This window comes from Herpailurus yagouaroundi, unplaced genomic scaffold, assembly GCF_014898765.1.
Source record: "Herpailurus yagouaroundi ecotype Mexico unplaced genomic scaffold, PumYag 189, whole genome shotgun sequence".
Classification (NCBI taxonomy): Eukaryota; Metazoa; Chordata; class Mammalia; order Carnivora; family Felidae; genus Herpailurus; species Herpailurus yagouaroundi.
Window position 1 is genome coordinate 8,904,767 of NW_024412420.1, and position 72,089 is coordinate 8,976,855.

Here is a 72,089-nt window from a genome sequence, read left to right on the forward strand (position 1 = left end):
TTTAGCTCTCCTCAGTTACCACTGTTCAGGAACTACCAACAGCATTGACATTTTTCCATCTCTTCTCTACCAAATGTAGATCTGATAAAACACAGATGTCACTTTGCACTGCTCCTCCTTTCTCCTTGCCTCTTCCACCAATCCGAAATGTGGATTTGGCTTCCCCAAAGGTATTCCCCACATATGATTGTGACCACAGGCTCAGGAGTCAGATGGTCTCAACTGAATACTGGCTTCACCTGTGTCTCTTAAGCAAGTTGGCTTGCCTCTCTGCTTTATAGACATTACCTCATCCATAAAATGGGGATACTAACAGTACCTGGCTTAGTGATACAATAAGATGATGAAATAAACCAGTATACATAAAATACTTAGGGAAGTTTCTGGCACACAGCGGGCATTCACAGGCTCCTTATACCCCTGCATCATTACAAGATGCTTACTCATTTGGCCTTCCAGGATAGTTTAACTTTCAATGTTACATACGTTTTATTTGAAATCTGGAGAGGTATGAAGACACTTGACAGCCTTCTTGATTTGAGAGAAAAATCACTGTATTGCAAGGACTTTTCATAGCTTAGGGACCAAAGTCTCAGTTACTTCTTGTTGTTATCAATGATGATGTTTTATTCCCTAATATGGGTTTCAATCATTTATTTATTATAGTTTCAGGACCAGTGGAATAAATAGTTTATTTCTGTCCTTCAGGGGAATTCTGTTTTACTTTTTATTCTTATTCTAGAAATATATATGTTCCTTGTTAAAATGTTTTTACATAAATAAAAATCTATCACTACAAATGTCACCAATCAAAATTTGTACCAATTTGTACTGTTCACCAGCAATTTGGTGAACATCTTTTAAGCACTTACATGCACATGCATGTACACACACACTCACACACACACACACACACACACACACACATACTCACACACTCATGCTATTAATTTGAATACTCCCCTCCATCCTCTTTTTTCCTTTCACAATGTTATGAACTTATTTCTATGTGAAGAAACTGATAACTTTAAATGGGTGCATATCATTCCATTGGATAAAAATAACTTAATCTCTTGATAGACATTCAGTTTGCTTCCAGATTTTGTGGGACCTTTTCTTCCAATGACAAATAATGCTTTAATGAGCATACTTGTCCAGCAATATCTTTAATGCTACAATCCAAATCATAGAATGAGACAGCAGGTCTGTGCCTCGCTCAATTTAGCCTGCTCTTTGAAAGTGCATCTTTTGGCCAAGAGGCTGATAGCTCTCTCTTTTTCTCTAAGAGATAACTCATATGCTTTAAAAAAAAATGCTATATCAGCCAGCACAAAGATGGGCTGTGACTCAAGCCTAGAATGAAACGTGTTTTCTCTTTTCAGGGGAAGTCTGAAGTATTAAAAGGGTGGATGTAGGGTGCTAAAAGAACAATTACAGTCTCTGATTTTTCCCTAAACTGGCATCTCTACCCGAGGAAGCTCTAAATATGAAATCCACTTGTTCGGCTAAAGCCTTACTTTGTTCAGTAAAATCCAAGCTTGAGGGCTGTCAAGAATCGTGAGTCTCATCACTTGTCAAAAGCCCAGAGAAAAGACAGGGCTATTGAAATCAGCTGGAAAGGAGAGAAAGGAAACTCTCAGAGGTGCAGAAATCAAAACTCAAAAAAGTTTAAAAAATCTGCTCTTTCTTTTTTTTGGTATTTATATAAATTTCTATTTCTGGACATTTTGGGAAATTAATGGGCAAGCCTACAGTGTCTGTGTTAATGACTCTAGCTATCCAGCAGTGTATCATCTCATATGGTTTCTTCTATCATGGAAATTCTTCATGACACTCCTTTTACATAATGTATATTCTTTGAGAATCAAATTCTAGCAATATTTTTTATGTGGTTGCTCTTTCCTTGTATTTTTCCCATGCAGAAATATTCTGTTTCCCTGTAGATATTTATCAGGCAGATTGTGCCTATGTTGCAGAGAGAGAGTACTCTGCTACCATTGCCTGCATGGTAAATAGACAACCCTGAAAGAGTAACCGTGTGTGTAAAATGTTCCAGGAAAAGTACTAAGACAAAGATGGTAGGGTATATATCAACGAACATCACGAGTCTTCTCTGTTAATGGGCATGATTGCATCTTTGAAAAGAATTTTGGCTGATCCCAGCACTACTCTAAGATTCTTCTTTTTCAAGTCTTTGCCAAAAAAAAAAAAAAAAAAAGACAGAGAGAGAGAGAAAAGATGTTAAGTCTGCTAAATCATCCAAATAAAGTAAAAGATTTATTCAGATTCATCTTATAACCAGTTTTGCTGTAATACTTGTTGTGAAAATATAAATTTGTTCCAACGTGATTGATATATTAAGGAATAATTTAAGCATACCTCAAATGTCACATTTGCTTATTTGTGATTTTATCAGGAAGAAATTTAGCGAGTGCAGAAAACCACACTGAGTTGAACCCAGTCAAGGAGAAATACATAAAATATGGCATATCCACACACGGACAAATAGATTGCAAAGATTTGCAGCTGCTTCAGTTCATTGTTAGAAGACTCATCCATCCACATCTGGTCATACAACTTTCTCTCTGATTTCAGATAACCCTCCGTCCACCTGACAGGATTCAGTGAGGGGAATAAGCAGCATCTCTGTATTATTCCTGCCAAAGATACATGAAATGAATCTAATTTGAAACACTAAACAAACCCAAATTAAGGGTCATTCTACAAAATTGACCTGTTCTCTTCAAAAGGAGAGAGTAGCTCTTCCAGACTGGAGACTAAAGACACATGAGAACTGCATGTAATACCTTATCCTGAGTAGGATCCTTTTGACATATGAAACATTATGGCACTCGGGGTGCCTGGGTAGCTCAGTTGGTTAAGCATCCAACTCTTAATTTTAGCTCAGGTCATGATCTCATGGTTCGGTTCATGAGATCAATCCCCACATCAGGCTCTGTGCTGACAGTGCAGAGTCCGCTTGGGATTCTCTCTCTGCCCCTAGCTGAGTCAGGCACACACTCTCTCTCTCTCAAAATAAATAAACATTTGAAAAGTAAAATAAAATAAAGGCCTTATTTCTTTTCAAAAAAGATAGCTTCTTGTGATATGTCACAAGCTGCTTGAAATTTTAGATGTCAATTTGGCTAAGTCACAGTCCCTAGATATTTGACCAAATATTATCCTAGATGGTTCTGTGAAGGCATTTTGTAGATGAGATGTTTAGATGAGATTACATTTAATCAGAAGATTAAGTAAAGCAGATTACCCTCCATAATATGAAGATTACCTTCATCAGATGCCTCCAGAGGCAAGCTACAATTCTTCTCTGAGCCAAATTGTGTGAGCCAATTCCTTAAAATTAGTCTCTAGATAGATAGATAGATAGATAGATAGATAGATAGATAGACGTGGAGATACATGGATACAGGAATGTATGTATCCATCCTACTGGTCCTATTTTCTGAAGAACTTTAATACACTGCTCTTCTTTTTTTTAAATGGTCATTTATTTATTTTGAGAGAGAGCATGCAAGCAGGGTTGGAGCAGAGAGAGAGAGAGAGAGAGAGAGAGAGAGAGAATTCCAAGCAGGCTCCATGCTGGCAAAACAGAGCCCAAGATGAGGCTTTATCTCATGAACCTTGAGACCATGTCCTGAGCCAAAATCAAAAGTGGACGCTTAATGACTGAGCTACCCAGGTTTTTTCTTTTCTACACTGTTTTTCTTTTCTAAACTAGTTGTTCTTTTATAAACTAGTATTATTGGGTGAGAATTCAGGTTCCATATTGAATGAACTTCAATATTCAGGAAAGACAGAAAACTAAACCATTTAATGTGAATTACAACATTTAAAGGGGCATCTGGGTGACTCAGTTGGTTAAGCACCGGACTTTGACTCAGGTCATGATCTCACAGTCCATAAGTTTCAGCCCTGCGCGGGGCTCTGTGCTGACAGCTCAGAGCCTGGAGCCTGCTTTGGATTTTGTGTCTCCCTTTCTCTCTGCCAGTCCCCCACCCTTCTCAAAAATAAATAAGAAACATTCAAAAAATGTTTTTAAATAATGACTCAAGTTTTTGTAAAACATTGTGAGATCCAAGCCGGACATCCATGTGCCAGATCCAGCTCTAGGGACATCCGTTTGTGGTCTCTGCTCTGTGGACATGACACTGAGAGCTTTGCCAGCCTTGGGTGCTGCCATAGTGAGAGGGTTGGAGAGGAAAGATGGTGGCCAGGGCTCAGGCACTCCACAATTGCTTCAACCTGAGCAGCTCTGTCTTGGATGCTTTCCATATTAATTTTCTACATAAGTTTCCCTTGACAGAAGGGTTTCAATGCTGAATTTTTAAGAGGTTAAAAAAAAAACAAAACACTGCTCTTAAGAACCAGGATCAAATCCTTTTAAAATGGCAAAACATCACCACAGAGATGTTCTCAATCATTCTCTTGCTCAGCACCCTGCCCACAAGTACCACTTTTCATTCTGTCACCATGCAATGTGATGGTCCCACAGCAGGGTTGGCTCCTGCCACAGCTTCTTGAAAGCCTTCATAACCTCTTTATCCTGGGAAGACTGGAGTGCTTTTGTTTATATGTGTTCAGATCAAATAAAAACAAAAATCTGAATTTTGGGGGGAAACTTAAATGTATGGTGATGTCTGGAATATCTCTTCTCTGCATCTCTTTTTCTTGTGGTTCCTCTTCCACAGCTCTAATCCTATACCTCATTAGCTCCAACATGGATTCTTTCCATGTTCTCAACTTGTGTGGAGGGGCAACAAACAATACTCTAGATAATCAGGGTCCAAGAAGTCTATTCAGTTGTAAAGGAGGCTTTGGGGAGATGAAGAATTTAAAGTGAGTATGATGATATTATCATCTCCAAATCCTAAAAACAGTCAGAGCTGGAACATCACATCAAGTCAATGCTCCAAAGATCAAGGCAGCAACACAAATTTAAGAGCCAAGCACTCCTGATTCATGGATCAGAATGAATGAATGATTTTCTCATATGTGTCCATTCACCAGGAAACATGGTAAGAACATGGAATATAGAACTTAGCAGTCAGGGGGAAGTTAAGTTGGGTATTAGAATACCAACCAACTGTTTGGGATTGTATAATGGGAACCCAAGTTCTAGAATAAAAGTAGACGTCTGCTCCAGGAAAAAGGGTACTCTATGGGTGTAAAGGGATAAAGACCCAGTCTATAGGAGTGAATTGACCCAGAAGGTAGACAGTGGTACAGAATGGGAGCCATGTGTTTGTCTACCATTTATTCAATAGTTGAGTCTTGGTCAGGTTGGCAGAGGGAGACTCAGATAGAACAAGGATATGGCAAGTCATGAAGGGGCCCATAGGTCATGGCTCAGCCCTTACATCCAAGGACTGGGAAATATGACTTTACCCAAGCTTTCAACAAACAGCTAAGTCTAATGAAGCCACCAAAGTAGGGTTGATTCTACTACCGTGGCTAATTCTAATAGCGCAACAAAAGGATAGAAAATAAATCAGGATCTGAAAGTAGCCTCTGATGGCCACTCTTCCCTAGAGCACAGTTACACACTTTTCCTTAGAGTAAGTCTCATTTCCCTGGAAAAAGTAGGAAGCCCTCGAGGCAAGGACAGATCTTCTGCCTTTCTACATCACATCTGCCTGTCACTGTGGCCACTGTGCAGAGGCCTTCCACCCAATCTTGACTCCCTCCCAAGCATTGTCGTGAGCCTGTTAAGATTTTCTATTTAAAGATATGTAACGTTTCTTATCAGTGCATAAAACAATCACAACACACAAAAGCTTTATAACCTGCCTCCCATCCAACCTCCCTAACTCCCCTTTCATCCTATATGTGAGCCATGCAAACCACTCAAATTTCCCCATGTGTATCAAGCCAGAAATAAGTATTGAATTTCACTCTGAAAACTTATATGCAAGAAATATCTCATTTCTTTGTTCTCTCTGAACTGATTAGATCTAATGTTGCACCCATTTTAACCCGGTTGAAGGGAAATTCAGTCTTAGTCAATATGGTGCTGACTCCTTACCCACCCCCTCCTCTAGGGCTCTTTACAATTTTATACTTTAGGGTATAAACTGTATAGTATACTGAGCAGAGTATTCAGAGGTGCTGTCCACACTCACGGGTGACATGACTGCTGTCCAAACCCAGGAGGTCTACAGACCTCAGCTTCCCCTTCTCCCCCTCCCCCCTAAACCCCAGCTGTGCACCTCCCTTCTCACACATCCCGCTGTCCCCTCGGCATCCACTGGAAGGAGGTTGCTTCCAGATATCACCTTTAAGCCCCAAACACGGAGCTCCCCTGATTTATTTATTCATTTGTCTGTTTGGCCTTCATCTTAGAAATGAAAAGGAGTGGCACCTGGATGGCTCAGTTGGTTAAGTGTCTGACTCTTGATCTCAGCTCGGGCCATGATCTCATGGTTCATGGGTTCAAAGCCCTGCATGTCTGCCTCTCTCTCTGCTCCTCCCCAGCTCAAGCATGTGTGTGTTCATGCTCTCTCTCTAAATAAATGAATAAACATTAAAAAAAAAAAAAAAGAAGTGGAAAGGAAGTGTTGTGGGAGTGGGGAACAACAACAACAATAAACACTACAAATTAATCCGTTAATAAACTGTGCTTCTTATACTTCCAGTGTTCTCTTGTCCTAGGCAACACTCTCTCTCCTTCTGGTAATTTCTCTCCCTTCTTCCAAAAGGAGCTCGAATGTTATCTTCTCAGTGAAATCTTTCTACCTTTTTTTTTCCCTACCAGAAGTTATAGCTCCCTCTTCTGGCCTCTGGCACTTTATACCAACCTTTCTGTGGCACTTACCCAGCTGCACTGTGTTTTTATTAACCATGTCTGTCCTGCCTTACATATTATGAGTTCCTCAAGGGTAAAAAATATATATTATTTTTGTATAATGCTGGAAAATAATGAAGCCTCAATAAATGCTACATGGAATGAATGGGCTTAAAAATAAGTTTTTTCAACACTTATTTCATTGGACTACATATATGTATATATTTGTGTGTGTGTGTGTGTGTGTGTGTGTGTGTGTGTGTGTGTGTTTGGGGCAACCATACACAACATCTAAATAAATAAGCCCAACTTATTTTTCCTGCCAATCTGGGTTAGATTAGGACCCCGATCTAAGAGGCAGCCAAGGGACACTGTCAAGGACCAGTCCTGACCCAGCAGCAAGCAGCTTTCTCCAAAAGGGCAGAACTGAGTCCAGGTGGCAAATACTCTTCCTTTCCTAGGGAAAACATTTTCTAGATGCTTTCAACTAGGAGACTATTTTCAGTTGGCTTCCTCAAGCCAGACTCTGAGATGAGGATTTATGAGCAAGTGATTTTGTTATGTAAATTTGAGGAAAACCCAGTAGGAGACTGGGGAAATCCAAAAAGGTCAAGCAAGGGTACAATTTCAGGCAGGTTTCCAGAACTTACACTCGTCCTGACCACCCCTGGAAACAAGAGTGGAGAGGAGACAAACTCAGGCACTTCCCACTTTTTGTACTTTAAGCACAAGTGGCTCCAGTGGCTTAAAAGTGGCTTCCAAAGAGGAGCCACAGGCACAAGCCATTGAAGGCAGAAGCTCACAGAAGCCTAGAGAGGGGCTGGAAACAGAAGCAGAAGAGATGTGATTTGAAACATGGGGAGTGTCCTCCAGAAAGCACACCTGCCTCCCAGCAGCAGGGCTGTGCTTCCTCACAGGGGCTCTGGGAAGGGGTATGTTGAAGAAACTATTCCAAATCAGCAAACATCCTCTGCCAACAACAGGCTTGTGTCAATGTCGTCCAACCATAGTCATCAAATGCCCCAGAGTGACCACTGTCCTCAGACATCAGAATTCTGCACAAAGCCTGAATACATGGCATGTTGCTTAGAATGTGTACATTGGGATTGGAGAGATGGCAACTGAATCCAGAAAAATACCCTTCAACAGCTTAGTATATTCAGTTTCCTCAAACTTTAAATAGGAATAATAACATCCATCATATAGAACTATCATAAAGATTAAATGCAGGTAACAATAACTTATGTAAAATATTCAGTAACACATAGGTAACTCAATATATGACTTACCAATGTTGTTTTTTCTTTGTTTTTTTCATTGCTGTTCCCCAGCACCCAGAGATGAGACTGGTAGTCTGTTGTTAAACAAATGAGTGAATGAAGGAAGGAAGGAAGGAAGGAATTTACTATGTTAAAGCCACTCATTTATTCCCCAAATACTTAATTAACATAAGTCACAGTAATTTGGGGGATTCAAACTTTAATAAAATAGCCCACATCCTTGAGGAGCTTATAGTCTAATCAAGAAGATGAAATTATAATGCCTATTATATGTAGAACAACTAGGTATGTGATCAGGTAAAAAAGTGTTCAATGTCTTAAATGTTTATTTATTTTGGAGGGAGGGGGGAAGGGCAAAGAGACAGGGGACAGAAGATCCAAGCAGGTTTCACCCTGTCAGGGCAGAGCCTGATGGTGAGGCTCAATCTCATGAGCCATGAAATCATGACCTGAGCCGAAGTCAGAAGCTTAACCAACTGAGCCAGCCACATGCCCTATGTTCAATGTCCTAATAAAGGGTTATAGAAGCAGAGGAAGAGAGGAGAGAACCAAAGTTAGAGGTTAGGGATGAGAGATGGCTTAATGAAGTAAGGGGCACATTTTAACTGAGATTTGGGGGAGGGGTTGCATTGCCATCAGTTTCGACAATATTTGAATTGCTTTTCTATAGGAGCAGCGCACACATAGACACAACCCCTACTCTAGTGGAACTCACATTCCAAATACAGGGACAGTGACAAACAAGTGACAAACAAAGCAATTAATAAATGATTAGTAATTAATTAATTAATAATTAATATACAAGTGAGCAGTGATGACTGCTACGGAGAAAAATAAAACAGGGAAAGAGAAATGGAGGAGAGGGTGGTGTTTCTGACACATCAACAGGCCACAAACAGAGCAAGTCTCATTATACATACCCAGGAGAAAAGCATTTCAACTGAAGAACAATAGTGAAGACCCCGGGGCAAAAGCAAGTTGGTGGGTCTGGAGACTGACGAAGAGGCCAATGTGGCTGGGGCAAACTGTCTGGTAAGAGATAAGGTCAGAGAAGTGATGGGGAGATTATGAGCTTGAAGCAATGGAGAAAGGATATTTTAGGTCAAAAGATCACTTGGATAAAGTTCAGGGCATGACCAGCAACACTATCTAATAGCTGATACCAGCAAGGGCAACAGGCCCATTTCAGGCCATGTGAAATATCTTCCCCAAATAAAGAGTTTTGTAGGAGAGTCTGGATTCCCTTTGCTAATTGCCAGGGCCCTGACCAGCTGCTCCTTCCTAAATCTGTCAACCTGTGTCTTCAAGAAGACTAGAATCCTTGGTCTCATGAGCCAAGTAGGTGGGGCTGTTGAAGAGAGAAAAGGTCTGCTAGGGAAGTTTCATTGACTGTGTTGCCTTGGACTTCACCATCTAAATGCAGCAAAAGATCAGCATTTTCAGAGAAAGTTGGCAGAGATCATGCTGGCCCAAGTTGTGTTTGGTGATGCTGTTATTTATCATCCCTTAGCTCTTGTCTGCTGACATGTGTGACAGCTAAATGGTAGTTTTGAAGGGGTCCCTGTGATGCTGAGGAATGACTTAAAAGCAATGAGGGGACCATGAGCTTGGCTATTAGGTTAGACTTATTGTCAGCATATGGTATTCAAAGGTACCTGAGTCCCTTTATGACAGCAGGAAGAATTCTGTGGCAGGATGTACTGGACTTTATTGGCACAAATGAATGATACTAACCATGCCAGGGGTTTCTGAATTATGGAGATGAACTGGCTGGCAAACAGGAGGTCTGAAATTACATCCCACACAGCTTTATTTGGGAAAACATGTGTACTATACCCCCAGATTCAATTTCAGGGAAATATGTACTCTTGTTCATGAAAAGGAGCATCTGATAGAAGAAAAAGTGCATATAATCTACCTTCTTACACCACCTTGGCTTTCTAGATCTAATTCTGTTATCAAATAAGACAGACAGCAGCAAAATAAGGTTAAGAAAAAGTCTCTAGACACCTGGGTCCAGAAATTAGTAAAAGGAAAGTTATCTTTGCCATTGGCATGTTATTTTGGCATAGGGCTTTGCCATTTACAAAGTGTATATAAGTGTGTGTGTGTGTGTGTGTGTGTGTGTGTGTGTGTATTTAAAATTAGCTTTTATTCATCTGATTATCATAAAAATCCAGTAAGGTATGTATGCCAGATACATTACCATTCTAGATATAAACAAACAAAAAAACAAACATACAAACCAGCAAACAAAAACAAAACCTGGGATCCAATGAGGCTATGTGACTTCCCAGAAGATGAATATTGGCAAAACCAAATCCACTCATGCTTACTCTTTTGCATGCATTTACCTGATGCATTTTAATTCAATACTGAGCACAGAATATAATAAATAGATTATCTAGTATTAGCTTTCCTTACTTGTATGTACATATTGTTGAAAAAATTAAAGAAGACACAAATAAACAGAAAAGCATCCGTGTTCATGGATTAGAAGAATTAATATTGTTAAAATGTTTGCATTACCCAAAGCAATCTACAGATTCAATGCAATACCTATTAAAATTCCAATTGTATTTTCCTCAGAAATAGAAAAACAATCCTAAAGTTCATATGGAACCATAAGACCCCAAACAGCCAAAGCAATCTTAGCAAGAACAAAGCTGGAGGCATCACACTTCCTGATTTCAAAATACATTATAAATCTATAGCATTAATCAAAATAGCAAGGTACAGGCATAAAAGCAGACATAGAGATCAATGGAACAGAATAGAAATCCCAGAAATAAACCAATCTATTGTGAAAGGAGAGCAATTAAAAATAATCGCACAGGTATTGGTACAATGATAGACAAGGCAATGGAAGAAAATGCTGAATCTAGACACAGAACCATTCATATAAGGTCACCTAATGGCAAATATACCACTGCAATTCACTGGGGAGAAACTGGTATTTTTAATAAATTATAATAAAATAGTTTTGATCCCTATCTTAATTTGTTTTTTTCCAGATTTATTGAGATATAATTAACATATAACATTATATAAGTTTAAAGTGTTCAATGTGATTATTTGATAAATGTATATATTGTGAATGATTACCACAATAAGGTAAATTAAAACACCCATCATCTCATGTAAGTACATTTTTTTTTTTTTTTGGTGAGAACCTTTAAGATTTACTCTTTTAGAAACTTTCAAGTTTATAATACAGTATCATTAGCTTTAGTCACCATGCTGTACATTAAACCCTCAGAACATATTCAGCTCATAAATGGGAGTTTGCACCCTTTGACCAACTTCACCCATATCCCCCACCTTCTCACCCCTGGCCACCACCAATCTATGTTCTGTTTCTATGAGTTCCTATGTAAGTGAGATTACATAATATTTGGGTTTCTCTTTCTGGCTTATTTCACATAGCATAATACCCTCAATATTTATCCAAGTTGTTGCAAATGGCAGAACAGGGTCACAGACTGTGTCCCCAAATTGAGTGGGCTTTGTGATTGTGTAGACCTTTGGCTGTACTAAACTATTGGGTGAAGTTGCTGGCTGGGCTCTCTGGTTGGGCAGGGTTCTCTAGATGGACTCCCTGCCTAGGGGAAAGCCACAGGCTGTGTTCAGCAATCAGACAAGGTTGTATGCTGGACGCCACTGCTTGGTAGGGTTGTAGTCCTGACTCCATGGCTGGGTGGTACCATAGGCTGTGCTCCATGGCTACTTAGGGTCACTGTTCAGTCTCCCTGGTTATGAGGACCAGAGGTTATGCTCAACAGCTGGACCAGGCTGCTGGCTTGACTGCCCACCTGAGTGGGCACCTGATGTGCTCTACAGCTCCTGGATGTCTGTCGCCATGTTTCCTGGAGGGGTAACAGCAGAAATTATGCTCAGTAGTTGGACAAGGTACATATTTGCTCCCCTGCCCAGTCACGACGTTAGGATAGGCTCTACAGCTGGTATTTCCCACTGGCTGGGTATCCAAATCAGGGAAATCCACCAACTGAGGTCCCTGGTCAGATGGGGCACTGGTTCTGCTCAGCAGATGGGCAATGCTGCTGGCTGGGGATCTGGGCTGTAAGCCCCACCCCCATTCCAGTCTCTATCTGATCCCCAGGGTCATGGATCCTTTTGAGGTGAAGTGTACCTCAAGGCTTGGGTTCTCATTTTCCCACTGGAGAAACTGTAGGCCCATGGGGGCTATGTGGTGCTGCATTGGTCCAGCCTGGGGGAGGGGCAACCTGGTCAAAGTGTAGCTGCTCCTCAATCTGTGCTATCCACAGAGGTGTTTCAGCCTTACATCCAAGGGTTCTGGGATTTTCATAATGGTGTTCTGCCTCTGGATAGTTACTATGTGTCTGTTTGTATGCCAACACCATGCTATTTTGATCGCTACTATAGATTTATAATATAGTTTGAAATCAGGAAGAGTGATGCCTCCAACTTTACTCTTATGAAGGGGACTGAAGTCAGCGAGCGTCCTATGTTGCCATCATGATGATGTCACTCCCTTACCTTAATTAAAACTGAATTCAAAACATCTTTGAAAAAGAAGAATAAAGTTAGAGAACACACACTATCTGATTTCAAGGTTTTTTTTTATAAAGTTACAATAATCAAAACAGTGTAATATTGGTAAAATTATATATATAGCAATTGAATATAGAGTTGAGATGAAGATCCATACAAATATGGTCAACTGATTTTTGACCAAGGTTCGATTTAATGGACAAAAGATAGTCTTTTCAACAAATAGTGTTGGGCCAATTGGACATCCATATGCAAACAAAATTTAACCTCAACCCATATCTCGCACTTTATGTGTAAAAATTAACTCAAAATGGGCCATACACCTAAATGTAAAATCTAATACCTATACCACTTTTAGAAGAGAACATAGGAGAAAATTTTTATGACCTTGAGGTAGACAAGTAATTTTTAGATTTGAAACCCAAAGCATGATCCAAAAAGAAAAACATGAAGGTAAATTGGAGCTTTTCAAAATTGGCAATTTTGCTACGCAAAAGACACCATTCAATGATACTGTGCATAGGAAACCCTAAAGACTCCCCCCAAAAGCTGCTAGGATAGTAGTACAGGGATAGTAACTACCAGGATACAGAATTGTACCTTTACACACTAATAATGAAATAGCAAAAAGAGAAATTAAGAAAACAATTCTGTTTAAAATTGAACCCAAAAGAATAAAATACCTGGGAATAAACTTAACCAAGGAGGTGTGAAAGACTTGTACCACAAGAACTATAAAACACTGATAAAAAATATTTACGGTGACCCAAACAAATGCAAAGATATTCCATGCTCATGGATTGGAAGAATTAATATTGTTAAAATGTCTGTACTACTGAAAACAATTTACAGATTCAATGCAATTCCTATCAAAATATCAATAGCATTTTTCACAGAATTAGAATAATACTAATATTTGTATGGAATCACAAAAGACCCCAAAGAGCCAAAGCAATCTTGAAAAAGAAGAACAAAGCTGGAGGTATCAGAATCCCAGATTTTAAGATATACTACAAATCAAAACACTATGGTACTGACACAAACAGACACATAGATCAAGGGAGCAGAATAGAGAGCAGAGAAATAAACTCACACTTATATAGTCAATTAACCTATGATAAAGGAGGCAAGAACATACAATGAAGAAAAAACAGTCCCTTCAACAAATAGTGTTGGGAAAACTGGACAGCTACATGCAAAAGAATGAAATTGGACCACTTTCTTACACTATAAATCAGAGATAATCTCAAAATGGATTAAATACCTAAATGTGAGACCTGAAACCATAAAACTCTTAGAAGAAAATATAGCCGGTAATTTCTTTAACATCTATCTATCTTTTAGATTTTTCTAATCTATCTCCTCAGGCAAGGGAAATCAGAGCAAAAATAAACTATTGGGACTCCATCAAAATAAAAATCTCTTGTATCATAAGGGAAACCATCAATAAAATGAAAAGACAACCTACTGAGTGGGAGAAGATATTTACAAATGATAGATATTTATAAATAATATCTGATAGAAGGTTGTGTATCTAAAATATATAAAGAACTGATAAAACTCAACACCAAAAAGACAAATAATCCAATTAAGAAATGGGCTGAGAACTTGAATAGACATTTTTCCAAATAAGACATACAGATGGCCAACAGACACATGAAAAGAGAGTCAACGTAATTAATCATCAGGGAAGTGCAAATCAAAACCACAATGAGAAATATCACCTTATACATGTTAGAATGGTTAACATCAAAAATAAAAAAATAAAAAAAAAAGACAAGAAATAACAAGTGCTGGTGAGGAGGTAGAGAAAAAGGAACCCTCGTGACCTTTGGTGGGAATGCAAACTGGTGCAGCCGCTGTGGAAAACAGCATGGGATTTCCTCAAAAAACTATAAATAGAAATACCACATGATCCAGTAATTCATCTACTGAGTATTCATCCGTAGAAAAGAAAACACTAATTCAAAAAGATGTATGCACCCTTATGTTTATTGCAGCATTATTTACCATAGCCAAGATCTGGGAACAACCTTAGTGTCCATCAATAGATAAATAGATAAGGAAGGTGGATACACACACACACACACACACACACACACACACACACACACAGTGGAATATTACTCAGCTCTAATAAATGATGAGATCTTGCCATTTGCAATAACATGGATGGACCTAGAGGGTATTATGCTAAATGAAATAAGTCAGAGAAAGACAAATGCCCTATGATTTAACTTCTATGTGGATTCTAAAAAATAAAATGAACAAAAAGCAGAAATAGACTCACAAATACAGAGAATAAACTGATCGTAGCCAGAGGGGAGGAAATGGGGGGATGGACAGAAAGAGTGAAGAGGAGTGAGAGATACAGGCTTCTGGTTATGAAATGAATTAGGCATGGGAATAAAAGGCACAGCACAGGAAATATAGTCAATAGCACTGTGGTAGCATTGTATGGTGACAGATGGTAGCTACACTTGTGATGAGCACAGCATAATGTAGAGACTTGTGCAATCACTATGTTGTACACCTGAACGTTGTGCACATTGCGTGTCAGCTACACTTCAAGTTTTTTAAAAGACACCAGTCAGAGAATGAGAAAACAAACAACAGACTGAAAGAAAACATTTGCAGATCATATTTCTAACAAAAGACTTGTCTTGAAAATATATAAACAACCCTCAAAACTCAAAAAACATAAGATAACAACCCAATTAAAGAAAACGGACAAAAGATTTAAGTAGAAACCCTGCCAAAATAGATACATGGATGGCAAGAAAGTATATGAAAAGATGTTCCACATTATTACTCATTAGGGACATTTAAATTAAACCCACAATGAGATACCACTAACACCCATTATAGTAACTAAAAAATAATAATAATAATGTTTTTAGTTACTATACCAAAGCAAGGATGAGGCACAAGGAATTCTCAGATGCTGCTGGTAGAAGTGTAAAATTATACAGCCATTCAAAAACCTCTCTGGCAGCTTCTTATAAAGTTAGATACATTTATGATATGATCCAGAAAAAACTCTCCTAGGTATTTCCCCCAAATAAATAAAAACTTATATTCACACACAAAAAATTTACACAGAGGTTTGCAGCACCTTTATCTGTACAGCCAAAAGTTGGGAACACCCCCAGGTCCTTCCACTGGTAAATGTATGACCCAATTTTAATATAGCCATACAAAGAGTACTATTTATCAAAAACAAAAACAAGAAACGATTGATTTACATACAACGGGGTGAACCTCAAATGCATTTTCCTAAGTGAAAGAAGTCCAACCAAAAACTTGGACATATCGTACGATTCCATTTATATGATGACAAGTCAGTGAGAGAAAGATAGACCCCAATTAAAAGAGGAAAACCAGGTGAAGAATGCAAATTCACGAAAGAATGTCAGTGCCAATAAATATGTGTCAGTCAAATATATTTAGAAAGTACACATAAAAACGCAAAATGTTACCATTTGTATTTATGAGTTTGGAAAAGTAAATTATTTAAAATGCCTAATGTTGATTTTTTTTTTGAAGTGTAGAGAAACAGTCTGCACTTTTAGTGGGAGTATATAAGGCTTTTGGAGTAATTATTTACATCAATATTTTATATTGTCAATCACTAGACCCACACATACCACTGCTCACGCACACACAAAATGTATATTGCGAAATCATTACACATGTTCGCAAAAATATAATCACAAATATAATCAGTACGGTATTATCTGTAAGAGTAAGAAAATGCACAAAACATAAATATGCCTCAGTAGGAAACTGGTTATATGTCATTATACATAACAACAACGGACCCTCAGTCATGTCCGGCGCTAACACTCCATGGCTCTGAATTCCAGCAACCTGATTCACACTAACATTCAATTTCCAAGATGTTTCAGGATCTAGAGGGTACAATATCACTGCACCAAGCGCTCAGGTTACAAAGATGAATAAGGCACAGACCTGAGTCTCAGGGATCTTACGGTTTAAAAGAAGACCTAGTCTTGGAAATTAACAACTTCAATAAACCATAAGTGCATGTGATAAAGGTATTTATAAGTTCCTAATGGAGTACAGAGGACGGTCATTTAATTCAGACTCTAATGAAGACCTACTTGCCAAACAGTTAATACTTCCTGCATTTTCCACTAATAATTTACCCGATGCCACAGAGCAGTAAGTTTTTTTGTCAGTACTGGCGCACGTGTCTGCCTGGGGTTATAGATCCTTTAGACCTCCGTCGCACCACTTATGGTTGGCATTAAGGGATATCCATAGGGAAGAGATCACTCTTGGGGCTAAAATAGAAGGAGTTATGTGTCAAGTATAGTGGACCGGCTCATTTCCTTCGCAGAGTACAGGGAATATAGTGGATCCTTAGTAAAAGCTTGTTGTTTCATTGATTTTCCAAAATTCTCCAAGAGAGGATTGTCATGAGGTATGTTAAGATGAAGTGCTAAGACTGCAACCAAGATTAGCAAGAATAAACTGTACTTGTTGGATATACTTGATAGAGTCATACGCTGGTGAGTACATTTGATGATGAAAACTCTTCAACCCAATTCTTTGTTATTCCAAACACTGGGTCATGCAGATGCTAATGTGTTCTCTTAAAAATCTGAACTCTAACAGACTGTCCAGAGGAAGTTTTGGTATGAATCATACTAATATTCCAGCAGCCGCCATGCCCAGAGAGAATTTTGAAAACCAACAACTTCTTTGTTAATTTTTTATCACCTTCCCTAAGGAAAACAAACAAAAATTTAAAAATGATAATGAAACCATTCATTGCACTAAGTTTAAAGACAAATCACTTGATCAGGCTTTTAGGAAGGAGGGAAGGGAAGAAGCAATTAATTTATTTTTTTTTCTTCCTTTGAACAATGCATAGATAATAGCCCATTGTGTGTGCAAATTACAGTCAGGCTGCAAAAATGCTGTATAATTTTAACATTCTACTAGCCTTTCCCAATCAATCTCATTGATGTTCTTTCCAAGTATAAAAAATGGAAGTTTGGCTTCTCCAACTTAAAGAAAATATAAGATCTCATTCTGTGCTTCTTAGTTTCTTTGTTATGATTCTTTAATGCCACTACTATAATTGATTTCTTTCTTTCTCCTGGAGTTGAATGCTCATTTTTGATTCTAGAATGACAGAATCTGCTTCTCCGAAGCTGTGATGAATGAGGGATATGTACTTTTCTAACTCTTCTGTTTACGTCCAAAAGATGCACTTGAAGAAGGGAATTGCTGCTTGTCAGAACTGGATGCTCATTTTTCCACACTGGTGAAATATTTCCTGACTGCCTTTGTCTCAACTAGAGAACAAGCAAGCAAGACAGTCATCATAAAATCCTAAGGAAGCAGACAAAAATCCCTTGCAGGCTTGCATAGAAAAATCCAGACCAAAACTGGAGAAATGCATCAATTGTAATGATACATGGATAAACATTTTTAAACAATTTCTCTTCAAATACCTGTTAGCCACCCAAACTCCCAAAGAATATAGGAAGCCCAAAATTCTCACTAGAGCCAAGTAATATTGGGAATGTTAGGAAGATTATACAAATTTCACTAACTCCTACAATACCTTAGGAAATTACCATCATTGATGATCTTCCCAGATGAAAGCAATATGACTTCATAGTTTCACAGTCAGTCTCAAGGTTACTGAGCTAGTACGTACTGGAGTTGAGATTCAAACCCAAACACATGTGTCTTCAAAGCCCAGGCTCAACCAAACCATCTCATTGACAAGGATGTGGGATGACTGCAAGATACAGTCTTTAACACTTGGCTGGGCTCAAAACCATAACCAACATTTTATCTCTCTGTCCCACTGCCCCTTGAACCAATCAAAAGACACACTGTATTCTCTATTCCCATTTAAACAAATCAAGAACCGTAAATAATTATTTTTAATATTTTTTTGAACTCCGGCGAGATATAATTTGAGTAAACACCATGACAGGCAATGAAGCCTACTTTAAAAGGATTTTGTTTTATAGACTTGGCTCTTTGTGAAGTTGATTTTTACCTATTAGCTGCTGATATAATTTAAGTGCGCCGCCAGCAGACAAATGGCAGAGTGTTGAGAACAGGACAGCACAGCAGCGAAAATGCATGCTTCCTTTTCAGCTCCCAAGAGAGTGGCTTTTGTATTACCTCTCCCCTGAAATAATATGTTTTATTCCCAATACTTTGCGTTGATACCGCACCCCATCAAAAGAGTTTTCTTTCTTTGTCTGTCTCCTTGAATCTGTTGCTTTTTTCTCTGTCATGGGCCTATTCAGTACCAAGAAATGTTCATGTTATCTCATTTCATCCACTAGGGAAGAACTGTCCTATTTTCTACTGCATGATTACATAGCCAATAAGACATGAACTTAAAATTTAAGTCCAGATAGTTCTGACTTAATTTCTACAATATTGTGGCACATTTCTATTATTCTTTTTTGGTCTCTTTGCCTTTATTTCTCTATATAGCCCGGCTTAACTGAATTTCCTTTCTTTGGCCCTCTGCCCAGTGATATATCTTCACTCCTATTCCTTTCATCTCTTTCTTTTTACCTCCCTCTTCCACCTGTACCAGACCACCATCTGACTAGCTCTCCATTTCTAGGACCATATTATACATTTATTCATTCAACCAATCATTCATACATTAATCCCTTGATTTAATAATTCAACAAATACCTATAAAACATATATTATGTGTCAGGCCCCCTGATGAGGACCACATACCCTCCCGTCTATGAAAGAGTTCATCGTCAATCAAGACAAACACAGTAGAAGTGTAAACAGGCCTAGGAAGCAAAAATATTGGGCATTCCATTTCATGGAAACAGAGACATCTCTCTACATACGTATTTTTTCCAAAAGTGAAAACCTTGTTTACTTAATTTGGATCCTAAGTAACTCTTTAAAATCTAATTTATCATGCATATTTTCTTTTTTTTTTTTTTCAACGTTTATTTATTTTTGGGACAGAGAGAGACAGAGCATGAATGGGGGAGGGGCAGAGAGGGAGACACAGAATCAGAAACAGGCTCCAGGCTCTGAGCCATCAGCCCAGAGCCCGACGCGGGGCTCGAACTCCCAGACCACGAGATCGTGACCTGGCTGAAGTCAGACGCTTAACCGACTGCGCCACCCAGGCGCCCCATATCATGCATATTTTCTAATGAGATGAAATATTCTTTGAAATATTCTTTTAATGACTACATAATAGTCAGTGCATGGATTTATTATAATTTATTTTTAAATTCTACCCCTGTTGGTGACAGAGGTTGTTTCCATTTTTTCCTCTATTAGACTAGTAATGTTGCAATGATTTATCCACATTTAAAAAAAATTTTGTTAATGTTCATTTTTGAGAGGCAGACCGCAAGCAGGGGAGAGGCAGAGAGAGAGGGAGACACAGAATCCGAACTAGGCTCCAGGCTCTGAGCTGTTAGCACAGAGCCCAACGCAGGGCTTGAACCCACAAACCATGAGATCATGACCTGAGCTGAAGTCAGATGCTCAACTGACTGAGCCACCCAGGTGCCCCTATCCACATTTCTTATTGTACTTATAAGGTAGATGCCTAGAAGTTGATCTTCTGATTCAAAAAAAGAAACATAGGAAAGTGTCCGTAACACATCTTGCTAAAGTGCTTTCAACAAGTTTCAAATGTGCATGCTCACTGGCAGTCTATAAAGGGGCTATCTCCCAGCACTCAGTATCAAGTAACATAAAATTTTGAAGATTCAATTTAACACATGGAAAAGAATACTTTGTTACATAAACTTCCCTTCATTTGATTATTAACAAGGTTAAAATATTCCCAAAGACTTCTTGGTTATTTGAATTTCTTTAGTTTATTTCTTTGCCCTTGTAGCCCACTGAGTCATTACTATTTTTTATATCTATTTATAAAAGCATCTCTCTATGAAATGCTAATTTTGATAGGAAACATTTCATTATTTGGCATTTTATTTAAAATTGTAAAGCATGCTTCCATTTCCATTAAATCAAATATTCCTACAACATTTATTAAAAGACTACTAGTTCCAGATGATTGACTGAGCCAACAGTGTTTTTCTCCGTCTCTATTGTGTTTCACTAAAATTATGGTACAGTAGGAAAAAACGGAAATAAAATCAGAGGGACAAAAAGAACACAAGGGGAGCATCAGCAGAGGAGAAATTGCAACAGATTTTTTTTTCTATCAAAATACATGGAAGCATATCACGGGTATTTGTATACGCCCAAACTCATCAAAACGCATACTTTAGATAGGTGCCATTAAAAAAAATTTTTTTAACGTTTATTTATTTTTGAGACAGAGAGAGACAGAGCATGAACAGGGGAGGGGCAGAGAGAGAGGGAGACACAGAATCTGAAATGGGCTCCAGGCTCTGAGCTGTCAGCACAGAGCCCGACGCGGGGCTCGAACTCACGGACCATGAGATCGTGACCTGAGCCGAAGTCGGACGCTTAACCGACTGAGCCACCCAGGCACCCCAATAGATGCCATTTTTTACCTATCAATTATATTTCAATAAGGCTTTAAATAATTAATTAAAAAAATTAAAAGGAGATGGAAGCATGTTGATAATGGAAACAGTCTGGAGGACCCACAGCCCCAAAAATCAAGAAGGGAATAAGCAGAGGAGGAACCCCATCTGCCCAGGAGACCTCCAGAGAGGGTCAGGCTGATGAGAGGAAGGGTAAATGTGAAGAGGAAGACTACCTCTCTTCCCAGAAAAACTCCGATGGTCATCCACACCCCCCTCCCCATGCCTGTCTACAGTAAGAGATAGCTGAGTGTTTATGCCCAATCAAACAAACAGAATCTGGAGAACACTATGCTAAGCGAAACAAGCCAGATGCAGAAAGAAAAAAAAATCTGCGCGATCTCACTTAAATGTGGAATATAAAAATTTGGATACACAGAAGCAGAAAGTACCACAGTGGTTCCGAGGGATGATGAGGTATGGGAAATGGTAGATGTTGATTAAAATGTACAAAGGTGCAGTTATGTAGAAGAAATCTAGAATGAATCTAGAAATCTAATGCACAGCACCATGACCATAGTTCACAAGAGAGTAGTGAATACTGGAAATTTGTTGAAAGATTAGGTTTCAGGGGCTGTAACTACACACACACACACACACACACACACACACACGGTAACTATGTGAGGAGATGATCTGTTAATTAGCTTGACTGTAGTAATCATGTCACTATGTGTATGCATATCAAATCATCATGTTGCATACCTCAAATATATATAATTTTTATTTAAAAATTCAATTATTTGAAAATTTTAAAATAAAGAAATTAAGTGGGTAACCTGGGAAAGCTAAGGCTGCTGGGGGGGGCGGAGAAGTAGGGACTGGGAGGGGGCAGTACAAACCCTAGTAAAACGCATGTCACTGATGGGGGTAGGGTACCAGCATAATAGTCAGTCCCTGGCTCCTCACCCTAAAGACATGCCTGATAGACTCAGCAAGCATAGGGTGTTCTGTTTTAACACTCAAAACCTCATTTTTGTATAGTACAAACTCTTTATCCTTATGGGGGGATTCCTGCCATTGGTTTTAACGCTTAGAAAAATCACCTAAACTCATGGTCAATTTAATTATTGCTTATCTTTTCTCCAATATTTTCTAATATTTAAACATTTCTAAATATTCTCTAATATTGAAACATTTCATGCTTTAATCCCTCAAAAATGTATTTTCTAATATATCATAAGAACTAACCTAATATTTGAATATCAAATTTTAAAACATCATTTTTGATGTTTTAAATTATTATTATTATTATTATTATTAATTTGAGACAGATTGAGAGAGGGAGGGAGATAGAGACAGAGAGAGAGAGAGAGAGAGAGAGGCAGACACAGAATCTGAAGCAGGCTCCAGGCTCTGAGCTGTCAGCACAGAGCCCAATGCGGGGCTTGAACTCACGAACGGCAAGATCATGACCTGAGCTGAAGTTGGACGCTTAACAGATGGAGCCACCCAGGCGCCCCATATGTTTTTATGTAAACTATGGAGTTTTTCAAAAGCTATTTACTCTTTTCCATTTTACTATAATGTGTGAATTCCACTCTGCTTTAATTTTAACCTCAAAATACCTTTTAACATTTGAAAAGAGTTATTATTTTATTGTTTTTCAAACTTATTGTATTGTTATTGTATTATCATTGCTTTATTGTTTTTCAGAATTATCCTATTTATTTCCCAGATTAAATTTAATAACATTTCACCAAAGCCTCTAAAACCTCTCATAATATTTCAATTGATATTTTCTTAAAACTATAAATAAAGAATAGACAATATTAAAATATTTAGTCTTCCTACTCAGGAACACACTATGTCTCTTTATTAATTTATATACATTTTTCCTTCTGGTAAAATTTTGCCATTTTCTTCACATAACAGCAAAACATTTTTCTTCATGGTTATCATCAGGTATTTTTGGTTCTCTTACTACTGTGAAAAGATATTTCTCTCTAGTAATTCTTTTTTAGCTGTTGTCATTAAATTTTTATTGTTATCACAACATATACACATACAGAGGGTAAAGGGGTCAAATACATCTACAAATCCTGCTACACCTAAAAACACTCTCATGCCACCCACCTGCACATTTCCCCATTCCTAGCAGCAACCTTCAAATGTTTGAGCTGGTTCTTTCGGTAGTTAACTCCACATTTCTAGATAACCTGCTTATATTACTATTTACTGAGCATTTTAGTTTTAAGGACTATCTACTGATTTTTCTCCCATAAAAAGTCTAATTAAGCTTTCTTTTACAATCCCTTCCTTCCATCCTTCAAAATGTTTTGAGATATAATTGACATTTAACATTCTATTTCTTTCCAGTGTACAACACAATGATATATACAAATATTTGTATATTGCAAAATAGTTACCACAATAAGTGTAGTTAACATCTGTCACCACAAATAGTTACAAAAAATCTTTTTTCTTGTGCTGGGCACTTTTAAGATCCTCTCTCTCAGTGACTTTCAAATACACAATACAGTATTGTTAACTACAGTCACCATGCTGTATATTACATCCCCATGACTTATTTTATTTTATTTATTTTTTTTTTATATATGAAATTTATTGTCAAATTGGTTTCCATACAACACCCAGTGCTCATCCCAAAAGGTGCCCTCCTCAATACCCATCACCCACCCTCTCCTCCCTCCCACCCCCCATCAACCCTCAGTTTGCTCTCAGTTCTCAACAGTCTCTTATGGTTGGCTCTCTCCCACTCTAACCTCTTTTTTTTTTTTTTCCCCATGACTTATTTTATAACTTTTGACTCCCTTCACCCATTTTGCTCAGTCTCTTAATTTTTATTTGAGCAATGTTTACATTGTTATTTGTATGTAAATGCTACTGAGAGCTAAACAGTAGTTTAATTTCCCTGGTCAGCTTTTTATTCTGACATTATCATTGTTTTGTTTCTATTTATTTATTTGTTTGCTTGGGGATTTTTTTTTTAATTTTTTAAAAATTTTAATGTTTATTTTTGAGAGAGAGAGAGAGAGAGCGTGAGCACAAGTGGGGGAGGGGCAGAGAGAGGAGACGCAGAATCCGAAGCAGGCTCCAGGCTCTGAGCTGTCAGCACAGAGCCCCACACAGGGCTCAAACTGGGAACCCTGAGATCTTGCATGACCCGAGCAGGAAGCCTAACCGACTGAGCCACCTAGGCGTCCCAGGGTGGGGTTTTTTAGAGGGGGTGAGGCAGGCATAGTTTTCCATGTGCTACTCTTTGTTATCATTTTCTTTCCTGGTGGAGTGAAATCCTCTCGAGATATCCAAAAACATAAAGTGTTCTTTCATGTTCGTTTTTTTCGAGAAGTTTTTACTGAAAGGGCGGGCCTACGCCGGCCGACTCCATCTTGTTCTGTGTTCTCCACCCTGAGTGACTATGTCCCCGACATGACCCCTTTTCCGGGAAAATCGCAGAAACCTCAGACCGCGCCTCCTCCCCTTGAGTAACCTCCCGCTCACCCGTTCAAACTTCCTGATCAAAACATGCCCAGCGACCTGCATAACAGGACTCTGACCCTTCCCCAGCCAATCGGCTGCCCCTAGACCCCTATAAAACCTTTGTGCTTTTGAAACTCGCTCTCTCTCCCTGGTATCTCACCGCTGCGTCGGTGCAGGTAGGGGACTGAGCTCGAGCTAGCTCGAATAAAGGCTCTTTTGCTTTTGCATCGGACTCGGCTCCCTGGTGGTCTTTGGGGATCACGAATTCTGGGCATAACATTTACTAGAGATGTCTGCTCTTTAGGTCTACTTCAGGTGTGATCTCTCTACCTATAGTGTTTGTTTTGTTTTGTTTTGTTTTTTTGTTTTGTTTTGTTTTGTCTTTCTCTTCCATTGACGATCTCTCTGGTATGTTGGATCCATTGTCTCTTGGATTCCATCTCTTCCTCCTTTTGCTTTATTACTGTATTTTGGCAGAGCATATCCGCCAGTAGCTTCCTGAAGCAAAGGAAATAATTTTTGCCTGTCTATAAATGCCTTTATTCTACCCTCACACTTCATTGATAATGACATTGGGTATAGAATTCTAAATTAGAAATTATTTTCATTCAGAAATTTTGAAGGCATTTCTACGCAGGTCTCCCAGTTTCTGGTGTCTCCGTGGAAACGGACTTTGCCAGGCAGGCTCTTGGTCCTTTGCATAAACCTCTTTTATTTCCTGGGAAAGCTTGTAAGACTTCCTCTTTTTCCCTTGTGTTATGAAATTTTACAATAAGATGAGGGGTTTTTTTCATCCATTTTGCAGGGTACTCAGTGGGCCTTTCAACTCTGGCATCATGAGTCGCTCACGAGCACTTCCATTCTAGATCTTCTTTCATTTTCTTGAATTATTTCATGTTTCATCTCCTTGTCCTCTCCTTTTCTGTTTTTCTGAAACTCTCATCCACTCTTGTCCTTATTAGTCTTTTCCTCGAATTCTTTTCCTCTCTCCTCATCTGAGATTTGACTCTACTTTCTGAGATAGAGCCTCAATTCTATTGTCCAATTCTTCTTTTAAATTTTGCCTTTCTGCAATTATAGTCTTAATTTCCTACAGCTCTGTTTTGCTTGCAAAATGTTATTTGATTTTACTCCCATTCTTTAGAGTTGGGTGGGTTTTTAAATTTTGTATTTATTTTAAGTTTATTTATTTTGAGAGACAGAGAGCAGGGGAGGGAGAATCCCAAGCACGTTCCATGCTATCAGTGTGGAGCCCAATGCATGTCTTGAACTCAACAGATTCTGAGATCATGACCTGAGCCAAAATCAAGAGTGAGACACTTAATCAACTATTTATAGTTGGCTATTTATAATAGCCAAGATGTGGAAGCAACCCAAGTGTCCACTGATAGATGAATGGACAAAGAAGATGTGGCATATATATACAATAGAATATTACTCAGCCACATACATACACACACACACAATGAAAGCTTGCCATTTGCAACAACATGGATGGATCTAGAAAGTGTTATGCTAAGTGAAATAAGTCAGTCAGAGAAAGACAAATACCATATGACTTAACTCATACATGGAATTTAAGAAACAAAGCAAATGAACAAACAAAAAACCAGACTCTTAAATAGAACAAACTAGTGGCTGCCAGAGGGTAGGGGGGGGGGGGGATGGGCGAAATAGATAAAGGGGATTAGAGTACATTTATCATCATGATGAGCACTGAGAAATGTACAGAATTATTGAATCATCATATTGACACCTAAAACAAATTTAACACTGCAGTTAATTATACGTGAAGAAAAAAGTAAATTAAAAAAATTTTAAATTAAAAATAAATAAAAATATCTCTTGAAACAATTTGTTTCTTTCAAGTTCCTTTAACGTTTGCAGTAGATGTGATCTTTGTGTTCCCTCATATTTTAGAAACAAAAACTAAAAAATTGATTGGAAACACTGTGGACACCAGTAGATGTCTTCACAGTGGGATGATCTGATTGAACCAGTTCTTTTGGAACTCCCCAGTGTTATATGTTTTAGTCTTTCCTCTTGAACTGGTCAAATTCACTACAAAAGCCTCTTATGGTCTCCTGACTGGAGGGTGTAAACCAACTGGTCCTCTGTCTTCAAGGGCCACCAAGAGAGAGGAAAGGTAAAGATCTCCGTAGTTGGTGAGTGAATGTATACCTACGTCCTTCTTCTTGTACTAACCCTCTCCACTGAGGCTGTGAGCTTCCACAGATATCCTCTGCAGAGAAAACATTCAGTCTTCTGCTACCACAGTAGTCAAGGGCAATCATGTATGTGGGCGAGGATGGGGAGAGCCTGGGCAGTTTACACAGCCTTTTAATCCCTCTTCCTGTTTTAAGGTCCGTATCACCCATACCTACTGTCTCCCATTTCTGAGCCTTTTGATGGATCCACAGTAAAAATTAGTTTGCTTCACTATTTTTCCTTCTGGAAGCCTAGAGTTCACATTTCTTGGGTCTATAAGTGAATGTTGCATGAGAGATGATCAACCTTAACCTTTTGTGCTTCCAAAAGATCGTCCATGTTCTTTATTCTTGTGGGTGAATGTCTTTAGCTGGTAGTCTCATTACTTTTTTTAGTCAGATATAGATATAGATATAGATATAGATATAGATATAGATATAGATATTGACATAGATATAATAATGATATCTAAATAATATATATAATAATGACATATATTTATAAGTAAATATAAAGAAAATATTATATATCTTATATATTATAAATATATAATATGAATATATACATATATATGTGAAATATATAAATATATAAATATTTATATATAAATATAAATACAGAATTATATGTGTGTATATATATACATACATGTATATATGTATATACATATATGTACATGTATATATGTATATATGTATATATGTATATACGTATATACATATACACACACACACACATATTTGTTTTTCTTGTTTTCCTCATGTATTATCGCATTTGCTAGAAGTTCCTGGAAAATGCTATATAACAATAGTTTTAGTGGCTATTTTTTTTTTTTATTGCTAAGTTTCTCACGTTTTACCATTGAGGCTTTCTTTCACCATTAGTTGTTGGTAGTATACATTTTTTATTGTCCTAGAAGAATATCATTCATAGTATCTTAAGAAAGTATCAAAGCTATATGCTTTACAAAGCTTTACAGAAGAGTAAAAGCAAATTTCTTTGCATTAACTGTATATGCATTTTTACATTATTTACAACTAACATACATTGGCTTTGGAAACTGCCTTTGGAACAGATTACCCAAATTTTTAAAAACCCCCTAAGAGTTACTAGAAATATTTATTGAATTTTATTTTGTCCAGTGCATGTTCCTTCATCAACCATTCACTTACAAACAATATGGGGGTGATGCTATATGGCAGGCAGTCTGGCAGGCACTGGGCAAAATAAACAAGGTCCTTACAGCTATGGAGCTGACACCTTGTTCATGTTGCAATAAAAGGATCCAGATATCCAGATCGAGTAGTCGGGAAAGACTTCTCAGAATACGTGGACATTGAAGCAGAGGTTTGGGGCCTCAGTAATATGGTAAATGATGGTGTTATTTAATGAAATGAGAAATATGGTGAAGGTTTGGTTGAAGGGGTCACAGGTCATATTTGGGCATATTAAATACACGATATCTGTTAGGCAACAGTGGTGGAAAAGTCCAGTAAGGAGGCTGATATAGAAATCTGGAGCTCAGGGGAGATGCCAGAATGATAGATATAAATTCAAGGATAAATGATGTTTAAAAGAGCCTGCATGATATCATCAAGGGAATGAAGTCACTAGAGAGGAGGAGAGGAATGAGCATGAAGCCCCGAGGAGCACCAAGAAGTTACAGGATTGGAAAGGAGCCAGCAAGAGAGTCTGAGAGGAGTGTCCACAGAGACAGGGGGAAAACAGGAGAGTGGAAAATAATCAGCACAGTAAAGCAGCCTCTCCAGAGGAAGGAGAGCTCATCAGTCATAAAGAGTTGTACCTGTGGTTGTAAGATGCAAACATTCAAGGTGTCTGGGTGAGGAGTACAAGCGAATTCCCTGCACTATTTTTGTGACTTTTTTTGGAAATTGAAATTGTTTTGCAATGAAAAGTTAAATTCGAAAAGTAAATTTAAAACTCAAGTGTTTAAAAACCTTAAAAACTGCGAACAGGTAAAATTAAATTTAAGAATATCATAACATTCAGAAAAGGCTTTCAAATCGGTAGTGTTTTCTCTCTAGGCTCCTACTAAAAGGCAATGTGTAAAATTTTAGCAAGTCTCAAGTTAAATAATTAAATGGCTAGAAAATAAGCAGTCCAGGGCTTTCCAAATCAAATGAAGTAATATTTAATGAGGATTTCCTGCATGCAAATAATAGAACTACATGGTAGATGTAATACGTAAATGAAAAAGATGCCATTTCTTTCCTCAGTGAGCATCCAGGCCACTAAAGAGCCAAGACCTAAAATAATGCGATAAACTCGACAACTATCAAGTAGTGATCAAACACAATTAAAGAAGAATTAAGAGATGACCTTATTTGGTGACATTGCCAAATGCATCTTTCTGATCTGCGGGACAGGCTCACAGATAGCCTGCAGGGACAGGCTATTCCTGGGGCAGTGCTGTTTCCGCCCATCTCAGTAGAGTATAGCTCCAACTAATGGCTCAACCCACATCCTTAGGTCACAGGAATGTCGTAAGGACAGCACATGTAGCACAAAAAAACAGAACAGCATAAGAAGGGCAAGCATGCATTCTGCAGCCAGACAGATGTCCAAGTTCAGATCATGGCTCTGCCATTTACCAGCTGTGTGTCTTTGGACAGGTAGCTTGACCACTCTGTGCCTCCATTCTTTATTTAAAAAAATGAGAATAATAAAGTACAGAGTTGCTAAAAAGAGCCAAATGATTTAATATGTGCAAACACCTGGCAGGAAATAAATGTTATACAAATATAATTACTCTCTTCCTCATGCCTGCCCCACCCACAACAGTCCCCACAGGCACATATACATGATCTTTCAGTGAATCCTTTTCATGTTCCTCAAAACAGATTTCCTAAACCAACCCACTTTTCTGTCTTCACTGCTAACTTGTCCATCGTGATCATCTCTAATTGTGTCCCAACAATTCCCTTAGTTTCCACGTTGGCCACCTACCATCTGTTCTGCACACAGCGAGAGCATCTTCCTAATGTGAAGGAGATGCCACACTTCTAAACCGACCAGCAGCTTCCGACTGCACTTAGAATAACTGCTAACTTTCTTACCATGGTCCGAATGCCCCCTGTGGTCTGAATAGCTGCTCCTCTTTGAACGCATCTGAACTCCCTCCTGGTGGTCACCACCCTCCGGCAGGTGGCCTTTCCCTGTCTCTGTCACCCTGTCGGCTCATCACTTCCTTTGGACTTGCTCTTTCCTCACCTGTGTTTTTCCCTCACCTCTTGCATGACCCATCTCCTGCCTCTCACCTGTTGCACACACTGTTGGCCACTTCAGCGGCAAGGCCCCACTACTGTCAGGATCCAGTGTTGTTCAGGTATTTATCCCTCCTTCACATGACCCACAGGATGACTTTAGAATAGTCCCAGTTTATGCCTATTGTTTAAGTTTAAAAAGTCATGGCATCCCCCTTCAATGTCAAAGAACACTGGTTTGGACTAAAAATCGTATAGTCACCCTATCCATGGGCAAATCCCAACTGCAAGCCAGCTGTCAGCAAACTGTGGCCTGATGGTCAAACCCAATGCCTGCTTTTGTAAATAAAATGTTATTGGACACAGCCACACTCATCCCAGCGCATACTGTCTATGGCTACTTTTGTGCTACAACAACAGAGATAAGTGGTTACAACAGAGATCTCATGGTCCACAATGCTGAAAACATTTACAGAACCCCCCCCCCTCCATCCATAGGGATACATTCCAAGACCCTCAGGGAATGCCTGAAACCACATAGTACCAAATGCTATGTTTTTCCTATACAAACATATTTATAATAAAGCTTAATTTACTTTTTTTAATGTTCACTTATATTTTTTGAGAGAGAGAGAGAGAGAGAGAGAGAGAGAGAGAGAGAGAGTGCACAAGTGCGGGAGGGGCAGAGAGAGAGAGGGAGACAGAATCTGAAGCAGACTCCAGGCTCTGAGCTGTCAGCACAGAGCCCAACACGGAGCTCGACCTCCTGAACCCCGAGATCATGACCTGAGCTAAAGTCAGATGCTTAACCAACTGAGTCACCCAGGGTGCTCCCGATAAAGCTTAATTTATAAAGTAGGCACAGTAAGAGACTAACAACAACTAATAATAAAACAGAATAAGTATACAATATACTATAATAAAAGTTATGCGAGTGTGGTCTCTTTCAAAATATCTTATTACACTATACTCACCCTTCCTGTGATGATGTGAGATGATAAGATGCTGAGTGATGAGATGAGGTGAGGTGAATAACGTTGGTGTTGTGTCCAAGGGTTAGTTTGGCTCTACCGACCTTCTGAACATATATCAGACGAGTCATTACCCACGGTTGACGGTGGGTAACAACGGTGGAAAGCAGACCCGCGGATGGGGAGAGGACTTACTGTATTAGTTTGCCCTTTACAGAAGACTTTTGCTGATCCCTGATCTAAGCCAATCAAAGTTGCCCTATTCCCCCTGCCAGTGATGGATTTAGGAAGGTGTATAAAACCCAATCCTGGCCAACGAAATGTGAGGGGACATCTCTCTTAAGAACCTAAGAATTCTTAGCTGGTGAAAGAGACACACAGGGAGAGCTGCTACTTTTCTTTGTCTTCCAGATGACCTAGGTATGGGGATAGGATAGCCTGAACACTGACTGCAGCCATCTTTCAACCAGCCTGAGGCTGAACCCAAGAGGCTGAAGTCAGAGCTGGGAGATTTTCAGGGAAGTGGAGCTAAATCCCCAAAGTGCCACGTGTGGAGGCTGCCATACCTATGTATATCCCCATAACCTTAAAAATACAATTGCCAGGGGAGCCTGGGTGGCTCAGTCTGTTGAGCGTTGACTTCTGCTCAGGGCCTGATCTCCCGATTCATGAGTTCCAGCCCCGCGGCAGGCTCTGTGCTGACAGCTCAGAGCCCGGAACCTGCTTCGGATTCTGTGTCTCCCTCTCTCTCTGCCCCTCCCCTGCTCGCATTCTGTCTCTCTCTTCTCTCAAAAATAAATAAACATTTTAAAAAAATGTTTAATTAAAAAAATACTGTTGCCAGTTAGTTTACCAGCAAAAATGGGTTGATTCGGGAATAGCAACCTCAGACAAGCGAGCTACAGGGAAACCATAGGCAAGTCCTGAGAACAAAGGAGAGAAAAGCGCTTTTACATTGAAAAGGGGGGAAGTTGGGAAGCTGTTAAAAACAAAAAGTTCACTGGAGTAAATTGGGAGTTGGAAGCTTAGCGGCTTTTCATTGGCTGAGTTGTGTCGGTCTCTCATTGGCTGGGCTGTTGCCGGGGCAGCCGGGGAGGGGGCTGAAAAAAGCTTTCCTTGCTCCTGCTGAGATTCTAGCACAGGAGCTAAAATAGTAGGGACTTGCAAGGTCTTCCTCTTCGGTCTGCAGTTGACCATGAGTGGTAGTGTCCGAGAGCTCCCCCTTCTAGCCTCCTGACCCCATTTTAAATGAGGTTTCCTTTTATTAATTTCCACAATCTTCTCATGTGAGAAGAAAATCCGATTATTTAAGATGATTGAATGCTTGCTGTTATAACCGAAATCACATTAACTGATATAAGGTCACACCATCCAAATGTCACCGCTACACAGAGTCACTAAATTTTCTGTTGTTTCTGTCTAACCCCACTGGCCACCATATTGCCCTGTTTATTTTATTAGCAGCACTTTTTAAAGTCTCTGAAATCATTATTTTTTATTTATGTGCTTTGTCGCTCATTAGCTGATTCCTCCACTAGAGTGACGTTCCCATTAAAGTAGAGATTTCACCTGTATTGTTCTACCCTAAACCTCTGCCACCTCTGTTTACTCCATCACATAGAAGCCCTCAAAAATACTTGCTAACTGAATAAATAAAAACTAAAACTCTACAAGGGAGCTAGGATTTAAGTTAGGAAGGATGCCAGGACCTGGGGTAGCCTGGAAACGGTGGGAGTTGGTGTGTTTTCTAGGGAGGCATAACAGGATAAAAACACTGGTCACATCTCTGTGTTGTGACTGGGTCCCACTCCCTGAGCTTTGTTACAAGGCTTGCTGAGATTTCAGTAGTGGCCTGAGCAGCAAGGGAAGGGATCTGGGCATGGGCTTAACTGGACTTAGGGAATTGACCAGCCTGTAGGATACACTCTTGAAGGCATTGTCCAAAAATCTAATGAGAGTGTACAGGCTTTGTGTATTCATACAATATCAGTAGCCAAGAAGGTCTCACAAAGGGAGTGGAGGGAGAGAGAAAAAGGTTTAGATAGCTGTCTGCCAACTGAAGAGATTACAGTCTGTCTCATTTCAATGCAATGTATCTTTCCTGAGCAGGACAGAAAGATCACAGTTGTGCTGACCCTGGAAGAGAGAGTCAGCAAGAGCTCAGCAAGTGGCCAGTGTTCCAGCCAAGCAGGCTGAGCTTCTGAACAAGGCTCCAGAAGTAACATGCGAACCATGTCAATGCAATAGGTTTCTATGTATGGTCCAAAATATATGGAATCATATGAACCAGATCAGAGGCGGTGAACTCACCCATCTACAGCACCAGGCTAAGTGTGTGTAGAGTGGATCAATGAGCATGTACCCCCTCTAAACGAGAGGGTGGCTCCCAGATCCATCCGCTTAATGCCATTTGCAACAATGAAAGCAAGAGTATTTCTAGATCTGATCTAGAAATCGGAATATTTTTTGTCTCAGAACCCCACATTGTAAATGTCGACAACTCACTTAAATGTTCAGACAATACCATGCTACCCAACCAGTGAAGGGCCAAAGACATTTTTTCTATGTCTGAACGAAACAGACATGGCAGTGGTTAGGTTGCAGCTTAGTGAAATGGGGAGGTCCAAAAGAACTCTGCAGGTAGCTAGAGAAACCTAGAACAGCAAGATGGCTCCTTGATGCCACCTATAGGTAGAGGTGGAGCTAACAACATACTTCTTCAACCCAGGCAGGACCAATTCAGTAATGGGTCAGCCCTGAACCTGTGGTTCAAATCTCAGTGACTCCACCTGCTGCCAGCAAAGAAAGCTAAGTCTGGTTCAAGTAGAAGGTTTGTGTATTGGGGAATGAGAGATAAGGCTAAGGACATAGATGACGTAAATCCAATTTGTTGTAAAGGAATATTATCGGGGTATGAGGCTAATCAAAAGACAGAGATCCTTTTGCCATAAGTAGAATGAATATGCCAGAACTTGGTTTACCTAATAGAAGTGTTTGCACACCACTGAGTAGATACAGCTGTCTTATTAGCAGGCAGCCTGAGATCAAATGAACCAAAAAAAAAATAAAAAAATAAATAACATTACAAATGTTACAATTAAAATTCTCATTTTTTTTTTTTAAATGTCACTATGCTGATCTGGCCCTAAAGCTATGGCAGTGAACATCAGGAAGGTTTGCAAATAACATCTGCAAAAAGTGAGAGTTGTGAGCTCATACCTTTCTCCCCCAGTTCCTAAATTTATTCTCAAAGCTATAAAGGAATTATCCAGGAACAAGTGCCTCTTCCCCCTTGCCCTCAATCTGCCTGACATCAGCTTATATCTCTGTGGAGAAAGGGTGACAGTTTTTGAACAGAAAACAGTCTTGGGAACTTGGTCATTTACCTGTTAAGGTGAAATAAGAGAAAATCTGTGTCCACACTGCTGTATGTGCATCCCGATGGGTACCTGAGAGCACACAGCACAGACACACAATCACTGGCAGAAGCAGCCTTCATCCTGCCTCAGCAGGTAACACAACCTGATAATAAGGGGCCGGGGAAAGCACTGCCTACAACTTAGGTCTTTGCTGATCAATTTCAAACCCACAGAAGAAGACCCAGAGCAGTGACTCATGCGTAAAAATAATTATGTTGCGAGATCTGAATCTGCTGTAAAAGAAACTGAAGGTCTTTCACCAGGTAAGGAACTTAATAGATGGGCAGAAATAAGACTGAATAAGAACTTCACCAAGGTTCCAAGCTAATCCATGGCAACATTAAGATTTGAACTTCAGTCTCTCTGAGGTTCATCTCTGGCTCTCCACCTTGATTTCTGATTGCTTCTTTAACACTATTTGCCTCTGACACTCTGTTTTGGACTTTCCTTTCCAACTCAGCTCTTAAGTTTACCTTTGAACATCCCTTTTCCCCCCCGACCCCAATTCTAGTCCCCAAAAGATTCAGACCACCTGAATCTACCCTACCTCAGCCTTTCCCTTAAGAAAGAGAAAACTGACAGAGCACCTGTGTGGCTCAGTCAGTTACACGTCTGACTCTTGGTTTCTGATCAGGTCATGATCTCACAGTTTGTGAGATCGAGCCCTGGATCAAGCTCCGTGCTGATAGTGTGGAGCCTATTTGGCATTCTCTTTCTCTCCTTCTCTCTCTGCCCCTCCACCACTCGTTTTCTCTCCTGTGCACATGTGCTCTCTCTCTCTCTCAAAATAAATAAACTTAAAAAAAAGGAAATAAAGAGAAAACTGACAATGAATAACCAGTTATGGAATTCCAGCTAATTTTACTTGAAATTTCTGTACCTTCTCCTCCTGCTTCAGTAACTGGCAGTAACATACGGAGATCCCACGCAGCAAATGTCAAAATCCAGGAGACCCTGCCAGCATTTCAGGTCATTACTCTGTCTACACCTGGGGCAGGCGTTCCAGGCAGCCAATTACAATAAGCCAATTATAGGACCCTGACCAAGGGCTGAGTCTGACCCATGTTTACGACAGCATGAGGTAAGAGATTTAATGAGAAGTAAGAAAAACAGTTTGCTTTCTATTTCCTGCCTTTCCTTGACTCAAAACCCACTGTCTACCTCCATGTGTTCAAGGACTGGAAGGCAGGGCTTTTAATGGGCTGGTTGCCATTCCCGAGGGAAGTACAACTGAGCTGGATCTGGGGTCCGCTTGCAGCTAATAAGGTCAGAGTGTGCATGCCCAGCCCCAAATGGAATAATAATATACGGCCACTCACAGTGAGAAGATTAAGTTCCCATAATTCACATCATTAGACAATAACAATAAAGCACCAGCAGGCTCTGGTCTAATAATGTGTCTGGTTCCTCAAAGAGAGTGAAAAGAAATCCCTGGCAATGAGTTCTTTGGTTCACACTGCTATTTACTGTACCTGGTTTTATTGGAGGCTTTGTCCAAAGCCCTACATGGGAGCTGGGGCCCTGACAAAGTTAATGTACCTCCTTGCTTCATTCAGTTAACCTAATTTTTTCCTAAAAAATGCTGGTTGATGACGTTGCTAACTGATCTTCCCCACTGTTAATCCCCATGCATATTTTTTTCTTTCTATAAATACACACTTGTACACGGGCATGCACATACACACACACACACACACACACACACACACACACGGTAGTTTGTGTTCATGATACTGTTGTTCTTGGTGCAATTAAGCATTCTCTTGCATGTTTCTATCCTTGACATGTACTCATACCTCTTCCTGGAGACTCTTTCCTCTTTTCTGGACCTCAAAGACTCTTGCTCGTGCTTCTATAACCCATATGAATGTCACCCCTCTGGAAGTTTTTCCCTAGCTCCTGATAGAACTCATTGTTTCTTGCTGTTAATATTTTAGGTATAACTACAGTCATACTGCAAACCACTACTCTCTTTTTTTGCTTTATGGACAAATCTGTTCAAAGCCGCATAAGAATATAGTTTGCTTTGACTTTCATCAGTCTTTGATTCTGTACATGGGAACCAAAGAACTTAATATGTGCTAAGGTTATTACTAAATGGTCATGTTTATTACCATTTCTTCAAAATCTGTACTCTAAACACTGCCAAGACTAATGGAAGATGACATTTTTCATAATCTATAAAAATGTAGTTCGATTCCTCTCTATTTTAAAATTTATATTTATGTTGAAGTGAATTGGTTCTTCTCACCATACTGAAACAGAAGGCTAAACATTCTTCTATATTCCAAGCCAATATCTATAGGACAGATCACCCTTGCTTAAGTGTCCATTGCTACCGATATATGGGCATGTCATTACTCTAAAAATAAAGCATGGCCTTTGCATAATATCTCTAACACGTAAAGAGTCTGTATTGATCAGTGGAACTCTGTGCTTGGGGGTTCCCAATAAGGGTGTTGGTGCTAGTCAGGGAATCAGAGGCAAGTTTCCATGTGAAGGAAAACTTCACATTCACACTACAGCCCATTCAAGATCATCAGCCAAACTCAAGTTAGACTGAAACGTAGGAACACAAAATCCAAGTGTATGTCAACAACAGAGCTATAACATCTCCATACCTGAACTGCTCACATTATTTTTGGTCAATGATGACCTCTGCATCAGCCATCTGTTGTTGCATAACTAGGCTAAGACTCTAGTGGACTAAAACAATAGCCATATCTTTATTCCAAAAAAAAAGTGTATTGAGTTTATTTTGAGAGAAAGAGAGTGCATGTGCAAGCAGGGGAAGAGCAGAGAAAAAGAGAGAGAGAATTCCAAGCAGGCTTCTGCTGTCAGCGTGCAGAGCAATGCAGGGCTTTGTCTCATGAACCTCAAAAATCATAATCCAAGACGAAATCAAGAGTCAGACCCTCAACCAACAGAGCCACCCAGGTACCCCAACAGCCATTTCTTAATGCTTACAAGTTTACAGGTCAGCTGGGTGGTTCTGCTGATCTAGGGAAGTCTCAGCTGATCTTGGCTGGGCTTGATTTTAAGTCTGTGTCAATGGGCAGGGTGGCTGGAGCTTGGCATCCCTGTGATGATCTTACTCACGTGCCTGGAAGGTGGCCAGCTGAAATTTGGTGTGATGCATGGAGCCAAGCCACATGCTTCTCTTTCTCCAGCAAGCCTGGGCTTGCTCACATGGCAGGGTTCCAAGAGAGCCAGTGGAAGTGCTGGCACTTAGCCTTGGAAGTGACACACCATGACTTCTATTGTATTCTACTGGCTACAGAAAATCACAAGTTTAAAATCACGCTTGCAGCTTGACAATTGTCCTTATCAAGGCTCATCCCCAATGTTGTTTCCATAAGCAATTGGGAGTCAACACGTAGAGGCAAAAAAATCTTTAGTTCCAACAGATCAAGGTTAAGGTTGTTCTTGTTGGGAGGATTATAAGAATAATGCTCAAGTGGGAGAAAGAGCCTCGTCAAACGTTTCATCTATAGCTGGTTCTAATAATAGTGCAACCAAAAGCAACTGGTTGGAGGGGGTGAGAGGAGGGAATCTGAAGGCATCTCTTTTGAAAAACACAGTTCTTCTTTGGGGAAAAGAGCACTATATATGCTATCCCCTGATGAATCTGCTCTATCCTGGATATTTTGATACAGAAGATATTTCAGACAGTGAGCACCAGGCTCTAGTTTCAAAAGAGCTGCTTATGAATTTACTCCAGAAGCATTAAGCTAAAAGGGACGCCATGCTGGCTGCAGTGACACTGGGGAATCTCAAAGACCCCAGTCATGGATAGGCCACAGGGTCAAAGAAGGATGGAGTACAGGCAGTCAGAGGATTTGGCTGGAAATGATTCAACCCATAAGAAATGAAGGCAGTATCCTGCATCCATAATCGCACACCATATTTGCATAGCACTTTAAAATGAAAGACATTTGCTGCAGAATTTTCACAACTTTCAGTTTATTTTATCCACACACCTTCCCTTGAGGACTGTGTGGAGCAAGATCCATGAAATTTGCCGCATTTCGCAAGGGAGGAAATGAAGGCAAAAAGAGATAAAGTGATTTGTCCAATGTCAATCAAATAATCAAGAACAAATTCAGAATTAGGACTTCTCCGGGACTCTGATTTTGAAAGTCACCCTTCTTCCAGAAGCTTAGTGAATTTCTCAGACACGTCTAGTAACAACCCCTCAGGGAGAATGCCTAAATGCGACTAATTAAATTCTTACTGTTCATCCCTTCCTTCTTCCCATTCAATCTCTGGTCACTTCCTTCCCACCATCCCTTCCTGAGGCCTGTTAACTGACTCTGGGCAGAGGGGACATGACTTTAGCAGCTGCTTACTCTGTTTTATTAACTCAATCCAATTCTAAAACTAGACTAGAGTGATATTGAAAAGCAAAGAGGACCAATCAATATTAGATGTAGTCATTTGCTACAATCCCTATGGCATGATAAGCCTGCTGTTGGTCAGTGGACAATGGCCATAGGTAAACGTGGTCCAGCCTTGGAATCAGCCAGACCCCATTTGCTTATTCTGTGACCTTGGGCAGGTTATTTAATCTCTCCGAGCCTCAGTTTATTCAACTACAAAAATGGGTATAATAACCCCCATCTCACAGGATTCTTGGGAATACTGAATGATGATAAATGTAAAAACCCCCAAACAGTCCAATAACTATTGTTTCCTTTACACAAAGTCAGTTGCAAAGCAATCTACGGATAACCCACTTAGGTAATTCAAATAAAATAGGGGGGGAAATTTGTCCGAAATACCTAACATAGTTATATATTTTTTATTATTTCAATATATTCAGAAACATAATGGCCAAATATTTCCAAACTAGAAGTAATACCCTCTGTTTAGTTAAACAAAATACTATGTCATTTGAACATTGCATGTAAATATTAATAAAGTTATGAAAGAATTGAATGAGGTAGACATTTCTTCTTCACTGCGCTTTATTGACTTAATTTATTAACTAAATTTCTGTGATGGTCTTTTTGATGTGTCAGTTTGCCTGAACTATACTCCCCAGTGTAAAAATAAAGGAAACCTCATTTGTTTTTTAATTTCTTAATGTTTATTTGTTTATTTTGAGAGAGAGAGAGAGAGAGTGCACAAGTGGGGTTGTGGCAGAGAGAGAGAGAGAGAGAGAGAGAGAGAGAGACAGAATCTGAAGCAGGCTCCAGGCTCTGAGCCATCAGCACAGAGCCTGTCGCGGGACTCAAACTCACAAACAGTGAGATCATGACCTGAGCTGAAGTCAGCCCACTTAATCCACTGAGCCACCCAGGTGTCCCAAAGGAAACTTCATTTAAATTGGAGCTGACGTGGCACCTTGCAGGCTCAGTCTGTAAAGCATGCGACTCTTGATCTCTGGGCTGTGAGTTAGAGGCCCATGTTGGGTGTAGAGATTGCTTGAAATAAAATAAAATAAAATCTGGAAAAACAAATTGTGCTGGGAAGCCCTGAAAGGGGGAGCTCTCACACACATTTCACTCATGGCAACCTGTGTGACCAGCAGGAAGAAGGAAGAGAAGAATTGCTTTGACAAGAGAGGACATTTTTCACATAGGAACTTCATCCCCTGCTTTTAAGAAAAAGAAGGGATATCTCTCTCTGCCCCAGCAATAACCAACGAGAAGCCGGCAGCCAATGAGAAGTTGCCACAACTTTAAACTCTTGGTCTTCTCCAATAAATTTTGTTCAGAACAAAATCCGCCCCCCCCCCCAATTTCCTCCCAAAACCTAATAAAAGCCGACCTTCCCTTTGTCTTTTCAGATTTGCCTATGGTTCTCTATAGCTTGAACATTCCTAAATGTAATTTATCCACTAATCCTGAATAAACCCATTTTGCTAGTAAAATAAATGACAATTTTGTTTTTAAGGATGACACCAGCTACACAACCAAACACGAATCTCAGCAGTTGCTGTGAAGGTACAAAAGTAGATGAAGAAAGTCCATAATCAGTTCGCTGAAATTTAAGGAGATTATCCTAGTAACCTGGGTTGCTTGATTCAATCATTGGAAAGACCTTAAAAGCAGAGCTGCGGTTTCCCTAAGGAAAAAGAAATTTTGCCTGTGGATTGCAGCTTTCATTCATGCCTAAGAGTTCCAGCTTGCCTTCCTTGCTGATCTGTCCTCCAGATGGCAATTCCTTGTGTGTGTGTGTGTGTGTGTGTGTGTGTATATATGTGTATATATATATATATATATACATATATATACACATATATATTTCTGTAATGCATGTACATACATATATTATATAAACAATATTGTATATATTTTGTGTAAAAATATTGCACATATATGCATACATGCATATGTCTGTGCATAAATGTATGTGTGATTGAACTTTATGACTTTTCTTTTGCAGATCAAAAGAGATCCACGTGGAAAATAGATTTGACTGTACTTCTGTGTTCTAGAGGTCTTGGCCTGCTTTCTCTGGCAAGTACTTGTGAAATGTGGGCTCTTAATGAGCCCGCGTGATTAACTCTGGCCCCTGGTCCTCAATGCCCTCACAGTCAGCAAACAGACTGGGAGCCTATAAGAATTCTATGAACACAAATGGGCAGTCCTTCTGTCTCGCTGTTCCCAAGAGCGGTGAAACTCCTGCCGGCTTTATGGAATACACTTTGTGCATTACCAAACCTCAGTGTCACCTTGACTCATCCAAAACCTTAGTAGGATTTCGGAGCAGAGTTTAGGAGAAGTCAAACATTGAAAGCGTACAAATAAAACATCCATTTGTGAACCCAAAGCCTCAGAAAAACAAACTCCCAAGTAATAGGTCCTTGTTCTTTTCATTCTCAGACAAACATAATCAATACCTTCAGGTTTGAGGATATAATCTTTCTTGCATTCCCCCACCCAGTCTTCCAGACACCCCTATTGTTCACAGAATTATATCTAGCACAACATGGCAAAGAGGCCACGGGCCTGATTTGAATTGAACCAAAACATTTCTCCTGCCCAGACAAAGCCGAGAAACTTTTCTTTGTGCACTTTTCAGCTGATGTGCAGCTTCCTATTATGTGAGCAAGCAGGCCACCATCCATCTTCCTTTGGAAGGTTGTGACATCGTTCTGCAATCCCTAATGAACTGGCAAGGCCAATTAAGCACTGCATAGAATATCCATAGCCAATTCACCCGATGAAGACAGTTACACGCATTAATACTCTGTCTTTTGTAGGTGAGAATTATTTGGAAAGAGGACTTTTGTGTTATGTGCCAGCCCTGAGGAAAGCAATTGCCCAAATTTACTGGACCAGCGTCCTTTTCTCCCCTTCGGGACCTCTTGGCCAACTAGATTCAACTAACATTTATTAGGTATCTAATATGTGCTGGGTACTCAACTCGTCAGTTTTGTGTCTATAATGTCATTCACTTATCACAAGAAATACAGGATGTAAGGTTCTCCATGTGATGGAAATATTGGCACTCATAAACTTGCCAAATCATGCAGCTAAAATACTGGCAAGCTAAAAAAAAAAAATGCAGATTTCTTAACACTGAGTCTGAGAACACCATGTTCTTTCCACTCTGGTATAGCTCTGATGCGTGTTAGTGCTTGCATTTAAGAGACAACTGACTTCACTGGGTATAGTTTAGAGTGGGTTCCCCAAAATGTCTTCCTCTCTGGATACCATGCCTCTGCTTTCTTCTGAGTACTTCCATTCTCCCACCTCCACTGGAATTCTTTCCATGGATTTTGGAAAAAGAGACAGAGGGGAGAGAAGTCAGTTTCACCCTGGATAATGGAAATTGAGAATCAAGAACCTTGGGAGCTGTTATTGGCTATATCCTACCCGGACCTGTTCAGTCTCTGAGGAGAAGGAGGCCATGACAGGGATGAGCATACAGAGCAGCAGCAAGAGGAAAGATAGCTCTGTCCCCTCTTTCCAGTCTGTTACTGCTGTCAGCCCACCTTTGGGTGCCCCCAGAATAGTTCTCTGAATCCTTTTCTTTTGTTCAGGTAGTTTTTGTTCCTTGGGATCCAAAGAGCTCTGATACACCAGAGAAGTCACAGAGTACACTAGGTCACTAGAAAGTAATCAGGGGCTGTGCTTGGATGTGTATCAGGATCATTTTGTAAGCATGACCATGGGAAATGCAAATTGTAATAAGACAAAGGGAGTATGGGCATGGAATTTAGGTCAACCTAGAAGTTAGCCAAAGCCACCGGGGAAACCACTGAAGGGTAGGTAAAGAAGAATTCTGGAATTGTTACCCACAGGTAATGTCACATTTATAAAGTGAGAGGAACAAGATGGTCAAAGGGAAAGGCAGAGGAGTCACAGTCAAAAGAGTAGAAGAATCAGACAAGCGCGGAGTCATAGGAATTAATGAATGTGTTTCCAAAGGGGAGAAAATCTTCCACAGCAGCCAATGCGGGTGACAAAGTGAAGGGAACTGGAGGCCATTTCCGACCCATAAGAAAGCTTTTTCAGGGGCGCCTGGATGGCTCAGTCAGTTAAGCCTCCAACTTCGGCTCAGGTCAGGATCTCACAGCCCGTGGGTTCGAGTCCTGCATTGGGCTCTGTGCTATGGCTCAGAGCCTGGAGCCTGTTTCGGATTCTGTGTCTCCCTCTCTCTCTGCCTTTCTCCCTCTCATACTCTCTCTCTCTCAAAAATAAATAAACATTAAAGATTTTTTTTTAAAAAGAAAGATTTTTCATAAAAGACGTAGGCACAGAATTGCCATGGGTTACAGAGAAAGCAGGTGGTAGGAAAGTCGGTGCACTGAGTATAAGTGATTATTTTATAGAATTCTGGTGTTCAATAAAATGAAAAGAGGGCAGCACCCTGAGGGGATAGCAAACTGCGATTCATGTGTTTTTAGCACATGGGAAATTCTAGTTAGTGATCTATTAGCTAAAGGAGAAAGCACATTCACTTCCCTAGAGTGATACCCTAGCACCACATGGCAGAGACTGGTAATTGTCCCACAGTACACATTCTCCCCTCTTCATTTTACTTTTTTAATGTTTATTTATTTATTTATTTTGAGAGAGAGAGAGAGAGAGAAAGCAGGGGAGGGGCACAGAGGGAGGGGGGTAGAGAGAGAATCCCAAGCAGGCCTCACGCTCAGTGTTGAGCCCCATGCAGGGCTCAATCTCATGACCTTGAGATCATGACCTGAGTTGAAATCAAGAGTTGGACACTTAACTCGTTGAGCCACCCGGGGCCCCTCCCCTTCTTCGTCTTAGTAATAAACTCCTAGCAGCCTGTGTGTCAGCAAGGCCCATGGCTGCCCAGCTAGAAACTGCACATCCCAGCCTTCCTGGCTGCAGCCTCCCATATGCCAATTCTCATTAATGGTCTAAAAATAATATGTGCAACTTTCACATCCCTTCCATAAGTAAGACGTTCTTGTCCTCTGTGTGAGCTCTTTCCCTTTTCCCATAAGCTAGAAAGTGTACTTCCTGATGGGCCAGCTCAACAAGCTTTCTAAAGAATGGTGGAATAATCAGAAAGAAGGAACACGAGCCCCTGATGGAGTAAAGCTGCCCATCGGTTGCTCGTTTGACGATGTATAGACCTTCTGGACTGCTATGAAAGAGAGAGAGGATCTCTCTCTGTCCCAAAAATAAATAAATGTTGAAAAAAAATTTAAAAAAAAAAAAAAAAAGGAGAGCCTGGGTGGCGCAGTCGGTTAAGCGTCCGACTTCAGCCAGGTCACGATCTCGCGGTCCGGGAGTTCGAGCCCCGCGTCGGGCTCTGGGCTGATGGCTCAGAGCCTGGAGCCTGTTTCCGATTCTGTGTCTCCCTCTCTCTCTGCCCCTCCCCCGTTCATGCTCTGTCTCTCTCTGTCCCAAAAACAAATAAATGTTGAAAAAAAAAATTTAAAAACAGATAGAGAGAAGAGGAAAAAAGGAAAGGGGAGAGAGACTATCATTCTTGAGTATTTATTTTGTCTTGGGCATCTACATTTCAGAAGGCCTTGCCCCAACATATACCCCTATCAAACACGAAAGCTGTAAGTATCCTCTGTGGTTTTTATAGGTCTGCCTTAGCGACCACTGAATGAGATCACCTACGTGGAAAAAGTTGGGAAGAGTAAATATGGCTATTTCTTAGCTACAGAATAAGCCTAATTTGGGATATTGTCCTTCTGAGAAAGTCGACTATTGACTTCGGAGAAAAAGAAGTCAGAATTTTTTTTTTTAAATCCACTAAGTTGATTTATAAATGCCCAGGGCAATTGGAAGAGGGTTTGCTAAGAGGGGCAGAAGATTTCATTTTGATGTTGGTCGTGGAAGTTGGTTCTTATAAGTGACAGAATCAGATCTCAATGAGCTTAGGAAATAACAGGCATGTGTTGGTTCACACAACCAAAGAAAGATCAGGGATAAAACTAGCCTCTATGAAAAAAGAAACTAAGGTCCTCTTCTCCTCCACCCCCTCCCCTCCTCCTTTTATCCTTCCTCTTCCTCTTCCTCTTCCTCTTCTTCTCCTTCTCCTTCTCTCTCTCTCTCTCCTCTCTCTCTCTCTCTCTCTTTCTCTCTCTCTCCTGCCCCCTGGCATTTATTGCAGGCCAGCTTCCATCTTTTACAGAAGCTTTCTCCACAAGATAGAGAACCCAGACACAACAGCTTTGGCACGTCTCATCACTCAACTTCACCTCCTGAGAGGACCTGGGATTTCCTCTCCCAAATTCAACAGACCTGGAAAAATGCTCAGACTGGCCTAGCTCAGCTCAGGTCTCCATGCTGGGGTCAACGAATTCTTGGCAGGGAAAAGGATATCTAAGAAGATAGTAACTCCCATTTCATTATTTATTCAATGATTTACATTTGAAATCAAGCACCTCACTTGCCCCAGAAAGCAGATGAGAGCATTTGGGAAGAAAGTTTGATAGTGTTTATTCTGCTTCTCAGAATTCACATCTTACAATAAATAAAGTGTAGGCTTCTGAAAAAGAGCGTGCTTGTCTGCAGATAAGCTACAGGACAAATCAATGCCCTTCTCACCTTGTCTGCTATTTTCTGGAACAAGGACATTAAATGAGCTTGTAGAAATCAGGCCTTCATCCACTTATTCTTTTTTTATTTTTTTTAATGTTTATTTATTTTTGAGACAGAGAGAGACAGAGCATGAACAGGGGAGGGGCAGAGAGAGAGGGAGACACAGAATCTGAAGCAGGCTCCAGGCTCTGAGCTGTCAGCACAGAGCCCGACGTGGGGCTAGAACTCACGGACCATGAGATCATGACCTGAGCCTAAGTCGGACACTTAACCGACCAAGCCACCCAGGCGCCCCGACTTATTTAACCATAATTTATGAATGTGGACCTTCTGTTAGGAAATAGCCAAATCACAGCCTGATAAATATAGGAAACAACTGAGTTGAAATATCTGGAAACAATGGTCAAAACAAATACATGTGGCATTAAGCAGGGCAACGGCTGCTGGGGCGCCTGGGTAGCTCAGTCAGTTAAGCGTTTGACTCTTGATCTCCACTCAGGTCATGATCTCTTGGTTTGTGGGATGGAGCCCACGTCCAGCTCTTGGCTGACGGCACAGAGCCTGCTTGGGGTTCTCTCTCTCTCTGCCCTTCCCCTGATCACACTATCTCTCTCAAAATAAATAAATAAACGTTTAAAAAAAATAAAAGAAGGACAACTGCTGAAAGTTTTGTGTGATAGAGGTCTCACCCAATACCAGCCTCTTTGGGGCCCTAAAAACAGAATATGATTGACCCCAAAGCTCACCTCCAACTTGAGTCAGGCTTTCACGATGCAGAAAGGACCCCCTTGGTTGCACCATGACCAGATCTGCCTAGCACCTCCACGGTCAGACCAGGATCTGCACCCATCTTTTTCTTTCTTATTTGGTACAGTGGAAGAATTCAAAGGGAGTTCCTCATCCCATAAAACGACCTCGGGCTGAGGCTGAATTATGACTTTCAGATCCCAACTTCCCCATGTCCTCTACCTCAGGGGAGCGTGTGTCCTGCTGAATGCTCACCTGCAGAGTTAGATAAAATAAGAGGCTGGAATCTTTGAGACTAGACCATAAAACATAATTGGACGAATCTCTGTAGACAGCATAAAATATCGTATCCTGTCTCACGCAGATGGGATTATTTAGCCTTCATACAACCTTCAAATAACACGTTGTGCTCCTTTTAATCAATCCATAATTCAAAGAGGACATGCCTTAGCCCCCGGAGGCTTTCACTATGACAATAGTGTGGGCAGGCTAAGGCGAGCTATGTTTTATTAGGAAAGTCAAAGTCAGCTTGGGTTGAATTTCATAAATCTCATTAGTGATTATGGTTTCTGATTTCCAGGTTCAATAAAATACCGTTTTTACTTTGTAAACGTACCTCCGCCAGGAGGAGGAGTCCCAGGGCCTCCCCACCAGGCACAGTAACAGAGGGATCCCTGGTGTGGAGAGGATGCCAGGGCCAATAGGAGCTCTGCTGAGCACCAGTGTCCTTTGCTTACAAGCCTTAATGAAAGGTCCCAGGGCAGAGCGGCCTCCGTCTGTGTGTTCCAAGGAGAGAGAGGCGAGGAGTTTTATGACTGTCCCAACAAATAGCTCCCCGCTGCCTCTCATGCTCTCATCCCTCTGTATGGCCCGCTGTCATATAATCTGGGAATAAGAATTCCCTACAATCACCAACTGCACATGCACTTGCAGAAGCAGAGATGTGGACTCTCAGAGAGGTTAAGTTGCAGCTGGAGAAATCCCTAATGGAAGATGGTGGCATCCCCATCAATCTGCCCACAAAGCAGACCTCTGCAGCTGTGGCTTTTAGCTGGGATGAGAAGGAAGAGCCAATTAATATTGGAAACGCTTTTCAAATGCCAAATCCAGGCAAGGCCATGGGCTGGGTGCTGGGGAGACGACAAGAAAAAGACACGTTTCACGTGCTCAAGAAATAGACAAACAGTGGAGGGATGGGGAAGAAGCCCTAATAATATGGGAGAGAGGGCGGGATAGGCCCGGAAATCACTCCAGCAGAGTGCCCAATGGGTGGTGGTCTTGGGGGACCGTTAAAAGAAATGCATACAATGAAATCTGAGAAATGATTGGAAGGGAGCCCTGACAGGAAAGGGAAGGAAGAGTATTTTAGGTAGAAGGAACAACAAAAGCAAATGCACCTGACTCGTGGCTCAGCAAAGCTAGACTACAAAAGGGGCTTGCTTGGGCCAATCCCAGTTTATGCCAACAATGTTATCCCAATATTGTCACTGACCGTGCCCTCTTCCCATCGGGAAAGTGTCCCACATTGTTTGAACAAAAAATTAGATGTCACCTTCATTATCAGGCACATACACAGAGGGGTAAGAGTGGCTTACCTTCCTAAGGTGGCAAAGTTGAGGACTGAAGCAGGGAAAGCCAGGGGGAGCTTTGTAGCTGTATTGGGAGGGCTGGATTTTATTCATCAGGCATTGAGAAACCAACAAAAGGAGTTTAAGCATAAGAGTGGACAAAACTAGCTTTGTGTTTAAGGAAGTAGACTCTGGCAGGAAAGGGAAGGATGGATTATAGGAAGGGAAAAACTGGACTCAAGGAGACCAATTCATTCAGTGAAACTCAGGGTTCAGGCCCCACAGAAATGCATTATGTATGTCGGTGCTTTCCAATTGAAATAGAAAGCAGGGCAACATACGTAATTTAAAATAGTCTTGTGGAGCACCTGGATGGCTCAGTCAGTTCGTGAGTTCGAGCTCCGCGTCGGGCTCTGTGCAGACAGCTCGGTGCTGACAGATCCTGGAGCCTGCTTTGGATTCTGTGTCTCCCTCTCTCTCTCTGTTCCTCCCCTGCGTGCACTCTCTTTATCTCTCTCTCTCACAAATAAATAAAGATTAAAAAATTTTTTAAATACATAGAAAAAATTCTCGTAGCCACATAAACCAAAGTAAAAAGAAGCAGATTAAATTAACTTTAGTATGTTGCATATAATCCAATATATCGATAATATTATCATCAATAAATACTAAAAAATTAGTAAGTTTATTTATCTTCTCTTTTGTACTAAGTCGTCAAAATCTGGTAGGCATCTCAAACTTACAACAGATCACTGGCCACGTTTCAATAGCTCAGTAGCCTCATTTGCTAGAGTCCACTGTGTTGGCCAGCACGGGTGTAGACAGACAGAAAAGACGCACGCCTAAAAAGGGTTGAATGCTCAATTTAAAAATTTTACCACTTAAAAAACATTTTTCAGGTGCCTTATATTTCACTAAAATTATCAAGTGAGTTATAAAACACCTGTACACATTAAGAATGACTTTTTACTTTGTAGATTTACAAATATATAGAATAAAAACTTAAGTAGCATTCACCTTCACTGGCCTCACAGAGCTCATATGTGGTGGAGGTGGCTCTTGACCCTGGATTCTCACGCTCCCTGGATGTTTGTCTGCCGTGTTAACTCCATGTCCCCCCTTCCTTTGCCCAGCGTGGGGTCTTACTGACTCCCACACCTGACCACTGAATCTCTAATCCTTTCTGTTTCTGTATCAGCCCCCAGGAAGAAAGAATTACAACCCAAGGGAATTTGGGGAACAAAAGCATAGAGATAGGAACGGCGTGGTATATGGTGGACAGAAAGAGAAAGGCAAGGATATTTACCTGAGTTGAACAGTGGTTAAGAGGCAGGGTGGTTTGCTTTTTGGAGTCAGACAGACCTGAACACAAGATCTGGCTTCACTGTTCATTTCATTCTGTATGCCAGGCCCGGGCTTAAATCGTGAATTTCAATCTCTGCATCTGGAAAATGGGCAATCTGATATTACCATCTCATTTGAATTAGTATTTCCTCGATCACTCTTGGGATAAATAGAGCATCCTTTCATATGGCCAGGAGCCAATCATATTTCTTTGATTCATCTGCCTATATTTTTTTCCTATATGTGTACTTAAATGTATCAACCACCATTCAGGCTTGCTAAGAAGATTATACATTATTTTCATAAAGGTCCTAGAACATAATATGCATTCAATAAATGGGAGCTGTGTTTACTATAGTAGAAAATTATAATAATTAAGTCAATCATTGTGTCCCTCCCCTGACTGGAAATCCTCAACGGTTCCCCATTAATACCTTGAAAATACTGCCAGGATTCAATGACCATATTGGAGATGCACAGCATAATACAAGTAACAAGTGATAGATACCATTAAGAGCTCTGTGTTCAGAGAAAGAAAAAAAGCCAAAAATAAAACCCAGTGAAAAAAATAGATAAAAGAAATAAAGATTTAAATAAGAAAAGCCAAACTTAAACCACTTAGAAATGAATACAGGAAAATATTTTATGACTTTGAAGTAATTAAGAATTTTAAATACAAAATATAAAATCAGTAAACATAAAGGAAAATATGTACAATGTATCAACAGACAAAGGATTAATGTTCCAACTGTCCAACAGGAAAAAAAAAATGCTAAGAATACAGTTGGCAATTCATAGAAGAGAACATACAAATGACTAATAATAAACACTTGAAAAGATGTTCAATCTCATAGATACCAACAGAAATGAAAATCGAACCAAATTATATATATATATATATATTTTTTTTTTTTTAATGTTTATTTTTGAGAGAGAGAGACAGAGCATGAGCAAGGGAGGGGCGGAGAGAGAGGGAGATCCAGAATCTGAAGCAGATTCCAGGCTCTGAGCTGTCAGCACAAAGCCTGACGCAGGGCTCGAACTCACAGAGATCATGACCCGAGCCGAAGTCGGATGCTCAACTGACTAAGCCACCCAGGCGCCCCTCAAAACAAATATTTAATGGGTATTGTTTGCTTATCAGATTGGCAAAAATGAAAGGAGATTGTAAATATCAAGGACTGGTCAGGATGTTGGGAAATGGGCACTTTCATATATTTTGGGTGAGAAAGTAAATATCCAGACACTTACGGAAAGTAATCTGATAATTTTTATGAAAATGAAGAAGTACAGTCATGGGGGCAAAGGCATAGCAGAGGGGAATACAGGCAGTTAAGATTGTGATAACACTGTGTGCTGAACATAGCATGACATATGGAGCAGTTGTACACTTGACACAATGTAGTGTAACATTGTGTCAGCCACACTCAGAAAAATAAAACAGTGAAATTAAAAGTGCGTACATATTTTGCTTCAACAATACAACTTTGGATAATAATAAAATACAATATTAGTGAGCCAATACAGAAAGATAAGGACAAATTGCTGAATTGCATGTACAAGCAAAACACTGGTACCAATCTGAGTCACGTGGGGCATATTTTCATAATAATACATCATGCTACAAAATACTAAGATCTATGAAAGCAGACATAGCTTTAATTGTATTGACTTGGAAGCGTGTTCACGGTTTGCTTTAGCATAAAGAAAAAAACTACAAAGTAATATTATCTGATCCGTTTTCATAAACGAAAAGGAATCAAATCAAAATGTTTTTAATGTGGGACATATATAACTATATAAACAAAGTTAGCAGGTTTGGGGAAAAAAAAGAGAGAGGGAGGCTATTTGTTTTACTTTGGACACTCGTGGTTCTTGAGTGATTCAATTTGATTTTTTAATTTAATTCAAATTGCTGAAAAACAGATAATCAATTAAACACCTTTTTAAAACATAATAAGACAGAAACAGAGAGAAAATGTATCCAGGCTACATCTGGGGCCATACCACTCAGAAAATAAATCGGCATGATGAAGACAAACATGGAAATCAAAATCTGCTTATTTAATTTAATTCAAATTGCTGAAAAACAGATAATCAATTAAACACCTTTTTAAAAAATAGTAAGACAGAAAAAGAGAGAAAATGTATCCAGGCTACATCTGGGGCCATAACACTCAGAAAATAAACTGGCATGATGAAGACAAGCATGGACATCAAAGTGAGAATCAAGTAGAAGAAAGCATTGTGTGAACCTGGAAAAGAAACCCAGTCCTTAAGTGAGGTTGGGTGGTGATTAGAAAACAATGCAATCTGATGCTATCATCTCATTTTAATCAGTATTTCCTTGATCACTCTTGGGGTAGGTACAGCATCCTTTCATATGGCCATGAGCCAATCATATTTCTTCAATTCATCAGCCTACATTTTTTTTTCCTATTTGTACGTAAATGTATCAGTTTGTAAGATCTCCAGGTATTTTAGGGATATAAACACTTGAAAAAAAAATTCTTACCTCCTCAAAGTTCCAGTCTGTCACACACCAAATGAGCATAATAAAACCTACCTCACAGGACAAATACTTTGTTTTTCCACAGAGAAAATATCAAAACTTAATAGGAAAGGCAAGGGTTGATGTCTGGCCGTTTGCATAAGGTGTTGAGTTTGAAAACATATCCTGTATTTCTACAATATGTCAGTTACTCTGCTAGTCGCTGGTAACAGAAAGATGAATAAGATGGGTCCTTAACCCCCAGGAATTCATGTGTGTAAGTGATAAAGTAAAATAAATCGACGGTTGTACCAGTTTAATAGCTGTAATATTAGCTAATAGCTGTAATAATAGAAGCCTTCACCAACACCCTAATAACGCGCCTCCTCCTTGCCTTACGCTCTTAAAGAATCCTGCACTTCTCCTTGGTGGCATTTACCATAATTGCAATTAATCAGTGATGGTGTGTCTCCTGGATGACTCTGCCTGCAAACTGTTCACCACACCTAGAGTGTAGTTAGCATGGGGTTAGCTTCCAGTAAGTACTTATTGGCTGAATGACAGAATTCAAGTGGGATAGTGACAGGACAAGAAGAAAAGACAGCGTGGATGGGTTGGTGAAGGAAAATCTGAGACATTTGATTTTCCCCCCACACGTGGGGTGAGATTCCCCAGATGGATGAGAGCAGAAATACCGGCATGGCCAGTGAGAATACCCAATGTGATGGTAGAACAAAAGCACAGAAAATGTGAAACAGAATTGGTAGGAGGTGAAATTGAAGACCTAAATAGGGATCAAACCCCAGAAAGTTATGCTAAAGACTTTAGAGTTTTTCCTGTAGGCAATGAAAAGCCGTTGGGGAGTTTTTAACAGAGTGAAAAATCACATTTGGGCTTTCAGAAAATCATACTGTGGCAGCATGGAGGAAGAAACTAAGACTGAGGACACGTTAAGGAGAGTAAGTATGGCACACAGTAGGCTCAGTAAATATGTCTTAAATAAGTGAATGGGATGGGCAAGTCACAGTTAACCTTTACATAAGAAAAAAAAAAAAGGTGCCTCTCTTTTATGTTGCCTTATCCATGTAGAGTCAACGGATTACTAACATCAGACACTGCATAAATGACCCAAGATTCCCAGATTTTCATCAAAGAACCAAATTCTTCATGGCAAGCAAGAAGGCGATATTGAGGGAGGAAGTGAAGCAGCCAGTCAGGGTGGGAATGGGTTTCATCAAGGACTGGAGGCAGCATTTCATTAAGTTGCATGTCAATGGCAGGAACAATTTAACTTAGAATGTCAATGGTTTTACCATTTTTTTAATCTTGTGCTGAAATAATCTGGGTAAATTTCAGCAGTAAACACTACAAGTCAAAGGGGAGATAAGAAAGCAAAAAGTAATGCATAATTTATCCTCGTCCATATTTTATTATAAAAAGTAAAACACAAGAGAAGATCTTGAGAGGAGAACTCATTTTCTTCCCTTGGCTTTCAATTTCTTGTTTGGAAGTTTGGTCGCAATGCTTCATCTCTATAACCTTAAGGGACAGACTCTTAATGCCCTAGGCACCATTTGTGGCCTCTTTGCATGCCAAAGTTGTTAGCTGCCTATATATTTTTCATGGATGCCAGCAAGAGAGCAAGATTACATTCTCTTTAAACTTGGAAAACAACTGTCTCAGGGTTTCAAACAAGCAGATTGACCTACACCTGTTGCCATCTCTTATTCTGATAATCAGGGAAACATATAAAACCCAGCATTTTCTTTTAACCTGCTGCTTGAGAGGGCTGCTTAAGCCATCAATGAACTGAATTAGGAAGAGGCACAAGAAAATAAAATATATCCGCACCTCACCTGCAAATTCCCAGCTCTGAGATTAATTCTGAGTCTAGATTCAGTAAATATTCTCTTACCAGGACAATCATTAAACTCTGAAAATTAGCCATTTCTCTCTGGGCCTCTGTTTTCTCATTTATAGAGACTTCCCAGAGACCTCGAAGGGCCTTTCCAGTCTTACATTCCAGGATTTACAAGAGAAGATAAAACTAGCCGTGCACGGGAGATAATTAAGGAACAAAATCTCTAATGATTAGGAGAATAAGGAAGAATCAAAACCCAGTGCTGTTGGCTTTTAAATACCAAGTACTTCCTCCTTCTCTTCCACCCCTTCATGGGTAACGTAGAAAACTTTGACATAGATCTCTTTAAAATGTCCTAGACCATTGCTTATTCCACTGTTGCTACTTGAAATACATTGCCTTTTAAAGGGTGAATGAGTTGTTAAATTCACTTCCGCATTTTGGCTTATTTTTAGTACAGTTAATTGAACGTGGCTGCATTTTATCTACAAGATCTGCTGGGGATTTCTGCTCTCCAATGCTTCGTACGGTATATATTTTGCTGTAGATACTACCCATTGTGCATGTCTTCATACCTTTTCAATAAAATACGTGAACTTCTGCAGGAGCGGAGCAAGAAATTGGAAACCCAAGTTACGTACCGTGCGAGCCACAGGGCAATCCAGCGTTCTGTGTTTTAAACGAAATCTTTTCATCTTTGCGGATGCCTCTCTGGCTCTCTACTTAACGCAGGTCTGTTTCCAGGACAGTTGACTCATCAGCAGCCCTCCTCATGCCCCTGCAGGGTGACAAAGGCCATTAAGCACAACTCCAGAGACTTCTCATTGTTTCAAATATAGTTGCTTTCTCTCATTTCCTTGTTCTTTTTTTTTCTTTCCTTAATTTCACAGACAGCCAGCAGAATCACTTGCAAACGCCCTCTCTGCAATCTTTTCCAAAGAAAGAAAGAACTGGGGTGGGGGGAGGGGGGCACGGGGTGACTTTGTTCTACTTGAGTGTTCCTGTTTTTCTCAGCGGAACAATTGGACTTTTTTTTTTTTTTCTGGTGTCTCTCGCCGGACCATTTTAGATTTCCTAAAATAAAAGTGAGGATTCCAAACCCCGCTTCTCTCCTGTCTGGCTCTCACTCATATGCAAAGGTCTGTAAGGGTCATGTGTCTGGATTCCTCAGCATTTGCTTGCATTTCTTTCTTCTCTCCGCTCTGGTTGTTGTTGGCCTCCCCAACAGAACATTTCCTCTAGCCTCGGCTGTTTCTTGTCCATCCCACTAATGAAAAACCTAATTGCAATGCCTTTCTTCTCTCAGTACTTTCTCAGATCCCTGGCTCTGAGAGCTGGAGAGCTGGAAGTGGGTCTCTGTGTACCTTGTTCTGTTCTGGTGACTTGGTCAAAACTTATCGCCTGTTTTTTACCCGCCTGCCAGGGCAGTTTGGTCAGGACAAACGAGAGACAGGCAGAAAGTGGGGACCATCCCGTGGGATACCCCCAAAAGGAGAGACACCTGGGAGAATTTTTAGAAACAATTAACAAATGGCAGGTTTTAGTATAGACCCTCAATATCTTTAACCCAGATTCTTCTAAAAATGTCCTATAAGGTTCCCCTTCGCTAAGCTTGCACCTTTCAGGACTTCATAGCATTCCTCTGGGACTCATCTCTCTAAGTGTCAAATCTGATTGGCATGTCTAATGTAGATCTCTGCATGGCCCCCGGAACCTTCAGGGTAACGTCTTGGTCGTTTGGCAGGGCATGCGAAGCCCTCTATGACCTGGCCCTTCTTACCCCTCCAGTCCTGTGTCTCACCTCCGCGACCCGCGACCTCCTACTTGAATTCGATGCTGCAGGCACACCGGTAAGCGGGTAACATGCAGATCACTGGATGCATCCTGTGCAAATGTCTCCCTCTCAGAATCCCCTCCATGATTTCATTCACTCAGAGTGCCTCTTTACTGTTTAAAAACTCAGCTCAAGCTACCAAGCCTGTTCCTGAACAACTCTTCAGGGAAAACCGAAAACTCTCTTCAGAGTCACAAACGTATCTTATATCGACATCTATCAGTATATGAGCAACACTTCTTGGATTTACAACACAGAGTCTGTTATTCTCTTCCCCAGGAAGCCTTTAAGTTCCTCAAGGATAAAGTCATGCCTGCTCTATTTATTTCTGACGCACCAAGGTCTAGTTCAGTGCCTGCCACATAATGTCTACACCATAATAGGTGCTCAGTAAATGTGAAATGAATGAGCAACTTACCCCATTATTTTCCTTCCTAAAAATCTATCTATGAGCACCTTAAGGTGCTTCATTTAAATGAAGCCTAAACTGGAATCAGTTTATTTTCATTTTCTCCACTGATTCTGTCGTGAACTTAGCACCCTAATAAGGAAAAAGGACCTGTCGGGCATTTTGATAATTTCATCCAAAGGACTACTGGACCCCAAGTGAAGCATTAGGTCAACTGTGACATGTACCGTGGAATTTTTTTTTTAATTATGCAAATGGCCATCTGTTCAGATACCATTCTGGACTTCTTTAATGTGTATAGTTTAGGATAAAGGGGGAACTAGAAAAGGCATGTCTCACCTTGGGCCCATAAAAATCTGAGTGGTACCTGATTCATTTCAAGTTATGAAGGGTCTCAACTTTAATGGTTGCATCTTTTCTCTTTGGTCAGAATTCTAGATCTTTTTAATTGCAGTTTGAACACCTGTGGTCAAACCTTAAATGTCTTTCTCATTTAAATTCCAAACATTAAAATTCCAAGCACCTCGATGATGTAAATAGTGAAAGTAAGGGACAGTTCTTCTTTAAGTTTCTTTGGTTCTGGTTTTGTTTTTTTGGGGTTTTTTTGTGTCCACCACTACCTCCCACTGCTCCCAATTATGATTGTTCTTTATGTCCCTAGCATGGTGGCTAAGTTTCCTGAATACTTTTGGAATTGAACAGGAAGGTCAAATCCTGGTGACACGTTTTCAAGAGAGCAAAAATAGCAAAAAATAACTACCACTTGTTTAGCACCTGTTATCTGCTGGTCACAATACTGTGCCCTTGAATATCTGATATATGTTCACTCTTCGCAACTGTACAGTTTTATATGATTAAGCCCATTTATCAGTTCAGGAAACTGAGGCTACCATACATAAGCAACTTTTCCTGGGTCGTACAGCTAGCAACTGGTGAGGCTAGAATTCAGAATAGACGGGTCTGAGTCTGCATGATCTCTTTACCACATTGCTGCCCCCCAGACACCTGGCTCATTGTTTTCTGCCAGGAGATATTGTTGGAAATTTTCTGAGGAATGGATGTAGCAAGGAAGATTGTGATTCAGTGGACAGACAGAGACCTGGAGAAGTATGCTTTAATCCAAAGGGAAGATAATATACAGAATGAATAATGTTTGTGGTTAAAATTTAGTTTTTTTAAGAATGGTCTAGCATGCACACCAGGCTGAGGCGCGAAGAAGACACCATCAAGGAGCTCCGTCTATTAAAGACCCATGTAGCTTACCTTTCAGTTTGAGACCAACTTCAGTGTTTTCACTCTGCTCTGGCTTCCTGTGAGACCTACCTCCAACCCTGTTCCATCTGATTCCTATATGGAATGATCCTTATCATGGTTTAATGGCACAGCTCTGCTCTGGATGTTTCTGGTCCTTTTCGTATTACCCAATTGTTTCCCCTAGACTCAAATATTGAAGCGTACTCCTCCACCCTCTGCTAACTAGCCATGCCTGTACCTGAGCATTCTTCACCCTGAGCTGCCTACTCCTTTTACCCAGACATAGCAGTTATGCACCAACGGTCTAAATCTTTCTCCTTGCCAGATTGAGGCAGCATGGTGTACTGGAAGGAATATGTAGCAGACTAGTTGTACGAACTTAGACGAACTTAGTCAGGATATTGAAGCTCTCTGGCTCTCAGTTTCCATATCTGTGACATGAGGAGAGTAAAAGCTACAGCCCAGAAGCGTGTAAGATTATGACAATAATATATACAAGAGGGCTTGTGACACAAAGCCAAGTGCTGTATGAATCGTATTTACTCGACAAATACTGGGAGTGCTAGATGCTCTCCCTTCTAGATGCTTTGGGATACATTGGTAAACATAAAGTCTTGGAACTTTATTCTAGAATGTGGAGTCAGATAATAAACTCCAGACAAATTAGGAAAGTCTACACTACGTTATAGAGGAACTTGTGCTGTGGATAAAAATAAAGGGAAGGTGGAGAATAAATACGAAGATCAGGAGAGCAGGGAAGGGTGAGGGAGGAGATATAGTTGGAATATTAAAGAAGATAATGGTTGAGAGAGTTAAGAAAGTTAGCCAAGCAGATCTATGGAAGAAGAGGTCTGTGGCCAGAAGAAACAGTCACTGCTAATGGTTCATTCAGGGAACAATGAACAGAACTGGGATGTTGGAGCTGAGTCATGGGAGGGGAGAGTGGGGGAGATGAGGTCAGAGAGATGAGAAGAATAAGATATGCAGACCAGGGGGCTATTGCAAGGATTTTTAACTTTACTCGAGTGAGATGTTGACTTAACCTTCCTTTGGTATGACAGGGGATCTTTAAGAACTTTTCCGTATTCTCATGTGTCCTCTGTGTAATGAGTTCAGAGCTAGATGCTCATGGGTAGGATCATGTCCTACTCATCTTTACAATGCCAAAGCCTAACATAGTGCCTGGGATATAGACCATACTCAAGAAACATCTCTTGAATCAGTGCCATTGTTTTAGCTTCTTATCCTGGAACATTTTTAGGTATCATAAGGCTTTCACATGGTTAAACTGTATATGTCCCCCGAAGGCCACTAGGAAAGATGGCTTATTATAGGCATTCTTTAATTTCTCTCAAGTCAGAGCCATAAGTGGATGTGTGCCCCTGCTGTGTAATTATGAACCTTATCTCACAAGATTTAATAAAAAAGTATGGACTTGGAATTTAGACCTAGGTGTGACTGCCAGAAATACTACTTAGTAGTTATGTGGTCTTAAATTACATAATCTCTCAAAACCTTTTATATCACTCTAAATTATATCCAAATCATGGGGTCAATGAGAATCTAAAAATATAATGTGTAGGAAAACATTTCAGTAAATTACACTGTAATATACAAATGCTAAATGTTATTATAATAATTCAGGCACTAGCTGACTAATATTTGGCATAGAAGTTTGAAACTTTGTCTAAAAACGATTTACATGCTCCTGGGCAGAAGAACCAGAGATTGCATTGTATTTGTTGCTCTGGATCCACAGTGAAGAGAAGACCCATTTCACCAAAGAAATAAACACTTCTGTTGCTCTAGTAGCTTACCATACTGTTGAATTTTTCCCACTTTTGTATAACAACTGTACTTGCATTAGAATGTTCTTAAAATAGCATTTTGCCCAATTAAGAGGCCATTAAAGATGCAGAAGAGTTTGTGCCAGATCAATAACACCAGTTCAAACCATGTGATCTATAGGAAAACTCAGTTACAAGGTGATGGATGCACTCAGCTCTCCATTTACATTCTCTCAATTGATTAGACACTTCTCTGGGCAACTACAGCAGACCCAGGGGCAGAGGCTCTGCTATCCTTCAGGGTTTGCTGAACTCATTCCCAACTGGCACGTTGAGAGGAATCTAGAAACATCTCAGTAACATTAGTAAGGCAGCTGCCCAACAGATCCACAGGAGTCCCCACTCTCAATTTTGACCAAATTCTTTCCAAAACCGAGTGTATTTGTAGATAGACAGCATGAGCATTTCCCCACAGAAGATTATATAAACCTACAAAGAAAATAGAGAGATGCATCCATTCCCATGACTGGGTGGGATAACATATTCAGCTTTAATTGACTCTGGAGAATCCAAGTCAATTAGACTGGGGGTATAATAAGAATGAGAAGCTGTATTATTTTACTACCTTGATCATTTTGTAAAAATAGAAAGAAAGAAATGTAAAATTTGAATAGTCCCACAGCATTGAGATGTGTCATCTATGCTAGGCTGTTTTAAACAATTAAGGGTAGGTTTCTTTAAGTTATTTTTAAATGAGTTGAAAAGAAGATCTACTTGTCCAATAGTCTGAGTCTTAAATTGTCCTATAAAACGTTAAGTCACCTCTGGTCAAGTGACCAAAGCACTTCTGTGTGGGTTAAATATATTTATGGAAGTAGAACCAAATGTCAACATAATTTTTTGGAAGAATGAACCAAAAGTAAGAAATCTGAGAAAAACAAGAAAGGATCAATTTGACATTCATTAGGCACCTACTATGTTCCACACACTGAGCTAGGTTCAGAGGATTGAGGAATAAATAAGTTCCTTAAAGGGTTTCTCAAAAGCACTACAACTATACAGACAGTCAAGGAAAAGTAATTCATTGGCTACAAAAAGATTATTTGGGGGAGAGCACTAATGAGAAAGTGGTTAATTTTATTAAAAGAAATGAGTTTATGGAAGTTTCTATGGCAGCAGAGAGGTGAGTCTCGCAAGATTCATAGAATTTCAGCAGATAGAGGTGAAGGAGACACATATTCTAGGCAAGAACACCATCACATAGCTTGGAAAGTACACGAACATTTGGGGTTGAAAATAGCCCTGTCTAGCTAGCCCAGAAGGAATGTAGTGAGGGAAAAAGCTAAGACAAAGCCTTGAGGCATATGAAGAGGGGAGGCTAGATGTGCTGATCCAAATGGATTGTAAAGAGAATTGTTCTCTGTAGACTTTGAACTTTGTGCTATAAGAAATGAAGAACTATTAAAGATGATAAAGACAAGATAGGGCATAGCCAAGCTGAGATTTTTTTTTTTTAATTAGTAGGTTAAATATCAGTAAAGGTGAGGTACAAACCCATCTCCTGAAGTACAAACTTGTCTATCATCTGTTTCATACTAGTAATATTTTGCCTGGACCCTGCAATAATCACTGATTTTTCATACTTAATCATCCTTTTATCCAATCAATATGTATTAAATTCCCTGGATTGGTGGAAAGCAATGGGGACCAAGACAAATATATTCCTGGTCCTTATGGGGTTTATAACATTGGGGCAATAAACATTGAACATATAAAAGAGATAATTACAGATTGTGATAAGTACCACTACAACAACATGCTAAATAGCCCCAGCACTCACTTGTACCGAGTTACAAAATTTCATATTGAGCTCATCACCAAAAGTCTGAGTATAGTTACCTTTTTTTTTTTCTGAATAGCAGAACAACATTCTCCTTTTGAGCCATGCCACTTGCCAGTGAATTGGGGGTTGGGTAACCTCAACACAAACCATTGTAATATCTACAAGACTTTTTTCTATTCCAAACATTTATAAATTACTGGAAATCATTATATTTTGCTGGAGAAGAGAGATAGTCAAGCTTTTCTCAGCTGGAGTCTTTGAAATGTATGGGTTCACTGGTAGAAAGGACAGATGGCTGAGCTAATGTTAGTAATTACAGAGAGGAAAAAGTCCACTGTTGACCTAAAAATGCAACAAAATCTATTTCTTTATAACTTCCCAGTGACTGTTTAGTTCAAGTCCTAATTATTACACTGCGAAAAGAATAACTTAACATTAGAAAATTTCCCTAAGAACATAAGAATTCTAGGCCATATCTCTATATATGACTATAAGCCCATTTACTTAACGGCTTACTTACTCAATCTTATCTTGTCTGTGACACATTTGAGAATTTAATTAAATGCACACATCTTGTCCTATGGGAATGAAGGTGAAGGCTAGCCTCAACAGAAAAGCAATTCAACAATCTAATATAAAGAGATTCTTATGAGATAATTTTTCTCTTTGAAAATTCAAAGTTCATTTTTCAGGGTATAATCATCACCCTTTCCCATTCTGATAACACTGTATTTGTTTGGTGGGGTTTTGTAAAAATTACCACAAACTGGGTGGCTCAAAAAACAAAAATGTGTGCTCTCACGTATCTGGAGGCTAGAAGTCCAAGTTTCAAGAGGTTGGCAGGGCTTCTTTCTTCTGAGGGCAGTGAAGAAGCTGTTTGTGCCCGTTGCCTATCTTCTGGTAGGTTGCTGGCAATCTTTGGTGTCTCTTGGCTTGTAGATGCATCACCCACCCGGATCCCTGCCTTCATCTACACATGGCATTCTTCCTGTGTGTTGTGTCTCTCACCTGTTTTTAAATTACCTAGTTTTTATAAGAATATCAGTCATATTGCATTAGATCCCACCCTAATAACCTCATTTGAAATTGATTACCTCTGTAAAGTCCTTATCTCCAAATAAAGTCACATTCTGAGGTATTGGGGGACAGGACTTCAACATACAAATTTGGGATACACACAATCCAGCCCATAACCAACATTCTATGAGCTAACGAGCAAATTTTCTCTTCAGCAACAAAGCTTCAGCATCTTTTATATATATATAAGCATAAAATCGCTGTAATACAATTTTTTTTCTTCTTCAGATTGTGTGTGTGTGTGTGTGTGTGTGTGTGTGTGTGTGTGCACATGTGTGTAGTTCATTTTCATTTTTCATGTGATCTATAGTTGAGCTTTGGGAATAATTGTGAGAGTTAAGGTTGGGATATAAGGTGTGTGGCAAACAGTATGGGAGCATGGGGTGGGTGGCTATTCAACTCAAAACAAATACTCTTGTCTGAGACTGACCCAGGCCACATGGATGTGTCCCAGAAGCTTTGTCCATCCTGTGTGACTCTACCCCCTGGCCTAACAGTTTAATTCAGAGGAGCCTAGGTGGCTCAGTCAGCTATGCGTCCAACTGGCTCAGGTCATGATCTCGTGGTTTGAGAGTTCAAACCCCACATCGGGATTTGTGCTGACAGCTCAGAAGCTGGAGCCTGATTTGGATTCTGGGTCTCCCTCTCAATCTGCCCCTCCTCCACTCACTTTCTCTCTCTCTCTCCTCTCTCTCTCTCTCTCTCTCTCTCTCTCTCTCAAAAATAAAAATAAACATTAAAAACCACTAAAAATAAAACAGTTTAATTCAAAGATAGTCACCTAACCCAGAATGATCTGCTGGGGTTTTGACATTTGGAATGGCAATATTTGGAAACAGAACAATTGAAACTGATCAGTTGTTACCTCAAGAAAAAGACCCTAAATTTCTACTGATAAAGCATCCATGCTGCCTTCATTCCCTCCCCCTATGAGCCTCAGTTATTCATCTCTTCCTTCAGTTCTGTAAGAACCACGCTATGATTATGACAAAATGTTTTTTAATGTGCCTGAGCTTCCCTGGGTTATTTTACGGTGCATGTGACCAAAAGAACCTTAACAACTACAGGTGGCTCTGCAGTGATCTATGTCCCAATTGTGCACTTCTGGTTCTTTATCTCATCCCATCTCTTCTGGCTCATGATTGCAGATGATACTCCTGGCACCTGTCGATCCATGTCGTTGGTCATAATAGGAACTCGGGGAAAGAGTAAGAGTTTGGGGCAGAAAAACAGCCCTCCTTCTGGAATAACAATAAAAAGCATGCATTTTATCTATGCTGGGTCTATCCTGTGATCTTTGTACATCTAATTTTTTTAATGATATGATGGACTGCCAGATTGATTCTCTAATTTAAAAACAACTCAAAGTAGTAGCAAATACCCTGGAACAAGTCTGAGGGTCAAAGTAGTCAGCCTATATTGAGAAAAAATTGCAAATATAGATCCCTGGAAGTTAATATTTGCAGTCCATGATTGCCATTCAGGGTGTCCTTCAGAGTTTCTGCTTCTACCATTCATAGAAGCAAAAACAATTTCTGTTGCCTGTGGGAAAGGACATATTAAATGTGGGCAGTAGTGCACAACAACCTAATCCCCTGTGTTCCACTCATTCTCGGTCAAGTGCCCATCAGTGCCCAAACATTGCACCCAAGACCTCTTTGGTTCTGTTATCATTTATGTAAATAAAGGTCAAAATTAGAACTGGCTTTATTTTGTGGTGTTATATCAAGTGTCTCTGAAGGAGTTCCTCATCAATTTATCTAGTGGTATTTCAGACATTTGCAAGTATATATGCAAGGCTCTTTGGATGATGAAATAAATAACAAAAGGAAAAGTTTGAGGTGCCTAAAGCTTGTCCAAGAAACATGGCTCACCATCAGAAGGAAGAGCTGACCCCGAGCCATGAATCCCTGCTCTGCCAAACCTCATGAAGGGAAAGAGTTGCATCACTGAAACCCCACAATGAGTATCTGAGAACTTGTTCACAGCTTTACATCAGAGAGTAACAGAGAGTTATAGCTCAAGGAAAAGGTAGATGATATGAGAATATTAATGTCCTTCACAGATCAGTTTCCTTGTGATATCTACATCAACCTTTTCTTTTACCTGCAGATCTTCTAAAGACTGGTTAGATTAAGACACCTTGGTGCAAGAAACTATTGAAACTTATCAGCAGGAGAAAACAAAGGAGCTGGGTTGGTATAGAATCTAGGTGGATGTGTTAACTGAAGTAGAGAATTGGCACTTGATGGCGTTGACTCAGGGTCCAACCACAACATTCAGAAATACGAGGTGAGCTTGGGCTTTTTCTGATTCTGTTCTCCATCCACATGGAGCAGGACCCAGTCAGTATCAAGGGCTCCAAATGACAGCGCCCATCTCTGAAAGGGGTGAGTGTTAAGGACTAGGCAGGTTGTCACAGTCTCAGCAAAGTGTCCTGAACTCGACTAGAGGAACCAGCATGCAGATCAGGACACCAAGGCAGATGTTGAGGACCAAAGCTGTACAAACTAATGAAAAGAAAGGAAGTAGAAAACCATGCTCCCAAGCATATTGGCTAATATGTTTCAGGACTCAAAGAATATTTCCAGGTCCCAGCAGCTAGACCAGTTGATTTTGCTATTCTGACCCCTATCTTACTCACATTTGGCTGAGGACCTCGACGAGGTAGTTGAAATAGTCTTCAGTATCTGAACTGACTCATGTCAAGAGAGACAGGAACTAATTTATGAGCACACTGGATTTGCCTAGACTCATTTTATCAGTCTATTCACTTCACACAGACACCTGCACAGTGCCCATTTTTCTCTTTATTCCTAAGATTATGTAACCCTTACCATCACTTCTATAAAAGTTAGGTTTGATGTTGCCTGATAAATGCTGCTATTTTTTGAGTACCTATTATATCTCAGGTAATGTGCTCTGTATTTCACATGCAGTGCTGCTAATTTTCACAACAACATTGCAAATCAGTATCCTTATCGTCGGAAGAGGTAAGTTACTGACTCAAGGTCAGAACACAGGGCTGAGATGTAAACCCAGATCCGTCTGGCTCCGAAGTATGTGTATCTTACACTAATTCTTCTGAGAAATCTTTGAAAAGGATGATTCATTTTGATGTAATTTTGCTTTGTGCAGTTCTTAATACAACCAATTAAACATTAGCTCTTTCCTTCAACTTGAATTGAATGTGAATATTGCACATTCAACATTTTTTAAAAATACTTTTCATAGTGAAAAACAATTTTAGCAGAATGAGCACTGATCAGAAATAAGATTTGAGAATGCATGCCGATGAGTCATGTGACCTTGGGAAGACCTTCACCTGTCTGGGAAATTTTCCTTATTTGTAAAAAGGGAGTCGAGACTGAGGGGTGGTGGGGAAGGTTGAAGCTCAAAAATTAAACTCTACCAGTATCTTCTAACTCTCCCAGATCTAAAGGTCTTTCCAATTCTTCAGAGCACATGCTCTTTATATATTTCAATGCTACCTTTTGCAAAGGAGCCATAAGAATTTGAGTTCTATTTTTCAAATTTATTTTTTAAAGAAAAATTTCCCAGCTGTATGCATATCCCAAGTTCATCAATGTCTTTCATGTGTATGCAACTTAAGAAAAAAGCAGTTACAGTACTTGAAGTTGACAACTGAGATCTAGTTGAAGCCTTGTTGACCAATGAAAATAAATAAATGTACCTGACAAATAAGTCCAATTCTTGTCCTCAACTAGAGACGGATTTTCCAGATAATTCAAGTTAAGGGACTGGTGTCTTCATTTTAGCCATGAAAATGTCTTTAGATGATTTCGATGAGAAGAATGGAGACTGGACTTAGTCATGTTCTTCACAAAAGCCGTGGCAACTGCAACACTAGAGAAGGTACCGCAGATAAAACCATCCACAGACCTTAAAATGAGGAGGCCACAGAATGTTTCCAGCAGAGAGCTATTACAAAATCACCTATCTCATTGCCTTTGTGGCCTAAGTTAAGAACTACATAGAAGATGGAGAGGAAATAAAGAAAGAGAAGGAGGGTATGGGAAGACTGGACAGAAATACATAATGAACTGCTTCCATGGGGTAATTTTTCACACTATGGTGGGTGCAGACAGTTAGAATAGTTCACCATGATTTTGCAGTCTGGTCTCAGATTTATTGCTGGAATTAATTCCTACATTTCTGTGAAAGGCATTATACATTCCATTCCTACCATTTTAAATAATAAATTAATTTTAATGCATTTTTGCTCTAGCTTGAATGGGAAAGATGAAGAGCAATTGATAGGCTCTGAGTTTTTAGAGCGCCTTTCAACAAGATTAAATGCATAAGGCAGCCCAAGTCGCCTCTTCTAGAAACAGAAAGTAGCCAACTTCTGGGGCTGCAGAGTTACTCTACTCTAAAGTGCTGTGTGGTCCAGTACCGTAGACGCTGCCCAAAGTACACCCTTTGACCAAACTGATCCTTGGACAGAGTTGCAACCCTGTGGGCTTTAAGAAACTTACTTAAGATGCTTCTTTAAGATGCCTTCAATCTATATTTGACAGAACTAATGAAAAGTAAGAGGCTGCTTATAATTATCTTAGACCTAGAAGATGTAAGTACCTCTAGCGAACTCACTAGTATTCTTAAAGACTACCCGGGTCTCCCACAGTTATCCAGTGAGGAGGTGGGACCAGGAAGAGAGATTGCCTTACTCTTCATAAAGTAAATGCTAGGTTAGGACTTGAGCAGAGAGAGAAATGACACTATTTTAATTTTGTTTGTTCATTTGTTTTGTTTTGTCTTCTTGGGTGTTTTGCTTTCTTCTGGCACCTCTTTGCTCTTTCTAAATCTTCTCTCAACTATAGTGTTTTTGTGTTTAACTGTCTACACTGGACTGGATTGGAAACGGCAGTGGAATGTTACTTTTCAGGGGCCCCTTCTTCTCTAACATCCCTGATCAGCTTCTAATGGGTGCATTTCCTTCTCTTCCACCCCAGGGAAAACTCTATGATCTTTATTTAAAGTTTATGGATATCTTCTGAGGGTTGATGGGGGGGTGGGAAGGAGGGGAGTGTGGGTGATGGGTACTGAGGAGGGCACCTGTGGGGATGAGCACTGGGTGTTGTATGGAAGCCAATTTGACAATAAATTCCATATTAAAAAAATAAAATAAAACTAAATAGAATAAAATAAAATAAAATAAAATAAAATAAAATAAAATAAAATAGTTTATGGATATCTGAAGGAAAGACCGGACAACCAAAAACACATGCTGACTCTTAATCACCCTTAGTGGTGACTTCCTCCCCCACTGGAAGCTGCTTTGAGAACTCAGTGCTATGCTTGATCATTCAACAACTGATTAAAAACTGAGATGTTCAAGAAAATATCTGTGGCAAACGCTGTTGGCTGGCAAGCCCAGCATCCTCTCTCAACCTCCTTCTTCCTTGCTCACCTGAAGTCTCTAGTCTTCCGTGGCACGTGAAGTGGTCATGGGAATTCCAGGCATTGAGATGGGAGAAGTCTGATGAAGGCTCCTAGAAAAGCTTGTGCTTCTTAACAAAGAGAACAAGTGGATCTTGTGCTTCCTCCTTAATCTCCCTTTGTCCTGCCATGAATGAAGATGTCAAGTCTGTAACTACTGCAGCCATCTTTGAGGAAACAAGCATGAAGACAAAAACAGATGATGGAGTAAAACTAGAGAACAGACCCTGAGTCCCTGATACATTACTGAATCAGCTGAACCAACTATTTACTTTCTTGTTGATGAGAAAAATAGACTTCTGTTTCTTAAACCACCATTTTTCCAGTTTTGTTTCTTGCAGTTGAAATCATTCCAAATGACTGAAAAATTGTGCTTTCGGTATCAATAAACCATTTAGGTGTGGTGATCATACTATCTTGTATTTTTAAAGCATTCTTCAGTTCACAAGGTTGATTTGCTACATGCGATCTCATTTAATCTGCACAATAGGATAGTAAGACAGGAACTGTTAGCCTAACTTTAAAGCTGAGCCAATTTAAGCTCAGAGGGCTTTTAAAAATAACTTGTCTAAACTCACAATAAGAGAATCGGGTGGAATTCAGGACTTGAACCCTTAGCCTCTGACCCCAACTCCCAGTTGAGCCCAGTCTGCTCATATTGGAGATCAAACTCTTGTCCTCACATATTTATTATGTTCTTAACAATTCCTGAAAGACTTCTGTGAATAAGTCTTTAGGCAGATAACAGGAATTGGATAAACATGACTGAATACATAGTCTGGGGTGAACTGAGGCACTGTGATAAACCCTGTGGTTTTAATGGTGAATAGTATAAAATATCCTATTCTAAGGATTTCACAGGCCACTAGGAAAGACAAACATTTAAATAAGTTATTTTAAATATGCCATATCGTGGGCCTTAAGGGATATATTTACATTGTAGTATGGGAATGCTGGTTTCTTATTTTGGGGGGAGTGGGGATGAGGGGTAAGTGGAGGAGAGTGACAAGGACACAAATGCAGGGCATGTCATTAAGCAGTTCTGTACGGTCACGTACATTTTGGGGAAGTGGCAATTTATGAGGCTCCAAAGCTGACCACATCTAGGTCGTAAAAGTTCTTGGAGGGCCTATGGTGCTGTATTCATGTGTGTGGTTACAATCAATAGATTCCATATTATAGACATCATATTATATAAAGAATTGTATTTTTGAATACTCCTCTGGCATCAGGCGGTAAAGTATTGCCTGGACACAAGGTTAAGAAGGTTTCTGGGGCAATCTTAACAGCAAGATATAAGGAGACCTAAAACTCAGGCAACGTCTATGAACTGCATAGAAGGAAGCAGTTTGGGGAGATATTCAGATATTATTATCTATGGGCAATTGTAGGCAACTAGACATGGTGGGAGGGTGTTGTGTGAGAAAGAAGAAAACAGGAATTCATGAAGGTTTCTGACTTGGGATTTTATGGTGGTGGTAGCACCATTCATAATAGGCAGTGCTAAAGGAATCACAGAAAGGAGTAGAGAAGCGTCACAGAAGAAATAAATTCCACATTGCCTATGTTAAAACATCCAGTTAGCGATATTCATAAAAGAATCAGAAGAATCCACAATATAATAAAAAATTTGCAACTAGAGAAATGACTTTCTGAAGTTGTAGAAGTAAATGGAACCTCACTGGGACATGTGTAGGGAGAGAAAAGCAGAGGATGGAACTCTGGAGAATACAAACATTAAAAAAAGGTAAGCAAAGGCATAGGACCCAGTAAAGGAAATGAACCGAGAAAGATCAGATGGGTAGGAGAAAAGCAAGCAAACAAACCAAAGTTGCTTCCAGAAAGTCTTAGGATAGTCTCACAAAGTTAAGGAGTGAACAATAATATAGTAATAAGAGATGCAATTAATAAGCACTTACTATACATGCAATATTACTTTTCATCTCTGCACTGTCAGTTATTCTGAAGGGGGTAAGTGTTATAAGGGCTGGACATTTACAGTTGGGTTTCACCATGGCCAATCATTAGTGACGTATGACCTCAAAAAGGGAGTTTCAGTCAAGAAGTAAGAGTAGAAGCCAGACTGCAGTGGGGTGAGAGATGAGCGGGAGGTAAGGAAACAGAAGACAGGGAGGGGTGTCTATTCTTTTTAAGGACCTTGACTGGAAGAGAAAGAAAACACCCCAAGGTCCCAGGATCATTTTTGTAACACAGTAAAGACTCTCCATAGGAGGAAAGAGTGGAAAGAGAGAAGCAGAAGAACAAAAGAGATATTACAGTAATGCAGAAGGATCCCTGAGGAAAGCAAATTGAGATCACCACACCGGTGGAGGAAGAATTAGCCCTGAATAGGAAGAAAGACGCATGTTCACCTCAGAACACTGGGAGGCAATGTGTGCAACTGCAGAATTTGATGACAAACATAAACATATAAATAAAACCTGGAATTAGTACACATCCAGCTAGGGAGTTACAGAGCTTCTCCAATAGCCGATGACCATCAGTCATTGGCCATTGGTCTCCATTGACGTTAGTCTCCTTGTGTGCTCAGTCTGAGGGAAGTTAGTTTGTAATTGCTGATTTCAAGTTGCTCTCTGATTTCAAGCTGATTTATTAACTAAGGAAAACCCCAACATTCTCTTTCCGCACATGCTCAAGGTTCAAATTTTAAAGAGGAATGTCTTAAATTGGGTTCCTCTGGAAGCAGACCTTGAAATTTGAGTTTTAGTGTGAGTAGTTTGTTTAGGAGGTGATACCAGGAAGCACCAAGAGGGAGATGAGGAAGTGAAATGCAGAAGACAAGGGAGCCATTGCAGGCTCCCCCTGTGGGGAGCTGAGGTTCAGTGTCCTTGGGGAACTCCCCGAGATGGAGCCTAAGAGGCCTTAGAGTTGACCCCCCCTCTATGAGGAGAGGAGGAAACAAGATATTTATCTACCGTTAGTCATTGATGAGAGCTACCCCCCAAGGGGGTTGACTCTGCTCCCAGGGGTGTTAACACCCTGGCACTTCTGGGCTGCTTGGGGGCTAAAGCATGCCTGTATCGATAAGAAAGCTCCAGGCAGAAAGTCATGGATGGCAGCAGTGAGGAAGCTCAGGTAATAGAGGCCAGACACAAATAGTATCTACTATAAGCTCCTGCTCATGAACTGAATCTCTCAATTGCTATCAGTGTTTATATTTTATAGTGCACATGTCTGGAACAGGTGGGAAGTGAGTCTCTCTTAAGTCCATGTGCCCGGCAAGATCTGTCTGAGACTCCTTCCTGCACTGTGGACGGTAGACTCTTAGGATGGGGGTGGGGTTGTGGGGACAGGACAGCTACAGCTCCCTCTAGTCTTCGGTCATAACGGAACAAATTCTAGGCAGAACACTACCAGAAAGAGTCTCTATTCTTTTTTTTTTTTTTTTAATTTTTTTTTCAACGTTTATTTATTTTTGGGACAGGGAGAGACAGAGCATGAACGGGGGAGGGCCAGAGAGAGAGGGAGACAGAGAATCGGAAACAGGCTCCAGGCTCTGAGCCATCAGCCCAGATGGGGCTCGAACTCACGGACCGCAAGATGGTGACCTGGCTGAAGTCGGACGCTTAACCGACTGCGCCACCCAGGTGCCCCAAGAGTCTCTATTCTTTAGTCACTGAATTTCATCACAAATTAAACATACACAGCTATGAAATCACAATAGAGATATCAAAAATGTAGCCGACTTATAGATAGAACATTATAGATTCAAATTTGCTGCCGCTACTTTCTGGATAAACTTGGGCCAACCGAGGCTTCAGCTTCCGTGTCTGTAAACAAGGATTCTATGGCCTGTCCCATCTACTGCGTCAGGTTGTGAAAATCCAACGAGATCACGCACATGAAAATAATTTAAAACCACGTCACATCCCGAGTATTACTCATCACCATTACTGCAAGAGGTGGCCTTCTCTTTCTTCCTTTCTTCACCAAACAATGCTAACCACGTCCTGTTCGCCTCCCCTGCTCCCCTCCATCTGCCCCTGCTCTCTCCATCCCTATTTGTATGTGTGTGTGTGTTTGCAAACGTCCACACATTTTCTTTTTTTTTTTTTTTTTAATTTTTTTTTCAACCTTTATTTATTTTTGGGACAGAGAGAGACAGAGCATGAACGGGGGAGGGGCAGAGAGAGAGGGAGACACAGAATCCAAAACAGGCTCCAGGCTCTGAGCCGTCAGCCCAGAGCCCGATGCGGGGCTCGAACTCACGGACCGCGAGATCGTGACCTGGCTGAAGTCGGACGCTCAACCGACTGCGCCACCCAGGCGCCCCTCCACACATTTTCTTTGTCCAAATCCTAAACCTTGAGAAGGCAGGCGTCCATTTTTCATGATGAGACTCGCATAACAGGTGTAAACTGAGCCTTTCATGCATTAACCTGAAGTCATGCTCTCAGGAGGAGGAGACCAGCAAGGGAAATGGAGGGTGAGGAAGGAAGGCACTCCGAGCAGTGCCCTCTAGTTCTAAGAAAGAGAGAGAAAAAAACTGAGAGAAAAAGAGAAAAGAAGGAATTCCAAAAGAGGAACCATGAACATTTTCACCAAGTTCAAAAGTAAGAGGTCACCTCCTCCAGCTTATCTGAATAGAAGAACCCATGGCGTCAATCTGGTGCGACCTGTTTTGATTTATGATTCCACCCCTTCAAGCCTTATTTCCTCTCTCATGTTTGTACGTGGTCTTATTTTCCAGCAAACATCCACTAGTTATGTGAATAAGCATAAATCAATCCAAGCAGTAGCTGTGGGAAGCTTACTGTGTGGCAGGTGCTGTGCTAAATGCCAGAGACACAGAAATGAGTAAGATATAGTCTGTGCCTTCAAGAAGTTATAATTAAGTAAGAGAGAGATATAAACAAATTATAATATACAGTAAGTGCACCAATACAGGCATGTACAAGAGACAGAAATAATTGCGAGGAGGAAATGATTAAATACACAGACAGTAAGTCAGAAA

At 40.1% G+C, this 72,089-nt stretch overlaps 1 long non-coding RNA gene across 1 annotated transcript; it reads right to left on the bottom strand.

Annotated features, from left to right (window-relative positions):
* Nucleotides 1-8,962: 8,962 nt before the first annotated feature.
* Nucleotides 8,963-54,339, bottom strand: LOC121045146 (uncharacterized). Its single transcript, XR_005797607.1, has 3 exons — nt 54,089-54,339; nt 49,058-49,195; nt 8,963-9,111 (listed from the first exon to the last, which is right to left on the bottom strand). It is a non-coding gene; the product is annotated as an uncharacterized LOC121045146 (long non-coding RNA).
* Between the last annotated feature and the right edge of the window lie 17,750 nt (nt 54,340-72,089).